The 60,948-nt window shown below is 39.8% G+C and overlaps 2 protein-coding genes across 2 annotated transcripts; one reads left to right on the forward strand and one right to left on the reverse strand.

Annotated features, from left to right (window-relative positions):
* Nucleotides 1–9,728: 9,728 nt before the first annotated feature.
* On the reverse strand, nt 9,729–34,006 carry ntmt2 (N-terminal Xaa-Pro-Lys N-methyltransferase). Its single transcript, XM_085376183.1, has 4 exons — nt 33,580–34,006; nt 23,593–23,765; nt 13,802–14,054; nt 9,729–12,700 (listed from the first exon to the last, which is right to left on the reverse strand). The coding sequence occupies exons 1-4, from the start codon at nt 33,773–33,775 to the stop codon at nt 12,444–12,446; spliced, it is 879 nt and encodes a 292-aa protein (XP_085232309.1). The 5' UTR covers nt 33,776–34,006; the 3' UTR covers nt 9,729–12,443.
* A 6,318-nt stretch (nt 34,007–40,324) lies between these two features.
* kifap3a (kinesin-associated protein 3a) lies at nt 40,325–60,721 on the forward strand. Its single transcript, XM_085376654.1, is given in 19 exon segments — nt 40,325–40,347; nt 40,554–40,685; nt 40,787–40,822; nt 40,824–40,930; nt 41,054–41,112; nt 41,266–41,302; nt 41,305–41,340; nt 43,393–43,479; nt 43,720–43,819; nt 44,646–44,770; nt 44,854–44,914; nt 46,645–46,670; nt 47,651–47,662; nt 49,271–49,279; nt 49,352–49,531; nt 50,679–50,696; nt 51,023–51,157; nt 54,676–54,776; nt 60,617–60,721. Coding segments are annotated over 19 exon segments (1,389 nt in total).
* The last annotated feature ends 227 nt before the right edge of the window (nt 60,722–60,948 follow it).

The following is a 60,948-nucleotide window of genomic DNA, read 5'->3' on the forward strand; positions in this document are numbered from 1 at the left end:
TCATTTGTTGACCCTCATACTGTCAGCTGCCAGAGTTTTCAAACATAAAATACACACCAGTCTCTCCTCATCTCCTATAATCACTGTGAAAACAACAGCAAGATGCGGTTCATCATATTTCCTTTTTGGCTTATTATCGGCACTTGCCTTGTCTGTCTCAGATGCAATGCATTGTTTTCTTTTTATAAATGGTAAATGGCCTGTATTTATATAGAGCTTTGCTAGTCCCTAAGGACCCCAAAGCGCTTTACATATCCAGTCATCCACCCATTCACACACTGGTGATGGCAGCTACATTGTAGCCACAGCCACCCTAGGGCGCACTGACAGAGGCGAGGCTGCCGGACACTGGCGCCACCGGGTGAAGTGTCTTGCCCAAGGACACAACGACCGAGACTGTCCAAGCCGGGGCTCGAACTGGCAACCTTCCGATTACAAGGCGAACTCCCAACTCTTGAGCCACGATCGCCCCATAGATATAATTTCAAATGGGTCCAGATTTGCGATGCACTCTATTTTTTTTTTCAAGTACCGCTGCTTCGCCTCTGGACGCAATCGGTCTCTATACCGTCCGTTTTCTTTTGAGCTGCTTTTAAGCATGTTTCTTGTCGTCGTCGTTCCAACACAGTGTGTTTGTTTTGATTCGTAGACCCCGAAAATGGAGCTGCGCTCCCACAATGCATTGCGGCGTGACGTCAACTCCAAAGCCCTATACAGTGTTGAATGTTGAATGTGTTTGACCTGCTCCCCTCAGGCAGGAGGCTCCGGTCCATTCGCAACAGAACCTCTCGCCATAAGAACAGTTTCTTCCCCTCTGCTGTTGGACACCGTATGACTGTTCCCACCACTAACACATGACCCTACGCTGTGTTCACTGCATCATTCCATTTTTGGCACTGATCACCACCTGCACTCATGTATATATCATGTATATATCTATCTACTTGGCACTTTTAATTCTTATTCTTATTTTTATTTTCATGTCTATTTAAGCGTAATTTATGACAGTATGTTTGCGCTGAAGCACCGCAGCAATTTCCTAATGTTGTAAACCTGCTCAACATTTGGCAATAAAACCCTTTCTGATTCTGATTCTGATTCTAATTCTGATGAGAACTCTCAACCAGAAAACTGGTTCTGGTTGAGGGAAGGAGGTTTTGAGGCATTGACATTCTGACAGTATCTCAAAACATACGACACAGGCAACAACTTTGTGAGCTAAAGAAGAAGTGCAATATGGTCGTGGAGAAGCCCTCAGCCCTATAGAAAATCTGTGGAGGGAACTCAAACGTCAAGTTCCCAAGCAGCAACCAAGAAATCTAAAGAATTTAAAGTCTTTCTGTAAATTGCAGTGGGACAAAATTCTTCCTGAGATGTGTTTAAACCTTTTTCACCAACTACAAGAAATGTCTTACGATGTTAGCCACAATATAATTATTTAACCCACGGTATTTGATTCCCTCCAAACACATATGACACATACACACACACACATACACACACATACAAACATGCTCCAAACTTCTGCCTCGCCTGGCTCTCTGCTCTGACTCACATAGGAAAAAAAGGTTTAATCATTGGAGTAAATTGGCTCGTTGGAAAAATGATTCGTCGGGCATAATGTGCATGTGTGAGCCATTTTGAGTCATTATGCTGTGATCTGAAAGGTTATAGAATTGAAACCAGCATGAGGCTGGAGCTTCCAAGGGCACCTAGAGCACTAGGCCTCGAGAGCGGCTCCACATGTTGCCAGACAGCACAATACCACAGCAATGCGGAGGAGGGGGACAGCTGCGTGTACTGTGGGAAAACCTAATTGGGTGACGCTGCTTTCAAACCTCAGTCAGAGCAATAAAATGAGGTGTTTGTTGTAACACATCACTCTGAATTAATGTATACACTTGTACTTTACAAACACACGCAGTCATGATTCCATCACTGTAGAGCACAGCACTGTAGCTAACTTTCAGTTCCTCATCTTCTCCTAACCCTTACCGCCACCTGCCCAACCCTAACCAAAATCTAACCATACCCAGTCTAGCTTTAGACTAGTTTCAGTATTATCTGGGAGTGAGAACCAGATAAATAATATTGTCAAAATTATATTGTTCTCCAAAAATTATAAATAAACACATTAATGAATCACATTATTGCATGGCGACATGTTTCTTCTTGAAAAAGTTGAGCACTATTTTATTCGGACACAGCAAATTAATCACCAATTCACAGATTAGTACAGATCGATGTCAGTCCCTTTGTTACTGTGAGTCAGAGGTCATCGAACATTCTCAGACAGATATAGTGCCGTTGACGTTACATAACTTCCTTAGTGTACTTTTAGAAATGTACATATGGGACTGAGTTCGCCACAATCAGGTATTTTCTAGCAATAACATATGCAGAAAAAAGAGACACTTAAAGTTCTCCAAAAAATCAAATCTGTTGCATGAACTGTGTGTGAACATCCACAGTGATCTCTGTCTATTGATAAAGGAAAAGTACTAATACCACAGTAAACAGTTGTTTAATGACTGAACACCTGAGGTTTCTGTTTGTTTTCAAAGAGGTGTTCGGCATTGGGAAGGCCAGTGGTTTATTGTGGGTGCTGACTGTCACTGATGAAGCTGTGCCCAACTCTCTAAATCCTCTGCACCTTACAGATTTTACTGGCAGACAATCCTCCTGACCGATGGGCTTGTGGAGCTCCGGAATAACACTTTGAAGGATGCAGGGTAGGTTATCACAGGAAAATTTGTTCCAGGCCCAGGAACGTCAGCAGTGCCTGTACAACAGTCACTAGGCACAGACAATTTACAACAGGAGATCAAATACTTGTACTGCTTCTTTTGTCCAGCTCAATTACTCACCAAGTGGTAAGGACCCTTTGTGGTCACACGACAAATGCGGACTTTGATTATGAAGTGGTGTGGTAGGACCGGGGAAAAGCCATACAGGTTTACCACCTCAAACTCTTGCACGGAAAGAGGTCGAATCAAGATGAGCTGGCGCCTGTAATGCCAATTTCTACCATTCCCGCCTCACCCCATTACTGTAACCCTCTCACACTACCCCAGAGAACAGATCTTGCTGCAGTGCAACAGTATTTTGCAGATGCGTTCTTCCCTCCGCCCGGTTACACCCAACTCATAAAGCCCGATTTTTAAAACTGCCCCAACAAAACGATGCATTCACAGACCTATAGGTTACCTGAAAATAAAAGGCAAATAGTTTGGAAGGAATTGGCTGCTATGTTGGAGATGGGAGTGTTGGAAGTACAATGCTTGGTGTGGCTCCATAGTTCTTTTGTTAAAGAAAGATGGGTGTATAGGTTTCTGTATGGACCACAAGGTAAATGAAGTGTCACAGTTTGATGTTTGTCCCATGCATGCACTGCTCATTTTTTTCACACTGGATTTGACCAGGGGCTACTGGCAGATTCCCTTGTCTTCAAGTCTAAAGAAAAGATGGCTTTCTCTACTACATACACTGCATATGATACAACCTACCGGGATAATGTCATCATCCACAGTGACATCTGGCAGAAAGTTACTGAAGTGCTAGAATCCTTGAGCCAGGCGGGGTTCATAACCAGTAGTGGTTTTTGATACGGGTGACACGGGCGGTTGCCCGGGGCGGCATCGTGGTGGGGTGTGGCATCAAAAGAAAATGCACATACTCACGCTGCCCCGACGTCATGCCAGCGCATATCGGGAATGGCATAGGCACCGATCGGTTTTCTATCACCCATTTGCTGGGAGTAAGGGCGCCCTCCATTTGCGAGGTGCGCCTGCTGCTTGCGGTACAGGGAGGAGAGGGTGGGGCGGCGGGGGATTCTCTGACCGGATGGAGCAGCATCTAATAACCAACTCGCAAAATAAAGCAAAATAAAAACAAACCAACAAACACAAAAACACCAGACATTATGATAAAGACTTATAATTTGCACCGATGTTTTTCCTCGGTGCGCCTGCTCGCTGCTGAAGTCAAAGTAAACTTTATTGACATCTCCGCTAAATACAGTCCAGTATATAGAGAGACGAGACGACGAAGCTCCAGTTACAGCAGTGCAAGTAAACAAACAATAAATATAAGAAGAGTAAGAAAATAAATATACACTTTAGGACTCGAGGTAAAGGGATCAATACAATATTTAAAATTCATAATTTACAGTTTGATGATTTAAAGTCTCACACACAACTTGTTGAAAGGGGAGGGGGGCCAGCTGCTTCCAAATAGAGCACATTTCATTCATAATCGTGGCTCAAGAGTTGGGCATTCGCCTTGTAATTGGAAGGTTGCTGGTTCGAGCCCCGGCTTGGACAGCGTCGGTCGTTGTGTCCTTGGGCAAGACACTTCATCCGTTGCCTACTGGTGGTGGTCAGAGGGCCCGGTGGCGCCAGTGCCCGGCAGCCTCGCCTCTGTCAGTGTGGCTGTGGCTACAATGTAGCTTGCCATCACCAGTGTGTGAATGTGTGCATGACTGGATGTGTAAAGCGCTTTGAGGTCCTTAGGGACTAGTAAAGCCCTATACAAATACAGACCATTTACCATAATGATGTAAATCCAAGCCCATTATGTATTCATGATTTGAACCCTGGGTTGCGCGAAATCCTAGAAATAAACCCTACACAAAGTGAATATGTGAACTAAGGTGTAGGTTGTAGGGGATGGGTGTTCATACTGGAGTGCAAAATTAAAACCAATGGAAGATGGACAAGAAAAGTTCAAAGCCATCAGTTTGAGTTTAGAGAAAAGAAGAGGAGGAGAAACGAGCAAAAGATACAGGTAAGCAGATGTGTCATTGGATAATGGCAGGTCATCCTGAAACAATCAGAATCGGAATACTTTATTAATCGCTCAGGAAATTATGTGGGTTACAGTTGCTCCAAGAAGAAATGGTAAAAATAGCAACAGTAACAGACTAAACTCCAAACAATACATTATGTTACAGATTTTAATATTAATTAGTCATTGTCAGTTGTTGATTTGTCCTGTTCTTATTGTATGACGAATTATGATGGCTGTCTGCTAGCCGTTTTATGTTAATGTACAATCCTTAATATGTTTTATGTGTGTGTTTGTTGGGGGGGGGGGGGGCAGAAGGAGTGTTCGCCCAGGGCGCCAAAGAGGCTAGGACCGCCACTGTTCATAACCAACCCGAAAAAGATTACGGTTGGATGGAGGGAGGTACAGTGTCTGGGGTACCACTTAAAGGGTGAGCAGCTGCACTCTCATATAGAAAAAGCAGGAGCTAGTGCATCCTGCCCATGTTCCAAGACAACAAAAGAGGTGAGATGGTTTTGGGGGCGGGCTGGGTACTACCACAGGTAAGCATGTTGGGCCGGACTTCAGGGTGTGATTTGTAGCTCAGCTGCAGGGGATGGGTGGCACAGTGGGTTCAGGGAGCAGTGCCAGGGGAAGCTGACTAACACTGCTGGCAGACATCAGCCAATTCTGCCTCTACCATTTTACACAGTAGTATCCTGGGACTGATTTGTGTGGCAGCAGATGACAGTGAGGAGCTGGGGACATAGACTGGAGCTAGGCAGGCAATGGCACAAGCACTGCATAAAGTGAATAATAAAGAGTTATCCTGAGCTGGGAATGCCGCATCCCGTGTGTGTATTAAGGGTCCAGATCAAGGCTAATGTCACAGAGACCTGGACTGGAAATACATGAAAATGCAGCCAATGGCCAAAGAAAAACTAGACATTTAAGGAAGAGTCCTTCAGAAGCCATTTAACCCACTTAAAAAATAGAAGAAAGGCAAGGGTTTGTACGTAACATATATGCTGTTATTTTAACTGTTATACTCATTTTGTTATACTAAAATACATTTGAAAGTAGGTTGCTGAAATCTAAATCTCAGTGTCTCGTTTAATGCCAAGAACATGACCCTGCATTGCTCCATTATAATCACAGTGAATCAAACACACATATTCCATGCCGTTCATGCCAGTTCCAGATGGGAAGAAATTCCTCCTTATTTTGTTGTTATGAGTAATGTTTTCCATCAGGCTCAGCAGGAAGGTCATTTTTTGGGAAGAGAAATTATTCTTTTTCAGTCAACACAGTTGCAGCAATCTTTGGGTGTATTAAGCAGAAGTTAGGACATTTTGTATGTGTTTTAAAACAGGCAGGATATTGTAATTTTTCATTCTTTCTTCAGTTTGGAGAATTAACTATTATGATCAGCAGCATCTGATCTAAGCTCCAAACCTACATTTGTTGATGAGATATTACACGCTTAGGACTGTGCAGAAGTAGAACAGAAGCAGTGACATTGTGTTGCTGTGTTGTTGGTTAATTTACTTTGACCCTCCCACAAAGTGAGAAATCATAGTAACCAAATAACTTTGTTCTGGTAAAATGAAAATATTAAATAAAATGGCCCAAAGAGAGGATTCTTATTGTCAGTGAAAGTGTACCAACACAGATCACTGTAATCGGCACCCGTTGGCTAGGTCTTCTCTGCTAATTTAAGTCACTAAAAAGGCACTCTTTGTGCCTTCAGCAACTTTTAGAGCATTTTAAATAAATGATATGATACATTTTAGGGCTTCTATGTGGACATGTTTGTGCTTCAGTTTTGGTGAGTGAGATTCTAGTATCATATTAATCTTTTACTTAGAACTAGATGTGTGACCATATACATTTCTTTTGCTAGCATTAGCTAATAACTAAATACAAAAAGAAAGAAAGAAAAGAAAAACAGTTGGGCAGCAGCCAAATCTTTAACATAAAGGCTTTATGAAATCCTTATTCAATGTTTCTCACAGCCATTGATGAAAAGGAAGTTATTGAAATTGTCAAACAAAGTAAACATCAGAAATCATTGGACTGTAATGATATTGATATGATAGTGGTTAAAAAAAGCTATTGAGGTCATTTAAAAACTATTTACATACATCTGTAATTTATCATTTCAGTGAAAATAAATTTCGTGGGGTGATAATAGATGAAAAACTTAACTGGAGAGCTCACATAAGATATATTCATTCCAAAGTATAAAGAAGCATTGCAATCCTAAACAAGACAAAGCAGGTTCACTTCATACTCTCTACTGTTCACTGGTTTCACCTTACTTAAGCTATTGTGCAGAGGTCTGGGACAATAACTATAAAACTACATTACGTTCACTTTTTACTCTTCAAAAAAAGTGGTTCGAATCATCCACGACGCAGGTTATTTACTTCAGGAAGACCAGGAAACACTTGACCCCTGTTTCAATCCAGGGGGTCAGTGTTGACATTGTGGAGGACTATAAATACCTTGGAGTACACATTGACAATAAACTGGACTGGGCTAAAAACACCACAGCACTTTACAGGAAGGGCCAGAGTCGTCTCTATTTTTTGAGGCGACTGAGGTCCTTCAACATCTGCCAGAAAATGCTGAGGATTTTCTATGAGTCTGTGGTGGCCAGTGCGATCCTCTATGCTGTTGCATGCTGGGGGAGCAGGCTGAGGGTCGCAGATGCCAACAGACTTAATAAACTGATCCGTAAGGCCAGCAATGTTGTGGGGATGGAGCTGGACTCCCTCAAGGTGGTGTCGGAGAGGCGGATGCTGTCCAAGATAAAGACAATGTTGGATAACACCTCCCACCCACTCCATGACATGTTGGTCAGTCACAGGAGCTCGTTCAGTGAGAGACTGAGATTACCGAAAAGCACCACTGAACGACACAGGAAATCATTCCTGCCTGTGGCCATCTCCCTGTACAACGCATCCACTTAACACACTGTTTGCTGCTACAGCTACACATGTTTCTTTTCCAACTATTTATTTATAAGTGACTTATGTATGTATGTATGTATATATATGTATATATTGTACTATTCTTAGTTAGCGTATTGTCTGTCTTGTCTTAATGTTGGTTTAAAATGGAGCACTGTAACAAAAAATAATTTCCCCCAGGGATCAATAAAGTATTCTGATTCTGATTCTGATTCTGATTATAGGGATCAGACAAACTCACTTTTCTTGCAGTCTGAAATATCTAAATTTGCTGATGTGAAATTCCAAACAGCACAAATTCTGTTCAAAGAAAAAGATAATGAACGACCAGGTAATATTCAGAGTATGGGCTTTTTTGGGGGGAGAAGGAAATTATAATTTAATGGATGGGATGTACGTACTGCCAGAAAAAGCTTTTGTGTTTCTGTGCGAAGCTGCGGAACAGAGTGTTGAGTTGAAGCAATGCCCAAACATAAAACTGTTTAAAAAGGGTTATGAAGAAAGGGAAAATGTTGATATTCAGTGAATACCTCTGTTTAGGAATTTTATGATGATGTATATATTATATCAGACATATGTTCGTTAATATTACTGCAGATTATATCAGTAAGGAGGCTGATTAAATATTGATCGATAACTTATGGTAAAGGGGTGGGATTAAATAAGTGTGCACAGCTGACGCAATGTTGAAATGTATTAGCTTTATTTTGTATAGCATTTTTTCTCTTCTTTTTTCTGCTCGATGGACTTTGCATATTGTTTACATGATCGAAATAAATTAGAACAAACAAACAAACAAATGTGTCTTAGGGTTTGTGGGTGGTTGTAGTTCGGGAGATAAAGCGGGTCATCTACTAATCAGAAGGTTAGTGGTTGCTCCAGTCTGCATGTCAAAGTATCCTTGAGCAAGACACAAGTTGCTCTATGATGGATACATTGGAGTGTAAATGTTAGGTAGCAAGAACTTAAGTGGAAAAAAGTTCATGTTGTATAAAGTGCTTTGATTGCTCAAGTGGAGTAGAAAAGCACTATATAAGAATCAGCCTATTTAAAAATCAAAGGGTCCAATAAAAGAGTCCAAAACCATTTGTCTTCTTTTATATAAAGTCTATTTTCTGGTGGGGCGGGGAAGGACTGTTTCCTCACAGAAAGACAGTTCTTGATTAAATCTTCTGAGCGTGCAAGTTTTGTTTGTGCCTGTTTTGGTTTCCTCCAGGTAAAAAAGAAAAAAAAAGATGCTAGTTAGGTTAATTAGTTATTCTAAATGTTCTAGATTAGATGTGCAATAGATGAACTCGAGTTTTTGAGCTGTCAGTAATACTAGTCTAGACTAGACTAAGAAGAACTCCACCAAGGTGGTTATTGGACTACAAGCTAGTGCTAGGTTTTAATAAATCTTTTAGTTGTTTTGTGTGTGTGTGTGTGTGTGTGTGTGTGTGTGTGTGTGTGTGTGTGTGTGTGTGTGTGTGTGTGTGTGTGTGTGTGTGTGTGTGTGTGTGTCCCATAGACAGAATTATGTATTCGTGTTGCTTTAAATAACAACAAAGGTTTAAATTAACAAAACTGGACAATCTCTTGTCTGTGCATCACTGGACAATCACGAGAGCCCAGGTTTATTGTTACTACAAACTGCGTTACAATAATTTCATATTTTCTTTGGGCAGTGCAGTATTGAATCATTCCCATCAAGTTAGCTTATGTTGCCCTGAATGCAGTTATTGCATCCAACTGTGCTCTCTGTCTTCCTAACATGCTCTCAGCCTGCATTCAAGCCCAAAGCTCTGCACTGTTGATGTGACTGGACAAATTAGTGTTACTCCAACTAATGTATTCAAACTGCTGCCGAGAGGCTACAGAGGACATTGAGCGGTATTAGAAATGATCGCTTTGACTGTGAGCGACGCTAACCACTCGTGAAAAGGTGACAGCACATTTGGCTGCTATTTGCTAGGGGAAAGAAAAAATAACTCCAAGTTTAACTTTGTGGTATTTTAGATATTTAATTCATACAGGATGTGGAAAATGTGTTTGGTCTATTCACATCTTAAAAGAGTCATTCTGACGAGAGAAACATGCTACAGAGTTCATCTCATGCCATTGCCCCTTGAACGCTTTAATGATTTTGTACTTTCTCAGTGCCAGCCTACTCACTGACAAACTATTCTTTCATAAAAATCTCTGGATGGCCCAGCTCTGTACCACTCCTGTTGAGCGCTTGCACACACAAATATTAAATATTTGTGGTGACTCCTGGATGTGTCTTAAGCAGACAACATCTGACAGGCCTGAAATGAAGCCAGGGCAGATATGAAAACAGGCACTGTCTGTCAAAATCAGGAAATAACCCCCACATTCACCTCAAGGGCCCAGCTGAAAATCATTAGTTTAAAACAATGTGCTGCTTCTACTGTTAGTCTGTTGGCTAAGCTACTGTTAGCTTTCAATTTGACGTTTTCTTTTACAAAAATGGTCCAGCTAAAACTAGTTTTCATATCAAAACAAATATACAGTATGATTCGATAAAAGCATGGAAAACATGACACATCTATTAATCTGCAATATTACATGATAATTTATTTTTTTAAAAATACACAAAGGCAAAAGTATTTACAACTGACTGCACACTGAACAGAAGAAAAATGGTTTTAGTGGTTGTGTTTGATAAATTTTGTACTTCCTAGAGAACTCTAGTGTGTTTGCCCAGATTTGGTTATAAAAATGAATTCAGTTTATTATTTTTAATAAGGATTTTAACAAAGAGAGGAGGTCTAAAATAAAAGGACTGTAAATGTCTTGCAGTTTGCAAGCAGATTACAGTCAGTCCAGCCAGACAAGATCTGTGGTGATATTCAGAAATAAATAACTATGATCGAGATTTGGAGAGCTTATCTGATTCTGCCTCCTTCCATTGAAACTGTTTGTCAAGAAACTACACAGATGAACCCTTCCTATACAGAAAAAACAACTAGCATCTATAAAATAGGATCACTTGAGGGAACTCTCGAAAGTCTGCAACAATACAATACAACAGAAAAAATGAGTATATTACACTAGATTTCCATGTTAACAATGTTGACATCAGCACAAATGATGTATGAAACCAATACAGATGTCATTATTGGGGACCAATGCTAACATCAGCATGAAATATCCAAGTTTTAGTATTACCCTTGCCCTTTGGGGGGAGTTGCAATCTTTGGGTGTGCTTGTTTTTTTGCTTTTTTAAAATTAATATCTATTATTATTTTTCCCCAAAAAACGACTAAACTGTCTCCACATCAGCTCTATAAACATGCCAACATATGCTGTAAGAGTCTATGTAATTTCAGACAGAGATCTGTCATCCCTGTTTTACACGCAGATCACAATGACTAATTAAACTGAGAAATTAAAATACTCCCAGTTGGGATGTGATTCATTTGTAATTTTCCACTTTGTGGAAACATTCTAGTTTGGTGCTGTTTTGAATGGCATACTGCTCTACATTTATAATATTACTTTATGCAAACAGTTAGCTTTGACTGGACTGAAACTATGATAAGGTTAGCTTGGCTAAAAAGTTAAAAATTGTTCTGAGGAATCGGCTTGCCCAAGCTAGGTGTCTGACCTCTACAGCATTTTCTAGTTCTGCCAGTGCTTCTTTATGGTGGCCCCTAGAGACAAAGCAAGTACAAACTCAGAAGCAAGTACAAATTCCAAAACACAACAGAAGAGTTCCAGCACAATAGGGGCAGTGTTGAGCTTCTCTCTGAGCAAAGCACACTGACTGTTAGTTAACGTCAGATTTGACTCCACATTAAGCTAAGCGTTCATAGTAATTAAAAACAAATTAAACAAACAACAGTTTGCATATTACCTTTCTTATAAAGCGTGGTTGTTCTATCCTTGCAGGTGTTTCCCGCCGGTATCCAACGCCCTGTGTTTGCAACAAACTTGCCATTTATTTTGCAAATCAAGCTAAACACTGCCCCTAGCATCATGGAGCAGTTTGTACGTGTTTTGGAGTTTGTACGTGCTTTGTCTCTAGGGGGCCACCGTACTTCTTAACTGTTAAGCATTCCCAGAATACACAGTATGATGACATACTGAGCCATCCCAGCTGTTTGCTGTCAAGTTTTCTAAACAAAGCTTTTAAAAGTTAGTTTACACCTTAGCAAAACCAATTGAAATGGCATGGTATCTGTATCCATCCACTGCATGCAACAAAAATAACATATTATTAACAAAAATAATATGCCATTTTCCAGACAATGTATCCAGATATATATTACAAGTTTGTGCAACGTTTTGTTATTAAATCTTACATGATTCATATTTGGTGTTGATGTTTGATTTAGTTCAAAACTAGTCTGAACCACAAGATCAAGATCATTGATGTCATAAAGATATAAAGAGATAAAAGTATGAATCTGCTGACATACAGGATGCTGTCTTATACTGTGTGTGTATACTGTGGCCTTAAGAAAAAAAAAAGCCCCAGTCTCCATAAAATCCCCTTGGTTGCCATCATGCTGTCCACATTGCTTTTTCAACATTTATAGATGGATTACACTGCTAAGATTTCTAGCTATGTTGTTCTGCTTTTCAGCAAAACAGCAGAAAAAAATCCTGAAATATCAAGTGAACTCAGCTATGAGCTGAATTTTCCTTTGTGTTATCAAAGCAAACCACAAGCTTAAGCTGTTTGCACTAAAATTGTCTCTTCTATTTCATAGCAATCATCCAGACAGGCATAATGCTCTCTGGGAAGCCTCCCTGTCTCTCAACAGCCAGGACCTCCAGTCCAGCCTTGGCAATGATGGTCTTCATGATGTCCAGGTGGCGGCTAATGCTGCTATCGATGGGGTCCAGCTTGCAGCCTTGCCTAGCCATATTATCCTTGATTATGATAACACCATTTGGACGCAGACTCTTTTTGCAGCGAAACAAGAAGTTCATCAGGTCCTTGTCTGTTAGGTGGCCTAAAGGGAAAGACAGGAAAAATAGTTACTTCTAACTGATTTATTAGTCACTGCAGAAATCATCAAGTCCCCCAATAGAACTATGGAAGTCCAGTGACTGTGATTTCACCCAAATGCAAAAACCTTGAGTCAGAATAATCTTAACAAAAGTCACGTCGTTTATTAAGAAGATAATTCATTAACAAAAAGCTAGACATGAAATACAAAAGGAACTGAAAACTTCAAATTACACAAAATAAACTGGGAAACATACTATGAGGTACGAGGAGCTCGGACACATTAGGCAAAATGAGCTGACGCTCAAGGACAAAGGGAGACCGACACAATATATTCATACAGGAGGGTGATTAGGGGAGCAGAGACACTGTGATACACAGCAGTAACAAATTAGACATAACGAGATGGGGGGACATAAAGCACACGAGACAGGGGACTATCAAAGTAAATCAGGACGCACAAACACTGAGAGACTAGGACAATGTGAGCTTGATGCAGACAAAAAGTAAAAAAATATGGAGACATGGCAAACTTAACATGAATGACACTAAACTACAAAATACAGATATGAGACTAAAAGGACAGAAAGGGGATGCCAAAGGGAACTAATAAACCTAAAGTTATCTAAAATAAACTAGAGATACATAATATATAAGGAAAACAATATGAGATCAGAATAATTCATAAGCACAAATATAAAAATAGAACCTCGGAACATTCTTTTAAAGAATTTTAGGATTTTCTGTTTGAAAAAGTGCAAAATGCATCAACAAGTTTGCAGAATTATAACAGCATGCAAAATATTTGGAAAAGTTTCATTTTGTATCTGTATTTTGTATCAGCCAAAGATAAGGTAGATAAAGTGCCGAGGGTATAAGTGCTTTCTGTCAAGGGTACATGGGCAGTAACTTAGAGGACAGCAGTTAAGTGACAAGCCATTGTACCTCTAAGTCTAAAAGTATAAGTATAATGAGGTACTTAAGAGTATACTGTATCTTCATAAGTATACAATTTGAAGCATCATTGTACAATAGATGAAAATTCAAATATATCAATACACCTGATCTTTCATGAGCAGAGTGTATAGATAACCTTCATACTTACATGCCACCCACTGCATCCATATGACATCATACTTGTTTTGTGGAGGTGTGAATTCTTGCAGATTGTAGCAGTAGTAGGTCTCAATACGGTCAGCATCGTCACCCAGGTACTCCTCATGTGCATGGAGCAGGAAGTGCTCCATCATGTCTGCCATCTCCAGTTTCTCAAACACGGGAAGGAGCACACCTTTGGCTACCCGCCCGATCCCACAGCCACAATCCAGAGCACACTGTGTGCCCGCACTACCGGGCCCCTGTTGTTAAAAAGAAAGAAAAAGAAAGGATAGACTCATATAACTTTAATCAAATTAATTTTAAAGGATACTTAGAGTTTAAAGTTAGGAAAATGCAGACTGTCTATAAAGCAAATGTAGTCATAAAATGAGATTTTCAATTTTACAGAAAACAAAAAGATGCTTAAATCTTTCTTGTTCTTCTAGTAGTGCATTATTATCATGTCTAAATCATAAAAAGTTCTATACTTTATGTTTTATGTTACCAGGTGTCAAGCTTTCATGCTCAAAAGTACCAAACAAATCAACCCCAGTTCCTTAGGGTAACAAAGCAATGAACTTTAACACAAGGGAATAAAAAGTCACCTCACTTGACTTGTGCTGGTTTTCTTCCTCTTCATTTGGTATTCTGACCTCACTACAACCCCTCCACATCAGGGACCCCAGTTTATGATTGTAGGAAAGTATGGGGGCCCACAGGAGCTCTGTTACAGGAAGCTTCTTGGTTTCAGTGAATTACTGCCATACTGCTGTGCACTTATGTAGCTCTCTTTAATCTGGATGCGTTCTAAATCTTTTCCTGCCACACTCTTTTTTAATGGAAACGTCAGGTGTAAACAGAAGCTGTTCACAGCCAGGGAAGAGACTTTGGAAGAGAATAATGATCCTCCTGCTTTACGCCACACACAATGGGGAGACATAATCAGATGATGCAGGTTATGTGTGTGAGAGCCCTCCCCGAACACCACACCCTGAAGCCATTCATCCCCCCCCTACCCCCCTGCAGCTAAGCCACAAGCCACCCATACCCCCATCGATGGAGAGCCATCTAGGCCTAGCCGAGCAGGAGAGGAAATCAGTGACAACCATCTCCATCCCTGGCCTATGGACCACCTGGTGGAGAGCCAGATGCCACCAGGTGATCCGGACATTGGCATCCTTCATGCGACGGAGGCACTGCAGTTCCATCACCCATCCGAACACAGGGTGAAAAGGCAGCCCAGGAGGTAATAATGAAGGAGCATTGTTGATTGCCCACTGGAATACCAGGCACTCTTTCTATACTGTGCTGTGCCTAGTCTCCCACTCCGACAGTTTGCTGCTAATAGGAGAATTGGCTGAAGCGGCACTATGGGATATTTGTGGCTGTCCCCATGCACACATCTAACCTCCACCCACTCTGCCTCCAGCAATGCCCCAGGCCAAACCAGGGTTTGGTGGGGCAGGGTCTGCATAAAACCTGAGTCCACCATAGCCTGGTGGACGCATTCAGACTCCACAGCATTCCTTCTGACATCATCTCTAACTAGTGGCTCCAGTTCAGCTCTCGTGTATGGGAGTTTTAGACTGAGGTCCCTCTTCAGTGCAATGTCTCCTCCAACCTGTCAATATGGCACTCCAAGCTGGTGTGGGTAGAATACGCCCACAACACCATGACCTCTGCTGCTATGGGCCTATTAACCTTTGAAGCATGGCTTGGCTAGGAGTCACCTCATTCCCAGCCACTGAAGGTGAGCTCACTGTACCCTCAGATGTCCCCTCCTATGAACATTGCGCTCTGTATGGAGTTGTTAGCAGAGGTCTTCTAGCAGAATCTGCATGAATATTGAAGATACTTATTATCTAGACGGAGGAATAATCACACGTGGGGCATCGGCTTTTACCGGAGCATTCACACCAAAAGGTGACTTTGTTTATTGAACTCTCGCATATACTCCGCAGCATAACAGGAAGCATCCTTTCAAAATAAAATCACAACAGATGACAATGAGGGCATACCTATTAACTAGCTCAACAGGAGTCCAAAAAATTGGCTCCCAGTTTCATTGGCCTGTTTGAAATAGAATAAATCATTAACCCTATCTCTGCCAAGTTGAAATTGATATAGAATGTGAAAATTCACAGTGTTTTCAATATCTTCAGTCCACTGTGTACATTAATGTTTAAATTGCTATCCCAATTTCCCATTTTCTTTATGCTTTTTGAGCATTATAATTTTATATGGTTATATTACTGCTAGAGAAAGGATGCCTCCTAATTGTTTGTAGTTCCTTTTAAGCAGTCTTAGGAGTTTGTAAATAAAGGGCATGTAGCCTGACTCCCCTGTCTACAGCAGCAACACACACACAGACAAACCCAGAACATTAAAGAAATCCTTTCCTTGTCCACTGTACAGAAGTTAGCGCTGTTTTTAAAAAATAAATAAATAAAAATACCATAGTACAAAGTGATTACCAGCTGTTGGCTCAGCTCACTCTGTGTGGGTGTTTATGAGGCTGCCATCACGACTCCAGTATAATTAGAATTTGCACTGAGGCGCCATCATCATGAAACAATAATTTGTTTTGTACAATAAGGATGACAAATTTCTCACCAAAAATAGATTCTGGCATGTACACTAAGAGCTACATTGCAAATTGATATACTACAGGACAATATGCAGAAACTATGACAAAGTGCATGCAAAGCATATACTTTAAAGCTTAAAAGCTATTTTTATTCATCTTTAGGCAAGGCAAGGCAAGGCAAGTTTATTTGTATAGCACAATTCAACAACAAGGTGATTCAAAGTGCTTTACAGAGACATTAGAAACAAGAACAAATAAAAAGCATGATTTAAAATTGAATAAAACAAGCAAATAAACTAACTAACTAATTAACAAACAAACAAACAAACAAACAAACAACAGTATATAAAATCAAAACAGATAAAATCAGAACAGTAGATAAAATCAGTAGTTAAATGTAAGTTTTGAAATTTAAGCTTAAAGTGTGGATTTGGTACTTTATTCAAATGCAGCTGAGAACAGGTGAGTCTTCAACCTGGATTTAAATAAACTGAGTGTTTCAGCTGATCTGAGGCTTTCTGGGAGTTTGTTCCAGATATAAGGAGCATAAAAGCTGAATGCAGCTTCTCCGTGTCTGGTTCTGACTCTGGGAACTGATAAAAGACCGGATCCAGATGACCTGAGGGATCTGGATGGTTCATACTGGGTCAGGAGGTCATTGATGTATTTTGGTCCTAAACCATTCAGAGCTTTATAGGCCAGCATCAGAACTTTAAAGTCTATCCTCTGACGGACAGGCAGCCAGTGTAAGGACCTCAGAGCTGGACTGATGTGGTCCACTTTTTTGGTCTTAGTGAGGACTCGAGCAGCAGAGTTCTGAATGAGCTGTAGTTGTCTGACTGATTTTTTAGGTAGACCTGTAAAGATGCTGTTACAGTAATCAAGCCTACTAAAGATGAATGCATGGACTAGTTTTTCCAGGTCCTGTTGAGACATCAGATCTTTTATCCTTGATATATTCTTGAGGTGATAGTAAGCTGACTTTGTTATTGTCTTAATGTGTTTTTCTAAGTTTAGGTCTGCATCCATCACTACACCCAAATTTCTCGCCTGGTTTGTGGTTTTTAGATGTATAGATTGAAGTTCTCTGGTGACCTGTAATCGTTTTTCTTTGGCGCCAAAGACTATTACCTCAGTTTTGTTTTTGTTTAGCTGGAGAAAATTGTGGCACAACCAGTCATTGATTTCCTCAATGCATTTACCAAGAGCCTGTACAGGGCCTCGGTCTCCTGGTGACATTGTGATATATATTTGTGTGTCATCTGCATAGCTGTGATAGTTTATTTTGTTGTTGTTTATAATCTGTGCCAGTGGGAGCATGTAGATGTTAAACAGAAGGGGTCCCAAGATGGAACCTTGGGGAACTCCACATGTGATACTTGTCTGCTCAGATGTGAAGTTACCTATTGATACAAAGTATTTCCTGTTTTCTACGTATGTTTTGAACCAGTTTAGTACAGTTCCTGAAAGACCTGTCCAGTTCTCCAGTCGTTTGAGTAATATGTTGTGGTCAACTGTATCAAATGCTGCACTGAGATCCAGTAAAACTAGGACTGACATTTTTCCACTGTCTGTATTCAGACATATGTCATTAAACACTTTGGTCAGAGCGGTTTCAGTGCTGTGGTTCTGTCTAAAACCTGACTGGAAGGCATCGTAGCAATTATTCTGTTTTAAGAAGTAACTGAGCTGTTGAGAAACTGCTTTTTCAATGATCTTACTTAAAAACGGGAGATTTGAGATCGGCCTGTAGTTGTTCATTTGTGTCTTGTCAAGATTGTCCTTTTTCAGTATAGGTTTGATTACAGCAGTTTTTAGTGATTCTGGAAACACACCTGATAATAAAGAAAAGTTGACGATCTGTAACAGGTCTGACTCTAAAGTCTTTGAGACCTTTTTGAAAAAACTTGTTGGCAGGACATCTAAACAGCAGGAGGAGGAGTACAGTTGACCTAAGATGTCCTCCAGGTCTTTGCTGTTAATAGGTTGAAACTGTTTCATGGTGTTTAAACAGTTTTTTGGTGGACACAGTACATATCCTGGATCTGCTGTTGATGTACCAATTGCTTGTCTAATTTTTTGGATTTTTTCAGTGAAGAATTTGGCAAAGTCATTGCAGGCCATGGTCGAATGAAGTTCAGCTGCCACTGACACAGGAGGGTTTGTTAGCCTGTCAACTGTAGAAAATAAGACCCGAGCATTATGGCTGTTTTTAGTGATGATGTCAGAGAAGTAGGACCTCCTTGCATTCCTCAGTTGTAAATTATAATTGTGAAGTTTCTCTTTATAAATGTCATAATGAACCTGGAGGTTTGTTTTTCTCCATCTGCGCTCAGCTTTCCTACACTCTCTTTTTTCATTTTTCACCAGTGTGGAGTTTCTCCATGGAGACTTTTTCCTTCCAGAGATAACCTTCACCTTAATGGGAGCAATAGTGTCCATTACATTTAACATGTTAGCATTGAAGCTATTGACGAGCTCATTGACTGACCCTCTGGGCAGGTCAGGTGTTAATGGGAAGACCTGGTTAAAAATTGCACTACTGTGTTCAGTTATACACCGTTTTGTGATCACTGTTGTTGATATATTTGTGTGGGCTGAGATTTTACTTTCAAAGAAAACACAGTAATGATCAGACAGGCCCACATCAGACACAGTAACCTTTGAAATGCTCAGGCCTTTGGAGATCAGTAGGTCAAGAGTGTGTCCTCTATTATGTGTGGCCTCTGTTACATGCTGAGTCAGCCCAAAGTTGCCCAGAGTGTTACTCAGGTCTTTAGTCCCTTTGTCCTGAGGGTTGTCCACATGAATGTTAAAATCCCCAGCAATAATTACACAGTCAAAATCAACACAGATCACAGACAGCAGTTCACTGAGGTCATTAAAAAAGTCTGTGCAGTATTTGGGAGGCCTGTAAACATTAAGAAACACAACTTTGGATGGGGCCTTCAGCTGTAAAGCCACATATTCAAAAGACTGAAAACTTCCAGGAGATAGCTGCTTACATTGAAATGATTCATTAAATAAGACAGCAACCCCTCCTCCTCTCCTGCTCGCCCTGACCTCACTGATAAAACTGTAGTTAGGAGGGGTCGTCTCGATGAGAACAGCTCCACTGTTACTTTGGTCCAACCAAGTTTCAGTTAAAAACATAAAATCAAGGCTGTGCTCAGTGATTAAATCATTAATTAAAAATGTTTTCCCAGCTAGAGATCTAATGTTTAATAAAGCCAACTTAAGTGTTTTAGAGGTATTACTTGTCCCCTCGTGTTTGGGAGCAGTCTGTGGCACACAAGGTATGTTTACTATGTTTAAAGATCTTTTAGAGTGCAGCTCTCTGTGTTTTGACCAGGCCACATGTCTCCTGTCACCTAAAAGTACAGAAATTTTAAAACCTTCTAGTAAACAGGGTCCCAGCTTCTCCTGGGAAAAGTCATCACTGCCATAATCCTCACAGCCCGGACCCTTCACACATCACACATCAGACTGCGGAGACAGGGCATGAAGAGGAACTAAGGGGGGCGAGGCTGGGCAATGTGACTTCGATTGCTCTGTTGAGGGTGGGGCTCGATGGCGAACCTTTGGCCGCTCTGGTGGGGGGTTTATGGGGGACAAAAAGGGATTGGGACAGGGGGTAGATCTGAGCCCAGCATTGACCCGCTCCATCATCTCCTCAGTGAATTTCAGGTGTGGGGAGGAGGGAGAGAGGGAGGGGGAGGAGGGTGATGGCCTGTCAGGGGTTTGGGGGACTGGGGAAGGTCGTGGTCCCTTGTCCTGGTCGTTGGTGTTGTTGAGAGAGTTGGAGGCAAATAGGGACCCCTCTTCTTGCCTTAGATGTCTCTCCTTTCTGAGGCTCTTCCTCAGATGCCATGGATGTCTCTCCTTTCTGAGGCTCTTCCCGGGTGGGGGCAAATGGAGCTCCTCCTCAAGGTTTCTGCTGGGCTTTGTCTGTTCTTGGAGTACTGTTTGTTCCTCTTTATGAGATAACTCCTCGTTTATCTCAGCCTTGGCACCAAGCACGGATGGATGACGTATGGAATAAAACAAGTTGGAGGTGAACAGTTTCACCCCTGACTTGTTAAAATTATCGTTAGGAAAGCAGAGGACTTTAGTGTTCTTACCGCACATCCTTTGTACATCCTTTACGGCAGAGTCACCCACAATCAGAGTTTCAGGCCTAGCCTTTAGCTTTCCCTGTGGCCTTTCACTTTTCAACAGATTTTCAGACCTTATTTCGCTGCTTTTAGATGGATGGTTGTCCGATATAGATCCAGGGTCCTTTGATAGTGGAGCAAATCTGTTCTGCAGTTTCACATTCAGTTGTTTTGGAGGTTTGTTGTTAACCTTCCTATTCACGGTTGTCCAGTCCTGTTTCCTCCCGTATACAGGGGTAGAAGAGCTTCTCTGTCTCGTAGGAAGTGAAGGCCAGTTGGTTTCAGAGATTTCAGCTCGCTGTGCCCTGCCTGTGATACGTCCTCCCCCTTCCAGGTAGGGTTGCCAACTCCCTGAAAAATAAATAAGGGACACCTCGTGGCCAGGGCCGGGCGACCCAGTTGTCTTCACCCTTCCCAGTGTGGTGAATTTTCTAGCTCTTTTTTTGTGTGTGAAATTATTTTTTTAACCATTTGACTTGAAGTTGATTTAAGTACATGCATATTCTATTCTTTGTGATATGAACACATGTGAAACAAATGATCATTTAGCCATTTATTTTTAGCTCAAAATGACAACATTAACACAGTAAAACAGGTCTCTTTCTTAAACAGAAGCCTGTCATGCTTAACTTTTGAGAATATAAGTAAATCTTTCTTTAAAAGAACTCTGTCCTGCTTAACTTAAAATAATAGAAAACAATAGAAAGAAAAATATTCTTGTAACAGTGCACATTTAGTGCATTTAGTACAATTGGCTTCAGTTGAGGTATTATTTCAGCTTTTCTAATGCTAATCAGCTGCTCCTGTTTGTAAACCCGCTTGTTCCCATGATTACGCATCTTAACTCATCATCATTATTCATCTATGTATTACTTTTATGTATTAGTCATCTATTTGTTGTAATCATCTATCCTTGCAGTTGTTTATTACACAAAATAAATTATATTATCACACTTCTGGCCACATAGCGCTGATATTCACTGCACATGCCCATATTAACTTTTTCCAGCCAGGTGTTTTCCTTTTCCCATTCTTCCCTTTCTCTGAGGGGAACAAACATTGCTGCTCTAATGCTGGGCTTACACTGTGCGGTTTTTGGCCCATTTTTAGCCGATTTTTGAGTGATCGGACTGATTTTGGCCTTCATCGTGCGTCGTGTAGTATACGTGGGGTAACGAGAAGTGATTAACACCTCACGACCAGCTCCCGATCATCAATCGCTCGTGAAGGTGTCACCACAGGCGCTCACACTGCTCACGCGCAAACACGTAAACGTCGGTGAAAAAGACGGAGCAGCACAGCAGTGCAGCGTGTGATCTGGACACAAGCGATGGAGGCACTACTTGTAGAACTTCGAAAAGGCTCGGATGAGCTTTCCAATGTGGCCTCACAAAATGATCACGACCACAACAACCGTGAAAATAGTTGGATCTACATTGCTGCTCAATCACAGCTGCCTGATCAATGTTTTTCATTAGCAATTTAGCAAAGTTGATGGTGGTGGTGTGTCTGTGTGAGTGAAAGACAGAGACAGAGAGGGAGAGCGACAGATTTTCTGTTATAACCTTCATTTTATGGAGGCACAGTGTGAGCACTCAGGTCGCATCAGAGCATCGGGCGGTATAGTGTGAGACCTGCATCGTGACCTACCAACGTCTAACCCCTGCGAGTCAATCGTGCAGTTTGAGCAGGAGCTGAATAACGTGACTGAAAAAATCGCACAGTGTATGTCCAGCTTTAGGTGTACTGTCGTCCGAGACTTGCACCGCAGTGTCAGCGTTTGTTTCCCTGTTGGCCATGCTTCTTGTTGTGGTCATCTGTTGTCTTCCGGTATTTTCTCCGTAAGCGACCTTTCCTCGACCAATGAGATGAGCGGTAATCTGAATTGTCATACTCGAATTGTCATAAGTGTGGTGTCAGCTCATTGGTCACAAAGCAGGAGAGGGGCTGGGAATTATGCTTTCCAACAAAGCGTTAATTCCATTAACATTTATAGACTACTTTTGATTCTCACTGTATTACGGGACAAAGTGCGTCCCTTATTAGCTCAATACGGGACGTGTACTTTTGTTTCGAAATACGGGACGATTCCGTATTTTAAGGGACGGTTGGCAACCCTACTTCCAGGAGACATGATTTATGTCTTGGTTTTGCACCAAGACAGTCTAAGGGGGGATTATCACTTGAGGATTTATAATAATGCACAGAGTCTACTTTCTTGGTCATGTTATCTGTGCTCCTTAGCTGTGTACTAGCTTGCTCATCGCCATTGTTTTGAATCAAAGGCAAGGTTGTTTAATTTCCACACAGTCCATTTACCTCCACGTTTACTTCTAAGCGATGAATTTTTGTCTCCAGTACTGCAATCTTCTGCAGGAGGCTGTGGTAGTCATCTGTGGAGAGGGAAGGCATCTTGTTGCTAGTTAGCCTAGCAGTTAGCACCTTTCCAGGTTATTGAGGCTGCTCGGTGCCCAGACGCTGTAATCAGGCTTCAGCTGTGTCTAGGCCACAGACACACGGAGCGCTGAGGATAAGGTAACCATAAAATGTTGCTGTTTCTGTTAAGAACACTCTAGTCCTAATGATCTACAAGTGTCCAGAAGTTATCGCAGGTAAGCTCACACGGAAAAAAGGGAAAAAATCAGCATAAAAATCAATAAAAATCAATATAAGAAGCAAAGCATTCAAGAGCAAAGAGATGAAGCGTCCACACTCACAAAGGGGAGGAGCAAGGTATGAAAAGATGAATAAAAATACTTTAAAAAAAATCCTGACAGAGGTTGTCATAATTCATGCATGACAGGGTTAAATAACAATAATTACAATGAAACACATCATAGTAACATTAAACGATCAGTGGGTGGCAGGGTATGGAGTGACACATCAGAGTCCAATGGGGTGGTTTATGTTCAAGTATACCAACAACACTCACACAAATACAAGAATACAGCCTTTGACTAGCTGCCCACTGTAGTGACCAGCATGCGTGAAAATTTCCCAGATTTGTTTTTGCCTGGATTCTATTAATTGAATGTGAGGTACTAACTTTTGACTTACCACGAACCTCTTCAAAAACTGAAGGGAACCTTCCAGATCAACATTGGATATTTCTACGAAATCTCCCATCATGCCCTCCTCTGAGGCAGGAACATCCTCGTAGAACTTCTGAGCTCTGTAGTAGAACTGTTTCTCTCCTTTGATGTACTCACAGGTGACTGGGAACAGCTTCACTGTTAGAACACAAGGACAAACATACCGGGTGACCTATCATAAAACCCAGAACGTCATTTGAACACAATTGACCAACTACACAGACTGTTTATTACTATTCAATGACAGTCACAAGACTCCTCCTTTAATGTGTCTTGTATTCTGTATGAGATACGAATATTATTGAGAACCAGAATTATGTGAGATTAAACATTTAAACATTTGGGATAAGGGTGCAGGGCAGAGCTGCAGGACAGAGAAAAAGTTCTGGAACTACACTCATACAGCTTTCCCCATTTTTAGCAGCAACTGTCACAACCGCATCAGGCACAAAATAGGCATGGTATTTCACTCTAAATATAGTTCAGTGGCGCTATAGTTAACATCAACACCTCACAACAAGAGCTGATGCTAGTAAATTATAAACATTGCCAGTGCTTATTCCTAGTTTCTGTATTGTAACGCTTATCCACTAATATTAAATTGTGTTCTGCAAAAATCTATTATATCCACTCAGTTCTTTCAGAGTACCTAATCTTTTCATGTAACGTGTGGTTACTGTGGAAGCACCCTCTGAGGTGTTTGTGCCCTTGGTTGAGGGTGAGTGAGAATGTCATTGCCACCACTTCAGACTTCAAACTTGTGTTAGTTTTTAGACTTCACCATTTCGCAAAATTATGCTATAGCGATAACCCATGTATTACAATGTGACAACACGTTACATCAACGCATGTAATGAGCTATAGTGGGAAAGTGTTAAGAAGTTTACCAGATATGAATTTATAAGAATGATGTCTGTTTTAAATAATGATCAATTAGTTTGATATGATTATTTTTGACTGGTTTGAGTTTTTCCGAAGCATTACAAAGATGACACCAGACTGCTCTGTATGAAGATGGTTTCAGTCCCATAGGAAATGTAGAATGATAATTTGATCACTACTATAAATAGGGATGCGGTGTAGTATTCCTACACTCAGCTCAGCTGTTATATGGTACATGATAACCCTGTGGTTGATTCAAGTTACTGTTGTGAATTTACAAATGTTTAAAACGAATAAGTTTTATTACTGGGAGGCTGATAATAGAAATGTATACAGTGTTGAAATTTCGATATTGCCTTTCAAGAAACTTTATAATTCGCTTTTTAAACTATCCCAAACTTCCACTACTTCAGCTCTACTGAGCTGCAAATAATTTCTGTAATAAATGAACATATTTCTTGTCACTGACTTCATAACAAGTTGTTTCGGGGAGGAGGCTGAGGGCAATGTGTCAGTTTGATAACTAATAGCATGATTCATGACACGGTGGCTTAATCATGCTGCACCTGGCCAGGCTCACTAAAATAAGATGTAAAAGGAGACAAATGTGGTTATGACCTAACATTTTTCTCACAGTACCAGCTTTGATCAAAGCACCTACAACTGGTGTTTACTTGTCATGTTATCCCTCAGGACAGCTTTCAGGGGAAGTGTAAGTATAGAAATGCCGAGAAGAACGGAGAAGACCTGAAGACAGCTTGATAGCACACTTGTCTGCCAATCAAACTGTACATCTACCTCACAACTTGAAAGTGCACCAGCTCATTAGAAGCTGATCTTGGACTTTCTGTGTAACAGAATACTTGCTTAAATGATACAAGGTATGATTAATCTGTCACGCTGTTAGTAAATGACCTGACTGCAGCCGCCTGATGGTAGATCACTGTCTGACATGAGTAAGTGCTCTTGTGTTTGATATGTCATTCCATTAATGGTCCTTGTATCAAATGGACGGTAAGTAAGACACGTTTGAGCTAGAATGACCTACAGCTCAAGATCTCCTGTTGCTGCTGTTCAGCCCATGATCTCATGATAGACATGAGTGCACTCTGGAGATGATTAGCTATTATTTAAACTGTTAATGCACTGCAGTGCTTCCAATGACACTTTTTATATGAATGTACTAACCATTAATGATTCATATATGTCAATTCACTCACTAGCATTAACACTAACAAATCGCTATCCTGTAACTGTTTAATGGTATAAAAACAAAGCTACAAAAGAAATTTTACTTTGTTTCTGTTAATAAATATTTCATTACACATATGGTTCAGCACTTGGGAGAAAGGCTAAGTTGTTGAAAACATTAGGAATTACCAGGACTTACAACCAATTGCTCATCAAATCCAATCAAGTCTTCATCTAAGCCACAATTACGGACAAAATTCCTGTCTGGTTACACTGATATCAGCTGTATTTGCTGCTTAAAGTCAAGTGACCTCTGGAATTTGAATTTGGAGAACCCCCTTAAGCAATAGATATGGCAACAACCTATATTGCCATATCTATTCACTCATCAATCCAAATCATTAAAGTCAAGTTTTTCAGTCACATCCATGGCCGCAGGTGTATAAAAGAGCAGAGCAGTCTGATGGCTGAGTCTGGGTTTGGTGGTTGCTAGGAGAACGGTACTTGCTTGGGTGGACTGTGCCAACCCTAAAGTTTGGTAGAGGGGGGATTACGATGTGGGGTTCTTTTTCAGGAGACAAGCTCCTTAGATGCAGTGAAAGGAACTCTTAATACTTCAGCATAGATAATTCAGACAATAATATGATCCCATTTGTGGATCCGTCCCTTCCTGTTCCAACACTTCCAACACACTCCTCTAAACATTGTGGAAAGCCTTCCTAGGAGAGTTGAATCTGTTGTAGCTGGACCAACATCATATTCAATCCCGTGGATTAAAAATGGGATCTCAGGTTCATATGCATACTAAGACAGATGGGGAGTACATTTGGCCATATATAGGCAATGTCGCCTATATATTTTCTGTAGCTGCTTGGGAAACTAACACAATGATAAGAAGGCATTTTATATAAATTCTCCATCAAAATTCTTTATGTTCTCACTGTTGTTTGCCACATCCCTATTGAGTTCCCGATGAAGACTTTTAGGGCCCTGTTGATCTCGGATCCTTTCTTGTAGTCAATGAGTAATTTTATTTTTTTATTTCAAGTAACATTACCAGGAATTTCTGTTTGCTAACAGTATAAGTCTTTCAGATAGGCTGGAAGCAGAAATGTGCAGGTAACACCACAGTTTATTGAACAGTGGTGTTGTTTGTTGTTGTTTAAAAGGGATTCACATGCTTTTTATCTTTTAGTGAAAGGCGAAGTGCAATATACTGGAGGTGTATGCAGCAACTCTAGTGTGACCATTACATGAAAATATCCACATCACCTTTCTATCTAAGGAAAGAGTTGTACTCTGTCCACTTTATTAGGCACACCTTGCTTTTACTAGGTTGCCCCCGTATGCCTTTACCTTAATTAGAAGATTTTACAAGATGTTGAAAATATCAGAGCTTTTGATCCATTTTGGCATGATAGCATCACGGAGTTGCTGCACATTTGTCAGCTGCCACGAGGGAGCAATGAGGCATTTCCCATTCTGCCACATGCCAAAGGTGCCCTTTTGGATTGAAATCTGTTAATTGTAGAGGTCATTTAAATACAATTAACTCAATTTTATGTTCAAGAAACCAGGCTGAGATTGTCAGAGATTTTTGACATGGTGCATTAATCTGCTGAAAGCAGCTGTTAGAAGATGGGTCCGGTTTGGATATTAAGGTATAGAATTTAATCAATGCTCACTTGATACTAGGGGCCCAAAGTGTGCCAAGAAAATATCCCAAAATATCATATCACATCATTACCACACCAGACTGAACTTTCTGATACAAGGTAGGATGGATTCAATGTATGTACACATGTTGTGATAACTTCGTCTATTTCATTACAAATGGCATCTGATATAAAATAAATAAGTTAATACATTTAAATAGTGCCAAATTACATATGTATTCCATCTGCTGTGTCAACCTTTTAGGAAATAAGGTAGCAAAAGTAGGAAAAGGGCTACTTAATCTATATAGAATAAAGGGAACTTAAAATCTTTTATATAATATATATATATAATTTTACATGTTTAAGTTGCATTCACACAATGGGACACAATGTCATGAACATGCACATGTGAGAATGTTTAAGTATTTGGTAGCTCAGACAGGACCACTCGAGCTACAATCCGAGGAGACTTGTTTATACCCCACAGACGGACAGCATTTGGGCAGAACGTCCTCTCTGTAGAGGGAGGCCATCTGTGGAACAGTCTTCCTCAACCCATTAGAGAATGCTCGAAATTCAATTTGTTTAAGGCAAAGGTTAAAAACTGGTTATGGACAAATCAAGTGTGTGATCATGTATGAGTTGTATAGTTTTAATGTTTTATTTGGGAACAGAATGGTGTGTATGTGTAAGTTTGGTGATGGAGTTTTTATTATGAATGAATGATGAATTTTTATGAATTATTATGTCTATTTTTATGCTTAAGGACAACAGATGGAAATTAGCCCTTGGCTATAATCTGGTATGTTTACATTCATGTAATTTTTTTTTACATTTATGTTCATTAACATGCACTGACCTAAATAAATAAATAAATAAGTAAATATAACATTTTGTATTGTAATGCAATTAATGCAATTAAATTTAGTGCAAATAAATGACTATTCTGGTTATACAGTCACTAAACATCTATTTAGACTATATAAAAAACATAACAAAGGAAAAAGAGCTATTGTTATAGTGCACACTGCATGTCCTGCAAACTATACAACTGCACTAATCAGTCATAGGGGAAATTTATCTTTAAGGGGTTTCTCCCATAAAGCCTGAAGCCTATAAAGCAAACTTAACCCTCCTGCCATCCTTTAAAAAACTCACACCCATCACCCTAGGGACCATTCTCAGCCACGCCCAAAAACGCTATAAAAAGACCATATATCCATATTTTATTCCACTTTAAATTAGCCAACCTTGTAAAACTACTTCTCCCTGAAATATTCATGTAAAGTTTTAATTATATTTTCGTTGTTTTAACCCTTCAAATCCCAGTGTTATTACATGAGCGCCCTGTGTTATAAGCCCCAAAAAACACAAAACGAAACTAAATATTTCCACAAAAAACCAGTTGAAGTAATATGTGATTGTCATTATAAGTAGGCCTTTAGATGGACCAAAGATTGGCACCAACATACATTTTGACCTGCCATTATTTTTTTGCATTTTTTTTGCAATTTAAAAATTAAAACTTCAAGGCCCTGAGTCTTCATTGACATCCAAGAAAAGAAGAAAAAATAAAATCATATAATGATAATTTGGGGATGAAAAATAGCGTTTATAATGGAAGTCAATGGGCCGAAAATGGTCCCCAGGGTGATGGGTGTGGGGATTTTTGCTGCTCAGCCATTTTAGGCTGATTTAAGGAATTCACACTGGAATATTAACATTGACAGGTAAAAACTATCCTGTGGCAAGTTTGGTTATATTCCACTGAACACAGTGGAAATGGCAGCCATTTAACACATAGCAGTGGCACAAAAAGGTCCCAAGAAGGCAGGAAGGTTAAATGAGCTGTGGGCCACTGCTGGCAGTGTCATCTCATTGGAGGGCTACGTTAGTGCTCAAGTAATACAAAAAACAAACAAACACACGAAAATATTTCTGAAAATGTAGTGTTTTGCCTTTTTTTTTTTTTTAATGTTGTATAACAAGGCAAAACTGCAAACATGAGCGCAAATATATATATTTTTTTCTCACTCTTTAACTGAAGCCCTTTATTGAACTACCAAATAAACAAACTGGTACTCTCTTTCTGGTAAGACACATGGCAGCATTTCTGCTATAACCTTTTTTGTATTTAGCAAAATAAAAAATCAGACACATTAGTTTTTGACTGCTAGTGAAAATTGTTTTCTTTACAAATATCTCCATTAATGAACTGACACAGCCAATCCCTCAACATGTTTGTACTCTCTGCTCATACTGCTTTCATATTAAATCATTTTTTGCTTTTTAAAGAATTTATTTTAACATTGAACTCAACAACAAACAAATCCTCCCTATCAAAAAAAAGGAACTTCAAGGGCCAAATTGCATTATATTTCTTCACGTCACTACAAGTAGGGGTGACGTGGGCAGCAAGTGGTCCCCATGCCGTGAGTTTGAGACCCCTGCTATAAAGCATCTCTGACCATAAAGGTGATTGTCAGAGTTGCAAAAAGATGTACTGCAATGGTTAAGTAGGGAGAAGACCCATATGTAGACAGTCAGTTAGTCAGTCCAAAATAAGAGATTTATGAAGTCAGACACGTGCTTTCAGTTACTAAGTCAACAAAACAGTTATCAGAAACAAAAACAAAAAGGTGAACTAGTCCAAAACACATAAGGAAGAAGCCTATGAAGGTGAATGCCAAAGCAATAATCTCAGATAATCTGAGAAAGCAAGAAAAACATCTTGAGAATGGCTAGAACACTTGACTGCAGTAATAAAGAAATTAAAACATAGATGTCCATAAATCAAGTTGTGTGTAACAATGAAAAATCGCACAGGGAAAAAAATATTGAACACCCTTATTTTAATTTATTTAATACCTTGTACAGAAGCCTTTTGTGGTGATGACAATTTCAAAACACCTCCCGTATGGAGGAACTACTCGCACGTATTGCTCAGGTGTGATTGTGGCCCATTTTTCCTCGGTCTTCAAAGCCTTTAGGTTCAGTGGGCACCTTCTGTGAACTCTGTTCAAGTTCTTTCCAAGACTTTCAACTGTACTCCGGGCAGGCTGCGCTATTCTAGCAGCTTTATTTTCTTTCTCTGAAGCTAATAGAGAGCTTACATGCCTCTGTGTTTGAGATCATTATCTTGCTGAAACATCTACCCATATTTCATCTTCATCATCTTGTTAGATGGCAGCAGATTTTTATCAATAATGTCTCGGTACATTTTTCCTTTAATCTTTCATTCAGTAAAATGAGGCATGCCAGTGCCATATGCTGAAAAACAGCCCCACACCATGTTCCCAACTCCAAACTTTCATCTCAGTAGAGCAGGGCGATATGGCCAAAAATATTTATCATGATATATATTTGAAAATTTGCGATAACGATATAACTGACGATATAATTGATGCGAGACAAAATACAACTCCACAACATTACTAGCGCAAAAAGACAACCTTCCATTTATTTTCACTTAAACAAGAAGCTGGTTTTTATGTACATTAAAGCTTTATAAAAATGTAACAGTGCAAATGCAAATTCCTTGCTGAAAGTTTAACCAAAAGGCATTTTCAGTAGAAATGGGGCTGACATATCCTGAGCATAACCATGTATAATATCCACTGAAGTTAAAAAGAGGTGCTTTGCAACATTAAACTGCAGTGTGCAGTACGTATTTTTCAGACCATAAGGTGCACAGGATTATAAGGCACATTAAGTGAAACAAAGCAGTCAGATAAATCAAACTTTATTAAACTCATTCTTCTTGCTTCCTCCACTTCTGTACCATTGATTCATTAATGTTGAATTCTCTGGCAGCTGCTCTATTCCCATGTTGTTGCAGTATATTAATGACTAACCTCGTATTATGGATGGATTATCTCAGTTGTTCTCCTGACTGAACTTTGGTCCGTTTACAGCATCCTGCCATGCGATTGCATTTGTCTCTAACCATGAGGAACCTTCACGTTAACTTTTATAAGTGGAAAAGTGTTAGTGTTCGTCCTCCAGATTCACTGTTTATGTTATGCTAACATAGCTGTGTCGCTAGCGAGCACGTAGCATATAATTATATACTAGCTAGCCCAACTTCAGTAACCCTACAAACGTCACTGCTGTTTCGTTTCCTGTCTTCATTTATGTTGGAAGTGATAGCAGAGTTGTACGTTTGATTTTTTTCAGAAATCTCTCAGTCAGAACATGCTATATCATGCTTAGGTAATTAACGAAACTAGCGAGCTAACTTCCGCTAGCTTCCTGCTAACTTCTAACTCCGTTAAATGTAATACATTTTGTTTTCATGGATGCCTGGAAGTTAAACTTCATAGTTACACCTGGTAAAGCAGCAATGCTGATCGTTTTATTAAAGATGAAAGAATTTAGACAGTTTTTAACTCTCGGTGATGCTGCAGTGTTGTTTGACCTGAAGGATACGGCGTTTAGGACCCAGATTACTCCCAGATTTAAGAGCATCTTAGTCCGACAAATACGACAATAACGACGGCCGCTTGCATGTTCTGCAAAAAAATGTGCTTTGTCGTGTATCTGACGGACAAACACCAAACCAGTTCCACATCACTGAAGTTGCACCATTTTTACAAACCAATTCTGGTTCATCTGTTTCACTCAACAATCGGCCATGTGCGTATGAAAACAAAGGCACTGCGCGCTTTACTCATATTCTATATATTTCATTTTCCTATCGTTGCCTAACATTATACCGGTATTACCGTGAACGGTATAATATGGCCCAGCCCTACATCTCAGTATGGTGTTTTGGGCTAATATGCAGTGCTGTTTGACTTCCAACCATTATGGTATCCAAAGAATTCAATTTTGGTCCCATCTGACTAGAATATATTCTCCCAGTATTTCACAGCCTTGTTTAAATGTTGGTCAAAAAACCTTAAATGCGCTTCAACATGCTTTTTCTTCAGCAATGGAGTCTGGTGCATACAGGCCATGGTGGTAGAGTTCATTACTTATTGTTTTTCTTTTTAAACAATTGTGCCTGCTGGTTCCAGGTCTTTTTGTAAGGTCCTTGGGTCTGTGACAACTATTCTAATAATTATTTTCATTCATCTCTCTGAAATCTCGTGGGGAGCACCTAGTCATGCCCAGTTTATGGTGAAATTATGTTTTTTCTACTTCTGGGTTATGGCCACAGCAGTGCTGACTGGAACCTTTGGTAGTTCAGAAATTCTTTTTTAATTAATGCCAGTATGTTTTTTAAGTTGCAAAGGTCTTGAGAGAGCTTATTAGTTTTACCCATCATGAGATGTTTCTTGTGCGAAACCTTGGTAATGAGACATTATTTGATAGGCCAGCTATTGGGACAAAACCAGCTGATATTAATTTGCACTAAGTGACAGGATTGCTTTCCAATTCCTGATAGATTTCAGTTGGTGTCATGACGTTCCATGTCCTTTGTGTTCAGTGTTCACTATTATTCACATTCACATTATTAAACATAACTTGATTTGTGGACATTCTTTGGAGTTCTTTGCATGCATGGACTGATTGTGTTGTTATCAACATCAAGTGAGAATTTCATATCAATTATATATATATATATATATATATATATATATATATATATATATATATATATATATATATATATATGGACACAGATAAGGCAGGAAATTGCAGCAACTCAATAAAAACTTGATGTCAACTTAAGCTGAGTGATATCAAAATAAAACAGGAAGTGGGTACACAGTCCAAATCATTAAATGTTTTTCCGAAAATTAAGAAGTAGTTTTGCTGGCTACGTTTAGCAACTACAACATCCTTTTTTGGTGTGTGTGTGTGTGTGTGTGTGTGTGTTTTTTTGTGTATGGACATACTGCAAATCAATTTCCCATTGGGGGCAATAAAGTTACCATTGAACCATTGGAAAGACATAAGTTAACTAAATCTGAGAACAAGCCATAGTTAGAGGTAAATCCTGGCATTCTAGGTAAGTGCAGTGGTGGTGATACAGGATTTAAAATCATACAAATCAATATTTACGAGTAACCGTCTAAGAATAAGGATCAGCATTATCCGAAGGAGTCTATAATGTGCCCTGAGGTGCAGTAAGAACAACCTTTTGTTATTTTAGCTATTTCAGCAACCTGACTTTGGCAAAACATGGGTATGAAAAGAAGAGAAGAACACATCACACCTGTCATGAAATCAACATTCAAGAAAAAATTTTAGTACATTTCTATGACCCATCTTACCCAGTGGAACCTTCTCTAGCAGGTACAGGTAGCTGGCAAAGAACTCACTCCTCAGTGTGTGGTGTAGGTGAAAGGACATGCTGTGGCGACACATGGTGTCATCTGTCCCTTTCCAGCGGTCCCTGAATGCCTGGTGAGCACCCTCGTACTCAAAGTTTGAGGAGCTGTTTTTGTCATTTTCAAGTGTAATCTCCATTTTGTCCTGTTGGTCTTTTTATCCAGAAAGATCTTGAAGAGCAATGGTACAGCAGAGAAGTCTAAAAGACTGAATACTGTGGTGCCCGTTTAGGATACTGTTTCTCCAGCTGCTGCTATATCTGTCTAGCTGAGTGTTCAACAAGTCTCTGCCAGTGTTCAAATAACCAGCAGAGATCTTTTTCACAGGAAGCACACAGGAGGTGCCACCAGATTTACAGATCACCTGCTAGAGACACTGACTGTAAAGAAGTGAGAAGGGGGCAGGGCATAAATGAAAGGACTTATTTCTACAGGAACTCGTGACCAATAAGCCCACAGAAGGTGACTGAACTGCAGGGTTTAAATTCCAACAAGTCCTTACACCCATATTTATGACTTGATCCTAAAAACAGCGTTGTCTTATCAAGTTTGTATACTCTAGAATTAAAATACCACAGTTTAGACAACAGGCAGCAGTTATTAAAAGCTCCAAGATTCTATGAGTAAATATGACCAGACAGGAATATTATTCATTATTATGAAATATGAATTGAATGCCATTTTTATTCAAGGTCATTTATTCAAAACTTGGAATAAATATTAATTGAATTTATAAAGTTTTCCACTTTTTTAATACTGTTGAAAAAAATTGGGAATAATCTAAGTTCAGACAAGTTAACAAAATATGTGTTAGTATATCTGTGCACCCAAGTTGCAAAATAACCCTGGGACTGTCCAATACAGAGTAACAGGATGTAAAACGCAAGCTGGGACATCATACTCTAAGAGGCACAAATGAGTGGCTGGGGCAGTGTGCAGGAAAATTTGTCCAGCATATAGATTAGAAGTCCCCAAGTCCCCAACACATCCAAAGGTGGTTGAAAACAACAGGGCTTAGGTCCTGTGGGATTTCCAGTTCCAAACCCCAAAACTGAAAGTGTGGCTCCATTCTTCTGATATTGTAAAGATGGGGATTTTAACATGAGATTCTATGGCAGGCGTGCCCATAGTCCAGCCAGGGGGCCAATCATGGCCCTAGGTCAGATTTTATATGGTCCCTGGCTCCTACCATAAAATGTATTATTTATAGTCAACAATCATAAACAGAATTAATAAAATGTAATTTCTCTTTTCACCATGAGTTGGAAAGTGAAATTACCAAGGAGTGCATAGGAGTTTTCTACACTCACACAATAAACACAATAGTAAGTGTCGTTTAAAATAAACCTGAAATGCTGATATTCAGCAGCTTCACTGAGGTTTCAGGTATGCCAGAGAGCTCAATCTTTTTTCTTTTTTTTACACAATGATTCATTGATTTTTTTTGGAACAATACAAACAGCAACAAATCAGCACAGCCAAATACAAACAAGAAGAAGAGGAAGAAAAAAAAAACAAATACAGGTACATGAGTTACAAGTGTACATGTCTGGGTCAAAATATGTACAGTGTTCCACATTTAAAGTCAAGAGAAAGAAGAAAAAAAGAGGGAATACAGATATTAATTATTATGTTTAAAAACAAAATGTGGTCCCCCTTTATGCAATAGCACAGCAAGGTCACGAGGTAGGTGATCAAGCTAAGGCTGCCATATCCTACAGAATGCATCACAATTGCCCTTTATGATGGCACTAAGGCGCTCCATTGGCAGCACCTTGAACGTTTCTCTGTACCATTGTGTAACAGTGGGGTGCTGTCTCTGAATCCATTGAAACAGTACACATCGCCTCACTAAATGTAAAAGTTTACATAACAAAAGAATTTGTACAGAAGACAGAGAAAGCTCTTCTATAGATAGACCCAAAACGAACAGGACAGGGTTCAGTGGGATTGTCTGGTGAAAGATTGAGCGAAGCTCTATACAGGGAGTGCAGAATTATTAGGCAAGTTGTTTTTTTGAGGAATAATTTTATTATTGAACAACAACCATGTTCTCAATGAACCCAAAAAACTCATTAATATCAAAGCTGAATGTTTTTGGAAGTAGTTTTTAGTTTGTTTTTAGTTTTAGCTATTTTAGGGGGATATCTGTGTGTGCAGGTGACTATTACTGTGCATAATTATTAGGCAACTTAACAAAAAACAAATATATACCCATTTCAATTATTTATTCTTACCAGTGAAACCAATATAACATCTCCACATTCACAAATATACATTTCTGACATTCAAAAACAAAACAAAAACAAATCAGCGACCAATATAGCCACCTTTCTTTGCAAGGACACTCAAAAGCCTGCCATCCATGGATTCTGTCAGTGTTTTGATCTGTTCACCATCAACACTGCGTGCAGCAGCAACCACAGCCTCCCAGACACTGTTCAGAGAGGTGTACTGTTTTCCCTCCTTGTAAATCTCACATTTGATGATGGACCACAGGTTCTCAATGGGGTTCAGATCAGGTGAACAAGGTGGCCATGTCATTAGTTTTTCTTCTTTTATACCCTTTCTTGCCAGCCACGCTGTGGAGTACTTGGACGCGTGTGATGGAGCATTGTCCTGCATGAAAATCATGTTTTTCTTGAAGGATGCAGACTTCTTCCTGTACCACTGCTTGAAGAAGGTGTCTTCCAGAAACTGGCAGTAGGACTGGGAGTTGAGCTTGACTCCATCGTCAACCGGAAAAGGCCCCACAAGCTCATCTTTGATGATACCAGCCCAAACCAGTACTCCACCTCCATCCTTGCTGGCGTCTGAGTCGGACTGGAGCTCTCTGCCTTTACCAATCCAGCCATGGGCCCATCCATCTGGCCCATCAAGACTCACTCTCATTGCATCAGTCCATAAAACCTTAGAAAAATCAGTCTTGAGATATTTCTTGGCCCAGTCTTGACGTTTCAGCTTGTGTGTCTTGTTCAGTGGTGGTGGTCTTTCAGCCTTTCTTACCTTGGCCATGTCTCTGAGTATTGCACACCTTGTGCTTTTGGGCACTCCAGTGATGTTGCAGCTCTGAAATATGGCCAAACTGGTGGCAAGTGGCATCTTGGCAGCTGCACGTTTGACTTTTCTCAGTTCATGGGCAGTTATTTGGCGCCTTGGTTTTTCCACACGCTTCTTGCGACCCTGTTGACTATTTTGAATGAAACGCTTGATTGTTCGATGATCACGCTTCAGAAGCTTTGCAATTTTGAGACTGCTGCATCTCTCTGCAAGATATCTCACTATTTTTGACTTTTCTGGGCCTGTCAAGTCCTTCTTTTGACCCATTTTGCCAAAGGAAAGGACGTTGCCTAATAATTATGCACACCTGATATAGGGTGTTGATATCATTAGACCACACCCCTTCTCATTACAGAGATGCGCATCACCTAATATGCTTAATTGGTAGTAGGCTTTCGAGCAAATACAGCTTGGAGTAAGACAACATGCATGAAGAGGATGATGTGGACAAAATACTCATTGGCCTAATAATTCTGCACTCCCTGTAGCAATATTCTTCCAAAATCTAGTAATTAAAGGACATTGCCGTATGCAATGGTAGTAAGTCCCCACATCCATATCGCACATTACACAATGAGGAGAAATCTGAGGATGAACTTTATTTTAAAACTCTGGGGTACGCTGCAGTCTATATAAGATTCTGTAATGGCTTTCCTGGAGTCTGTTACAGGAAAACAATTTCTTGGCAGATCTAAAAGTTCTGGACCATGCTTCTGCACTAAGCTCAACTTTGAGGTCGGTTTCCCACCGAACCCTGGCCCTTATCGGTGGTTACAAAATTCAGAGACAATGATTTCCTGAAACATACAAAGACAAAACTAATTTAAAGACAAAATCTTTAATGAGCCAAAGCCGACACAAATGTGTTTTATCTACTTTCTAATCCATTTATCATAAATGTAACAATGAACGTGTTTAGAAAGTTGGCACATACATGTAATTTTTCATCTTTTTATGCATCCATCTATAGAACGCTGCATGTTATATTCTAAATCTGCCTGTTCTTTTTTAGAAACCTGCCTGTAAAAAATAAACCTAAAGTATGTAATACATCAATGTAATCACTTTCAAGATGGAGAAAGCATAAATTTTGTCTGTAAGTGACAGTTATGGACACCTAATATGATAAGGAGATTCTGCAGGTCAATTATCAATGTATAAAACTAAATGTATTGTAGTGACACAGGACACAAACACGGAAGCAAGATATATAATTAGGATTATATATAGTAAATATGAATAAATTATTGCAATGTCTTTAACCATCGAGAATGACTAAATCCTTCAGGACAATATCACATCAATGCACTGAACTCACTATGTTGTCCATCTAACAGAGTCTCCATATGTTCTCACTGTAATTTCGCCCTCATGACTGAATTTATGCTTGCGCTAATCAATCTGAATGTTCACGGGGGATCAAACGCATTTTACTCGCAGTACTCAAGTTGACTTACCTTTTTTTGAATGATGACTTACTCACAACGTGGAGGCTTAAAAATAGGCAAATCTTGTACTTAACCATTGGTGAATTGGCTGTGTGGCTCCAGAGATTTATAATTGCGAAATTGGCTCGCCATGTATGCACTGACTCCAGAGACGAGGTATGAAAATATATCAGGGTAAGTTAATAGCGGTTTGGTCTTTGAGGTTTCTACTCCACTGCCGTATTTCATACAGGTCCACATTTCCAATGCACGCTATTTTTTGCAAGTACCATCTCTTTGCATCCGGACACGATTTGTCTCAATAACATCCTTTTTCTTTTGAGCTGCTTTTAAGCATGGTTCGTAGCAATCTTCCTTCCAACACAGTTTGTTTTGATTCGTGGCCTTCAAATATGGCACCAAATTCCCACAATACGTTGCACCGTCAATTCCAAAGCCCTATATACATATTTTCCGCACTATAAGGCGCACTTAAAATCCTTTAATTTTCTCAAAAATCTACAGTGTGCCTTATGTATGCATTCTGGTTGTGCTTACTGACCTCGAACCGATTTTATGTGGTACATGGCACTCAAAAATCTGTCAAAAATTCTTTAGTAAGCATTTACTAAATGTAAAAGTAACACACCACTTGATGGATTGTCAGAGCATTACGGCTACTGTTCCAAGCCTGGCGGCGGAGTAATCAGGGTCCAAACTCCGCTTCAGGTCCTAAAGTCAAACGAACACGGCAGCATCACTGACAGTTAAGACTGTCTAAATTCTTTCATCTTTAATAAAATGATCAGTGTTGCTGCTTTACTAGGTGTAACAATTAAGTTTAACATCCAGGCATCCATGAAAACAGAATTTATTAAATTTAACGGAATTAGAAGTTAGCAGGAAGTTAGCTCGCTATTTTCCACCTAAACATGATATACCATGTTCTGACAGGGATTTCTGAAAAAATTAAATCGTACAGCTCTGCTATCACTTCCAACATAAATGAAGACAGAAAACTAAACAGCAGCGACGTTTGTGGGATTACTGATGTTGGGCTAGCTGGTATATAATGATGTGCTACGTGATTGCTAGCAACACAGCTATGTTAGCATAATATAAACGGTGAATCTGGAGGATAAACGCTAACCACTCGATAAAAGTTAATGTTCACCCGTTCATCGACAGTGCATCTTCTAATCTGGTGTGCCTTATGGTCCGAAAAATACGTACAATGATTTAAACGAAATCTTACTGGGAATGTTCCAAGTAATGCAGAGACATTTGTTTTTGGGAGCGCCTGGAAACTGTGAAAATATTTCAATGGAGTGGAAAAATACCCCGCTGAGTCATTGAACATCTCCTAAGTTTAAGGCTTTAATGTTTCAATTTTATTTTATATTTTGGTTTGCTTTGTCAGTTTACATGATAACAGCAGTTAGACGTTTTTGAAAGTATCTCAGAGGAAGTAAGTTTGAATTTGATTTAACCACAGAGGCGTCTCATAATATAGATCAGTCATTATTTCGTCGCTCAGTTGATTTCTCCCAAAAAGGCATATGATTGCATAGCCGTGAGACAAAAAACACTAACCAGCTAAACAAATCACACAAAAAATGAGATGAGGTGTTAAATACTTTATGCGTCCTTTATTTGGTAAATCTTTTTGTTACAGTACTTACATATGTGAGATGCCTCTCTGCCACACAGATGTATAGTATTTTCACTGTTGGTGTCACCAGCTGTTAAACAGCAGACCACAGCAAAATACACTGTACTTACCACAGCTGACTGTTAGAAAATGATATTGCTGCACACTTTAAACGGTCTCAGCTTCCTTGGGAAATTGCACCTGTTTACTGAACTGTGTTGGACTTCCCGTTCAGCCTGATGTTGATGCGGATGCCCATCTCATCAACATCCTGTCTCAGGGTAGACAAGGGTTGTGTAGCTGTCCTGTTCCTTTCTGAAATTGATCACCATCTCTCTGGTCTTCTTCACATTCAAAAGCAGATGATTCCTTTCAGACCACTCCAAAAGATTGTCCACAATGCTCTGTAAATTAAACTACCGGAGACTAATGACAGTATTTCTGTATGTGGCATGACCCAGAGTTGTATTGAAAGTCTGAGGTTGTACAAGGTGACTAGAAATGGAGACACCACAGCCCCGCAATACCAGACAGATCACTTCCCAGTATCATGTACTACAGCCAGTCTGTCAGGTAGTCATGAGATGGTGGATGTGTTTACTGAGATTTCCAGTAGCATCTTTTTTTTTAGTAACAACAGCTGAATTGTTTTAAATGTACCCAAGAAATCAAAACAGGTGATTCTCACTGGAGAGCTGTTAGTATCTGGCAGTTAGCTCTCTGCAGATGATTACAACACCATGGTTTTGGTGTAAATTTTACAATTGCTTGACCCACAGGAATTTAAAGGGATGTACTCTGGATATCCACCCGACTGACACAGCTCTTGTTGTTCAGTATAAGGTGGAGGCAACTGTTCTTGGGGAGCTGGAGGAACCCAAGGTTGTCGTCCAAAAAGATTGTCAGAAAATGTGAGACTAATTATTGACATGAGCTGATTTTTTGTTATGTACCTTACATTAAAAAAAACATTGTAATTTAATGTTTACCTTTGCATTTTTGCCACTTTTAGCATTTGCCTAAAAGGCCTGAATGCCAGCACAGACACACACTCTTGCTCAGAAGGTGGTTGAGGAATCTCCACTGATTCACCCATCTAAACTCCATGAAGTGGAGCAGTTGCTCTTCTACCTGCAAAACGGCAAGCAATCAAATGGTACAGATGAGTTTTCTAGGACTATTTTAATATGACTGCGAGCATTTGTTGTAAGACTCATTCTTTATGAATAATGGAACTAGTTTATCGTAATAGTTTTGTTGTGGATGTTGCTTTTCACAGACACCCAGGAGAAGAAACAGATATCACTTCAAGACTTTCCTCCTTGTGCTGGATTAGAAGTAGGGACTGATTTTAAGGCTCCATCAAAATCTTGTTTTAGTTAATAATGGAGTGCAGTGTTGGATCATATGTAAAACAGTATATATGTTTATATACTATTCTTCAATATGGTACTGTATTCTCTTTGACGACTGGTGTTTATTTTCTTACAGGTGGATAACAAAGCGGGCATCATCAGAATTGATGAATATGTGAGCTGCTTTATGAGGACATTGAGGAAAAGACTTGTTTAACTTGTTTTGTGCTCTTCTGATTACTTTTAATTATATCAAGTGACCTTAGGAAAACACTAATTATATCAGCAGGGAGAGAAAAAGAGCACTGAGGGACGTCTGTCAACCAGGCAGCGACATGGAAACCGGTCCAGTCCTGGCTAGCAGGTGAGCTCAAGAGAGAATTCAAGAATTTCAGCATAGGGATCCCATATGGAAAAGAAATAGTGAAAACTTATAAAAGACTTGCATAAGATGTGACCTACTTCATATAGTTAATCATATAAGGCTTATATGATTTACTCATGAAAGTGGCCACTGTCTCATTACTTTCATATATTGTTTTAGTAAGTATCCAAAACATACGTTTCATTTATATAATTTTTCAAGGGATCTTATATCTGTTTTCACTCTTGTATGCTTTTCATACAAGTTTCACACAAGACAGATAGAAACTTTATAAGATTTACATATATCTTTTCCATATGGGATAACAATGAATGAGAGGCAAATATGGAGACATATGACAACAAGATGGATCTAAGGTGTGTCTGGTAGGACTATATGGAACACAAAGTTGGCTAGGGATGGACTGTACATAATAACAAGCACTAGTATGAGTGTGACAATCTTTCGTGAGTCATATCTCATTACTGGAGGGGGGGCTTTTCAATACGAGAGACATACCCCCCAAAAACAAAAAGAGGAACAACAGGTGGGGAAGGTGGCTGGTACATCTTTATTGAAGTCCTCTTATTTGTACATAGTTAAACTAAGTTGCAGTTTGTTAATGAAAATGTTTTATTTAAACAAGGGTTCAATGGGGTGCCTGTGGGGGTCTCAAAAGACAGCCAGTAAATCACAAAAGGATAATGCATACTACACATGAAGAAATAAAGTGTATGTCCTTAATGTTGATGGCACTGGTAACCCAGTTAAAAGAGCCGAGATTATGACTAAACTCAAAAAGGAGAAGACACAGATAATTTTCTTACAAGAAACTCATTTATCAAAAATAGAACACAAAAAATTAAGGAAATTTAGGTTCAAAAAAACCTTCTACAGCTCTCATACAAATTCTAGGAAAAGAGGGGTTGCAATTCTGATAACTAATTCCCTTAAGTTTGAATCTCGCAAAGAAATAAAGGGTAAGGAAGGTAGATACGTTATAGGCTACGTCCACACGTACACAGGTATTTTTGAAAACAGAGATTTTCCATTTTTGTTTTTTTTTTTAAATCTTGTCCACACGTGCAGTTTTGAAAAATCTCTCCGTCCACATGTAAACGGCCAAAACACAGTCAAACGTTGTGAAGAACCAAATCCAAGCCGTGTAGAAATGTTGGCCAATTAGAAGTCTAGAAGCCTGGGAGGGAAAGAGTAAACAGGATTTTATGCAGTACTACTGAAAAGTTTTTGTGTTTTTTTGGAAAAACAGATAGTTTTGTGCAGTGTTGGGTGTAACGCACTACTATTTATTTTTCTAATTATTATTATATTTTTTTACATATTGTTTTTTCTTTTTTCCCTCTATAGATCCTATATTTGTGCCTTAAGTCTGTGACTCTGTATTCTATTTCTCTGAAGAAACTGTATTTGTACATAGATAGGAGAGTTGTTCAAATAAATAAAATTTAAAAATAATAATAATAATTTAAAAAGCCGCAGTCTGAATGAGGTGGTCATATACTGAGATCAGATTATTAAGTGTTTGTTCAAAGATATTCTTCCTGGATCATTCTCTGACTTGACCTTACTCAGATCTATAAAAAGTCTTTATGCTCAAAATTGGAATTAAGCTCACATGACTTTTAGAAGACGAACCATGAATTACTGCAAACCTTTACTTAATGACTGTATTTAGATCAAAATTGCTAGAACTCACTAAGATCTCAGTGTTATAGCTCCTTCACTCTGCTACTCTTTGACTTGGGAAGAAAACAGAGCTCAGCTCCTGCTCGTCTCCCTTTCGTGACCAAAAGCCCTTTTTTCCCTGTAACAGCATGTATCCATCATTGCCTCCATCCTTTGTGAGATGGCACAACTTCATTTGTTTCTGTCATAAAGCATTGTCTGCTCACTCCATCTGCCACGCCACATCAGGCAGTCCAGTACTGATAAGAGCCAAGTATTTATGTGAACCGAGACTCTGGGGTCAGGGTGGAAAGAAGAGATGAACACGGAGACATATGTTGGATGTGAAGCACCCACAGGTCACAATCCCCAGTAGCAGTCAGCATGATCACATTACCCAACACTCTTTTAAATTAACCTCCAGTTGCACTTTCAAAAACTCTGCTTTTCCTTTCTTTTCCTTCCTCATTCCTTTATTTTGTCTCCTGCATATCCATTACACATATCTATAATGACTCTTGTTTACCCGTGTGTTCCCAGAAACTGTCCTTAGAGCCTTGGCCAGAGTCCTAAGAGAAGACTGGAAGTGGAGTATAGACTTGGCAACAACCATCATCTCTGTCTTCTTCTGTTTCTCCAGGTAAAAAATCTAGTATATTGTTTCAAGAGTAGTAACATAGCAGGGCTTAGAATCGGAGATGGCATTCAAGTCACTCTAGAATAAGCTTGGTGTATCTACAATAGAGGCAGGGAGAACAGTGATGTGGTTTGCTCCTTAACTGCATACTGCTCCAGCATGCTGCTGAAATGGGAAGCAACAGAGGGATTAGCTCATGTACAAGAGATGTGCCAGTCACCTCACCTGTTGATGGCCCTGAGCCATCCAGCTCCACCTCCCCCATTTGGAGCTGACCCAAGACCCCACCTCAACACCATAGTTAGGCCAAAGGTATCTGGACATCCGAACATACCAGCCATATGCATCTTGTTAATATATTGTTAGATTATTTATATTATTATATTTCAGTTGTCCTGTTCCAGGGTCATGTTCATGTTTATCTGCTCTCTCTCTGTCTCTCTCACATTAATCACCCATCTTTGGCAGCAAAGTTTTACTCTTTAGCTGTGTGTTTTGAAACGATAAAATAAGCCCTCACTAAAACAACACATAAACGTCTGTCAGGGCGAATTTAGGCTTCAAGATGTATGTCTGAAAACTGATCGTCATTCTTGGCTTGTCTCCCTGTCCATGTTACACTAATTGGCTTGTGAAATGGCTCAGGTTGGGCTGATTATGCGTCAGACAAGGACATACTGTTTGACTGGATGTGTTTTGACTTTGTCAGTTTGCTTTGTAAAATATTTCAGGGGTGACCGATTGGGTAATTTCAATGACAGCTGGAATCCCAAATTTGATTAAAAGAAAAAAAAATAGTTTTGAAAATTCACTTTTGGATAAATAGCAGTCTTTTACTTCAGTTCCATGGAATGATCACACATTTCAAGATTGGGTCCCTGTGTGTGAATATCATTGAATATGAGCTGAAGAAGTATGACCTTTGGCAAGATGAGCTGCAGAAGAAGGAGGCTTATATCCCTTTATAAAGAGTCAAAAACACTTGATTATGTGTTTTTTGTGGTTTGTATTTATTTGAGTTCCTTGACTATTGCTACATGAAGCACTCTCTGAGGACAAAAATCTAAAGAAAGTAGAGGAAGAACACAAGAAGTCTATGTAGACTTAATTTTAGTGGGTGATTAGTTCAGCTGTCCTGTGGCTTGTTCTCCGTATGCAGCTATAATTGTTGATAAATTAGGTGTGATTCCTGCTGTTTTGGTTCTTTGACCCGTTGTTGCTCCAGAAAATTAAATCAGCTAAGTTTATTTAATTTCACAGACATTAAATGATAACTTAAACTGCATCATTTGGCCATAACTGCAGCACTTTTGTGAGTTAAAAAGTGGCCAGAATAATTATTTTATCTGAGTTGAGCACTGAAGTCAGATAAAAAGTCAGATCGATAGAAATAGGGTAGAAACTCTGAGTAAGGCTCAGGTAGATGATGGATAACAAATAAAAAATAAAACAGTTTTCTGAGGTTTTCAGGCTAAGCGTCAGGCTTTCAAATTAAATAATACTCTGTTTCGGTCTTTGGTTGATTAATAAGCTGGAGTGGAAGATTCCCTCCTCGGCCTGTGCTTTGAGGACTCTGGCAATTAGTATGAGTCTGGGTGTAGATTTAAACTAACATAATCATCCTGCTGTAACCAGGTTTCTCCAAGGTAGAGTGTTCTTCACTTTAATTTTCCTCTATGCAATAGATCTTTGGTTTTATTTGTTGTTCCTAATTATGCTTACCGTGCTGTAAAACTAGTTTCAGTAACAGGATTTTATGTCCTTTGTGGGTCTATTTTGCCTTCTTTCTTAATTTTTTGTCTGTGATTTTACTTTTAATATGAATCATCTGTATGAATGAATCCATAGTTCCATATGATGTTTTTGAAACTAAATGAAAAGTTCAGCTTTTCACAAGGAAAGATGTGCTCTTTTTCTTGGTCATGGATAGTGAGGTGGATACTTTGGGTGCTATACTGCTGATCAGACAAAAAAATACCTGGGGTTGCTTGTCTTCACTGTTTTTAAATGAAATTAAATGCAAGATTAACCAATAATGAACCTAATCACTGGTTACACTTAAGAAGCATATGCAGTTAATCTGCTTGAGGACTGCTACAAAACAAAAGAAAGATATCAGCAGTATTCTTAGAGCCAGTAACCAGTGTTGGGAAGGTTACTTTTAAAATGTATTCCACTACAGATTACAGAATAAATGCCCTAAAATGTATTTTGTAACGTATTCCGTTACATTACTCAATGAGAGTAACGTATTCTGAATACTTTGGATTACTTAATATACTATCAAGCTTTTTCCAACTACATGAATGTACTATTGCTGTGTGATTTATTACTATTACTGAAGGATAGTCGCCATACCAATACCAACTAGATTTTTAAATCTTAATATAAAATGAGTAACAGTAGGGCGGACATTAGGTAAGGCTGCACTTTTTGCAGCGATCTCGTACAGGTCCGCGGCTCCGAACCGTAGCAAAGGGACCTCTGGCTAATACGTCGGGTTGCGTGTCGGGCTCGTAGCTGAAAACTAGCTTTACTTTATTGTCTGGGTCAACTTTGCTCGTCAAAGACAGAGAGAGGCGTTGAAAGACTGCTCCAACGGAACTTATTGTTTCAGAGGAAAACACAAACACAGTGTACAGTCAAGTCTCAATAGCTTACTTACAACTGGGCTATACTCCCCATGAGTCACCATTCTTTAGGGCTAAACCTGTAACACTGCCTATTGCCTTCATATTAACTAATTTTTGGAAAAATAATTTTTAAAAATATTTAGTCATGTCATTATGTAGGCCGCAAGTAGAGGTGACATGGACAGCGAGATTAAGACGCAGGTATTAGAGCCTCTAAATGCGTGTTTTGTTTGGGTTTCCACTGGCGGAAGTAGTATTATTTGAATATTTCATGAGCTCAATTTAAAAAAAGATTTTATAAGATATAAATGTCCAAATTCTGAAAAATATCATCTTTTATGCTCATTTATGCTCCTTTGCCAAGAATTACTCTGTCAGCGTGGCATAACTTGGAAGTGATCCACGTGTGCCAGTGCTGAGTTGTTATTGAAGCCCAGATTGCTTTGAAAGCAGCCTTCAGCTCATGTATATTTTGGGGTTTTACACTTTCTGTCAACTAGGTAACAGATAAATACTTTCTGCTGTTCTTTTATAAATGAAAATGGACTGGCATTTATATAGCACATTGTGAGTCTTACTGACTGCTTAAACAACTTAAGTCTACAATCAACAGTTTAACCACCCATTCATACAGTGTTTTATTCTATGCACTTAATCCTGTTTTCGTATTGTGGAAAGAAGCTGATGTACTTGGAGAGACACATGGAGAACATACAGACTCCACACACAAGCCTCCAGCCAGGTTTTGAACTAGGAACCTTCTTGCTGTGAGGGGACAGTGCTACCCACTCTATCATCATGCCACCAAGCTCATACTACCTGGTATTGCCATCAAGAACTTGAGAAAGCACAGTGGATCAACTACCACCACCTGTGTTCCAGCTATGATTGTGTGAGAGTTGTAGCAGCTGTCACAAGTTCTTATTTAATAATTCTTTAAGGCTGGTTTCATCTCCATTGCTTATAAATCTTTTGCTATCACACGTTTCCCTTCTTGTCAACTTTCCATTAGTGATGTGCTGGTCGCGAATGAAACGGCTCTTAGAGCGGGCTCTTTGAAGTGAACGACAGAAGACGTGTTTGTTTGTTTTTTTTCTTTCTCTCACCCTCTCTCTCGCACTTTTTTTCACTTCACTCCGCACGTGAGCCTTGTGCTTGCACTGAGCAGAGGGAGGAGGAGCAGTAGTTACACTTGCAGTAGCACAGGAACAGAGTTGGAGGGAGAGAGAGAGAGAAAGAGAGCCAGGGGCAACAACAAGACACAACATCATCACATTAGAAAGGTATAGTAATCATCCACAACTATTTTCAGTTACAGATGGTAAAGGATTTAGAAAGATTATTCATGCAGTGAATCCTATGTATGCAATTCCAAGTAGGAAAACACTCTCCCAAAAAATCCTCCCAGGCCTATATGACAGAGAATGTACATCTTCTTTGTTTTGCATATTTTAATTTATATTTTATTGTGTTGTGGTTTGCAGTGTTTTGTGGTTTCACTTTAAATTTGTTTAAAAGGAAAAAACTGAAAATTTAAATAGTTAAAAGTTGAAATGTGAATAGTTGGTTTTTGTATTATATGAATTATTTATTACATTTTATGTGGAGTGAATAAATAAAAGTATATTTACGGAGGCCCCTAGAGACAAAGCACGTACAAACTCCAAAACATGTAAAAACTCCAAACACATACAAAAGACAACAGAAGTGCTCCAGGATGCTAGGCACAGTGTTGAGCTTTTGTTACCTAGTGGCTACACAAGCCAGCAAGTACCAATGACCGGATTTGGTGTATGGTAGTAACAGGTAAATGAACATTTGTTTAAATTATTTGAATATATATGAGTGCTTGTGTATAAATACACAAACAATACACACATGCTTTCAATTGTGTAATTTAAGTGATCTAAGTAGCTCTGCTTTGGAAGTTCAGTTAACGCTAGCAACGTGTTTTGGAGTTTATACGTGCTTTGTCTCTAGGGGCCACCGTATATATTTATATATAAACATATATAAATAATAAAACACAGGGTTTTTTTACATTAGTAATTTCTTTTCTGCATAATTTTATATTGTTGTTGATAATAAATTAATTAAAGCAACAAAACCGCCCTAAGAGCTGGTTGGGAGCCGAATGAGTCGGCTCTTTTTAGTGAGCCGAGCCAAAAGAGCCGGTTCTCTAAAAAGAATTACCATCACTTTTTTCCATTCATATCCTTTGATATTCAGTTTTTTCAGATGTGACCTTCATTACCCTTCTTGTGGAGGCTGTCCATCATCATCATCATCATCTGGACAAATATTAAGTCATCAGTTTTGCCCATGTTTGTGATTGAGTGTACTGAACCAGACCAAGACACATATTATACTTTTAAAATATTAATTTACGTACTTGAGATGTAATATTCTATTATTTTTTCATATTAGATTTCTGAATTATATGAGCTATAAGCTTTAATCATCAAATTTAACCAAAAAGGTCTTGAAAACAATTCACATGTAATGAAAATAGTTTATTAAAGTTTACCGTTTTTAAATTCAGCTGCAAATAAAGAACAACAACAACTAACCTTTATTTGTCACATACACAATCATACAGAGTACGGACAGGCTGCAGACGTAGCTGTGCCATTCCAGGGCTTGGTTTTAGCATGGGGGTCTAGCAGGACCCTTACTGGATCCGGGTGGGAATTTAACTTTTTTACAGTATTCTGTTTTTAAGGTACACTTGTATAAGTCATATTTTTTTGCTAGTTTAGTGTGTTTTTGTATTTGTGTCTTTTTATAATTAAGTAAAGGTTTATTTATCTCTAAACAGCAGTTCTAAAAAGTCTTTAAAAGCAAGGTACAAGAACCACAGCTAAAATAACTGTTACCTGCACTGTTATCTTTGACCCTGCAGTTGCTCTGTTTCTGCTGCTCAACCTGGGTGAAGACACACACACAGAGCTGAAGATGAGGAACAAAAACACTGTTCACATGCTTTTGAAGATTGTGGACCGTGAAGATAATGAGCTACTGCTGGTTGTTATCACCATCCTCAAGAAGCACTCTATCTTCCTGGGGAGCAAGATTGACAATGGTAAACAAAAGATCTTAGATTATAAGAGAAGGTATTATTAAACATTGTAAAACTGCATTCAGAATATTTGTATAGTATTTCAAAATTCAGAAGGAAAATATCAGGGCATCTATACTGAATCTCATGCAGCACAACAGCTACCTTCAGCACAACGCAAGTATTTATAGGATGATTAAAGAAGAATAAAGATGTTTTCTAGTAGCCAAGTCAAAGTCATGACCTTAATCCAACAAAAATATTATGGAAGGACCTGAAGTTAGCCTTGCAGAATCTGGTTTGCTCTGGGTTTAATAATTTGAGGGAAGATTGTGGGACAGTGTCCCAAGTCAGCAAAAATGTTGAATGTTAAACCAGCCTAATTAATACAGACTTCTTGCTCACATTCTTCTAATTAAGTAAAACAATATTAATATTATAATATTGTCTTTTTCATACAGTCTGTATAACCTACAGACACCGTGGAGCACAGAGTCTTACCAAAATAGGTAAAATCTTAACAAAATGACCATTGTTAGAAAAGCTTGGACTAACTGTTTGAAACTAGATTTTTAAATTCTATTTTCTACCTTTATCTTCACCTCGTCTAATCAATGGTTTGTTTAAATGCATTGTTTTGTTACATTACATAAATTACTCATAAAGGACTGAGGATTTATTTTACTGTATACAAAAATGTAAAGGATAATATTTTCACAAATGTCTGTAACCTTCTGCAGTGCCAGTTAAAACCATGCTTAGATTAGATTTTCATTTTAAAAACATTATTCAGAGTCCACTTTGGTGGGCCATAGTGCTCAAACAGAACCCTGGCTTTTCAACTGTCCCTAATCCAGTCCCATGTGGTTCCAGTCTAGTTCAAGTTTGTGGGTCTTTATCAAGCCCAGACCCTGTCAGAAACTTGCTTTATCTCCTTGTTTACCATTGATTACACCTTTAATTCACATTAGAAAAACTTTCATACCCACACAAGCTTGTGTCCAGCATGGAAATGTTGGTTTCAACACTTTGACTCATTGAAGTATTTAAGGGCATGGGTGTTTAATGAATCAAAAAGTGATGATCCCATCAGGTTATATTTACTCAGCAAACTGAATCTGATAAGAGTTCAGTACTGCCTAATACATTTTTATTCTGCCTATGTCACCAGTGGAAATGTCAGTGGTAGGTGACACAGGCTGCAGTTGATAATGCAGCTCAGTGTCTGGTTTGGGATGGAGTGACTGGAGCTAGTTTTGCACACAGAAGCAATGAGTGTGTTTTAACTGGTAGCAGATTGTATCACCCTGGTTTCTGGCTTTCAGCAAATCACAGGAGATGGAAACAGACACTTTAGAACGCAGAACTAGACTGAGTGGCACTGCTGTGCTGATAGTCACAATCATAGAGTGTAGATGAAGTTGAACCCTGTGCTATATCTGTGTCAATCTGACTTCAGTTCACAACAACTCATTTCAAGGTGCTTTATACTGTGCTATACAAAGTGACCAGTAGAGAAGCTGGCCCGTTTAGTTCCCAGTGACTACAAGGAGCTCCTGGACGCCACCCTGCGCCTCCTGTTCAGCCTGTCTTTTGACACTTCTCTCCACAACCAGGCTGGATTCATTCCCAAACTTTCCTCTTTGCTTGGTAATCAGTCCCAGTAAAGATTAAGTGTTTATGTTTCCCTTTGTTTGTTCCTGTAGATTTGTTTAATTGTGGGTTCATGTGTCGGAACCAGCATTTAAGGTGTTTTCTAAAACAGAAAGACACGGGACATCAGAAAGACGCATTGATCTCTGCTATTAATTTGCAATCATTAAGGCATATGTATATAGCTTTTATGCCCATCCCTTGAAGTTCCCCTTGGGACCATTTTGCAAAGCTGCACAGGATGTGTCTTTGCAGAGTTGTGTGACATCGTCATCTCTGTTGGGGCTTTTGAAACCTCTCAGGAGAGGCTCAGGTAACAGTACATAATTAATAGAGTGTATTTGTTCGATTAACATGCCAGATTCTGGTCAGATGATTTTGTTTTATACAATCAGGGTTGAGAGACGGATATTTATGTCTTTGGAGATTTAGGTAGAGCTTTGTGGAGGGGTGGGGGCATGCATGCACAAGTAATAACATGTAACAGTGAACAATCACGCCTGCTTATAGTCTTGACACTAGGTGTGTGTGTTCTGTGCCCTGTGTGTGAACCAGGAGACCATTAATCATCTGCTCCCTCTGCCAACTGTCCAGTTTTCAGCTGACACACTAAATGCAATTATCTCTAAGGACAGACAACACAGCAATGGTCTCCTCTCCCTTCATGCCTTTTGGATCTCTGTTCAGGCCAGACCTGAGGTCCTGACCCTGACTGATAAGATGAAAGTGAAGAGGGAGACTCTACTTGACATCATCACCTCTTTCCTGTTTCATCAGACAATCAAGCTTGAACACATCATTTCTCTTCATCTCTGCTTTGCAGCTCACGCATAAACATTGGTAAAAAAAAATAATTCACAGTTTAATGTGCAGTAAATTACATTTTTCATCTATTAAAGTGGATCAGTGGGGTCGGGAGTGCAGAAAAGACTTGGGACCTCAGGACCTTGTGGCAAAAACAAATTTATAAACCAAAAATAAGTTTTCTCTGAATTTAAGACAAAACCAAAACAAATAAATAAATAGTAAGTAAATAAAACTGAATTTAAGTTATTGCCTTAATTTCCAAGAAGTCACAAAGCATGTTATTGTTATATTTTCAACTACTTTATTTAAAATGCTTATTTAAAATGACTCTATCACATGAAACTGAAAGTAAGTAAATTAGTTACATGACTCATCATAAAGCCATACAGACTCCACTGTAAATTAGTTACATTAGTGCATTAGTACTATGAGCAGGCGTGATTGTTCACTGCTACATGTTATTACGTACTATTAACTGTGCACGCATGCCCCCACCCCTAAATTAGTTACATAACTCATCATAAATGCATACAGACTCCACTGGAAAAAGAGCTAGATATTGTCAGAATTTGGGCTCTTCACAAACACACAACCCAAAATGTGAAGATCTACAGTGCAAGTGGTTAGAATGTTTGTAAAGCTTTACTCACATGTTGTAAACAGCACAGTTAGAGTAATTGCATTCACCAAAAATTTATTGAAAATATGTTGAAGACAGCTTTTCCACAAATCTAAATTATACTGAGATTTGGAATAAAAGTCAAATCTATAAATATATCTTATGAGGTCATTTGGAAAATGATAGGAGGTAAAATAAGTATTGAACACGTGACTAATTTTTAAAGTAAATATTTTCCTAAAGGCCCTTTTGACATGAAATTCTCACCAAATGTCGGTAAGAACCAATCCAATCCGCACATGCGAAGCAATCAAACCACTGTGCATAAATTAAGGTATGTGTAATAATGAGAAATGGCAGAGGGAAAAAGTACACGAACACACTTACTGAAATGTATTTAATACTGATAAATAAATTTCTACCACTGCTAGCGCTTCAAATCATAAGCTACAGTGCAGCATGTTGATTGTCATTACAAGACAAATTAGAGGATTTAAGTGGGGGCAGGGATCTTTGTGAAGCATTTTTATAACATCTCGTTATGTGGTATGTGATGTCTTCAAATACCCAACCCTTCATGCTTATTTATCCAGAAAATTCAATAACAATGGAGAGGTGCAGCCCACAGACATTTCTTAATGTTTGTGGGTGTAATTTTACAAAGGCTAGGCAGTTTTAAATTAGCCTGGGGTGTAATTGAAGTTTAGCTCTCCCACTAACTGCCCTTGAACATAGTCTAGTTAATTCTTAACAGCTCCCCTTTACCTTTTTTTCCTTCTCTGCTGCCCTAACCCTACTTGTGTTTTGAACATTTAATGGGGTCTTTCTTTTCGCTCATAAAGAATCCTCGACTCTATGTTCATTCTAGAAAAGTAGGGAATTTTCTTGGCCTGGACAAGCTTATTGCCTCTCTGTGTGTGCAGTTGGTAGTTGTGCACTTCAAGGTGCTGGTTAAGGTAAAGGCTCACTAATGAGCAGCACATGTTCCGGTCAATTGGTGGGCACACGGGAAGGGCCAAAGCAGCGAGCAGCGTGGCTTTAACTTATTAAAGGCAGTAAAATTGATGCTTCCTCCTGTTTTCCCAATTAAAGCTAGAAGCTCCCTCTCCTTAGCATTCACTCCCTTCTGTGATTCCAGAGGTTCACTGAGTACATCTGGATCTAATTTTTCTGAGATAAGGCTTCCTAAACAGCCAGTGACTGAACACAGCTGAGATCAGTTTTAATTGGAACAGGGTGGGGCTTTGGAGGCTGGTGGACATTACAGGGTGTCTCTCAGTGGCTGTCCTCCAGTGAGAAGCCTCTCTCTTAACACTTCCCTTAATGAAAACTCCCAAGGTGAAACTCTGGTTTCAGCTTCATTAATTCTCTGTAGCTGGTTCCTCCTTCAGGCCCCCAGCTGTGGTCACAGGTCAAACTCATAAAGTTCCTGGGCTCACCGACAGCCTAAGCCTAGATTATACCCCACTGTGGATGTGGACAGGGACAGCAGGGGACCAGTGGCTGAGCAGTCATTCCTGTTATACTTCTTTGAACTGTGCTCATGGTGGCGCATGCAAAGTTGATGCTTTAAAATGTAAATTCTCTGCGAATGAGTCTGCGCAGGTAAGGGGCCATTTTTTTTCCCACCTTCCGATAGATGCATCTGAGAACAACTTTGGGTTAATATCTTGCCCAAGGATATTTGGCATGCAGACTGCAGCAGCCAGGCCTCTGAGCACCAAACTTCCAGTAAGTAGATGACCTGCTCTACCTCCTGAGCGACAGCTACAGCCTTGGTGATGTTTGGTGAGCTGTGCCTTTAGAGCATGACAATCTTGCCTTCATGATGTTTTTGTCTACTAACTGCTTAAGAGACGCAACAAACTGAGAAATTGCAGTTGACTGTTGCTGATTCTGCACTGAATGTCAATTGACCTTCAATTAAAGAGGCCTTTCATCCCATTAATATTTTTAGAAAAACACACAGCCCTCCTAGATGTGGTCATTGGCATCCTGTGGAACATTACAGCACAACCAGTCATTCATCCATTAACTTCCCTCCCCCTCCTCCATTGACTTACCTCCTTCTCTTGTGTTTATGTTGTAGCTGATGAGGGCCAGAGACAGCTCAGCATGTCCATTCTGCATAACATCAGCATGGACCACAAATTTAGGTCCATGTTTGCCGACACAGACTGCATACCGCAGGTAAGACTGGCTAATGTACACTGCCAGTAGAGCAAGAAACACACATTAGCATCAGCAACTAATGACATACAGGAATTAATGCATGAGAAACAGAGCGAAAGTGAGAGACACACCACATCTGGAACCAAAACCCACCAGAGGATTGCTGCTCATTCTTCTGTCAGAGTGTGTGCACATTGCTTTGTTTCCTCCTTCATTTCTTTTTCCAGTGAGTCCTGAAAGCAACCTGGCACGATTTCACATTTTTCTGTATCTTTTTCCATATTAGCGTTTTTAAGTTCCATTACTAAAAGGGGACATAAACACCGAAATACAGCTGCTGATGAAAATTAAGGTGAAACCTCAAACAAATTTCTTTCAACTTTTATTTTAACATCATTTGGGTTTGCTAAGATTGAGCTGACCGGGTCAGTCATTCCTTTCATCACTGCCATCATGTCCGTGTTAGCAGCTAATGTTAACATCAGGGTTCTCCCATGGTAGAAGGAGTACCAGTTTGCAGTGTGACCAGGATGTGAACTTCAACCTTGCCCTTAAATTTCAACAAAAGTTCTCCAAAGGCACAGGCACAGTGGAGAGTTGAGTTCAGGGAATTAAATTAGGCTCAGGAGATGGCTAAAAAACACATCCAATGTATGAGTTATAAAAATCCACAAATGTCATGAAGAGTATCCATAGAGACCAAAAGCGTTTGTTTTTGTTTAACCAGTCTGTAAAAATATTTTCATGGCTAAAAGCTTGAACATTTTAAGATTTAATGCTGTTTGATGCATTCTTTCAGAAAACTTCAAGGAGCTACTTTGGTTTACATGAAAGGTGGTTTTAGATCAAACTACCATAACTGGCTGGTTCAAGACATCTATGAACAATAAAATGTCTGTTTTTTTGCATCACACTCACTCGCTATCCTTCTGTCAGCCAACCTTCGTCTTTGTGGACATGCTGTGACACCGTACCTGGATTACCGTAATGACCCTGATATCATTGAAAAGCACCTGTCTGATCCCAGCGACAGGTTAGGCTTTAGAGGCTTAGGGAACTACAGTTTTGGGCACTTTGGCATTTTAATATTTTTAGCCCTATGTTTCCAAACTGGAAACTGGCATATGTGGCAAAATGATGATATCTCTAAATTGGTGAAGTTCTTTCTGGATACTGCTCGTGAAACTATTATGAAGCTTTTTTGATCAGCACAATGAAAACAAAAGTGACTTGAGAACATTAGAGTCCTTGTATTATTCCCAAAGATTCACTTCCAGTTTTGTCTTTCTACTTAATCCTCCTTGTTTATCTTCCCACACAAAACACAATTTCAATTCAATACAGGGAATACGTGTTCTTCCATTTGTAAAAAATGGATCCCTGACCAACTGTTTTGCCCTATTTTCCACCTTTTTATCCTCTCACCTTTCTTGGATTTATAAGACCCCTCTATTTGATCACTTTCTTAGCATGCTCACTGACCTGCCCTTTTCCCCGTCTTCTATTTTAATGGGGTCACCATTTGGTACGATGCGAGCTTTACAGAGCAGGGAAGCCAGAAGTAAAGGAGAGGTGCTTACAGAGATGGAGGAGGGAATGGAGGTAGTTGTGTTGGTCAGATTGTGGCATGGTGCTGTGGCCCTGACAAAGCCTCCGGTGGCTCTCTGTGGTAAATAAGCAGATGCAGGTGCCAGAGAGTCTAGACAGGGCTGATTTGGAGTCTGGGGCCCCTGGTATGTGATACCTAACCCTGGCCCGCCCTAGTCTTTCTCTCCCTCTCTCTCTGATTCCTAACGCCTCACTTCCCCGTGAGGCGTTAGGAATCTGCTCCCTGCCCACTGCCACCCCTCAGCTCAGAGCCTTTCCTGTTTAATGTTAAATCAGTGCAGGAGAGACTTACAGACAGACTAGTTAGCAGAAGGAGGGTAGCTTAGGAAATGACGCTTCTTCTCTCTTTCTTTTTAAAATTATTTTGGGACATTTATTGCCTTTATTTTTATAGTCATCAGCTGGAAGAGACATTAAATGTTGATAATGAAAGCTGGGAATTGACACAGCAAGTAGTCCAACGAGTCGGAGAGTAAGAGCTAGAATTTGCATTTGCAAATTTCTTTCTTTTTAAATTATTTTCTTGTCACTCTATTTTGTCCTCACCCCTTTTCACTCTCACACTCAATGTCTACAAATCTGAATATGAAAAGAATTTAAATATATAAAAGTGTATGGAGTTTTCATCTAGCAAGGGTTAGAATTATGCAAGAAGCCTGGCTCCTATATAGCATTTTCTTTTACTGTCCTTGAGCACCTAAAGTGCATTATACAACATGTTTTATTCATCCATCCAGAACATGCAAACAGAAAGACCCTAGACTGATGGTGGAATTGAACTCAGGACCTTCTTGCTGTAAGGCAACAGTGCTAACCACCGTGCCACCGTGCTGCATTCACTAATCCTTTTATACAGACATCCATACAAGCACTTTTTTCTACATCTAGTTGCTTTATATCACACAAGCACACAGAGCGGAGCATATCACCAGGGCAGGACAGAGCATCTCCAAATCTGCAGTTCTTGTGGGATGTTCCCAGTCTGCACTGGTCAGTATCTATCAAAAGTGGTCCAAAGAAGGAACAGTGTTGAACTGGCAGCCAAGACACACTGATGCATGTGGAAACGAAGGCTGAATGAATTGTTACGTATTGAAACTGCGTAGTCGCAGACTAGTCAGGGTGTTCGTGCTGACCCCTGTCCACCCTCAAAAGCATCAACAATGGGCACCACAGATATCACCGTCTAAACATTTGCTGACTATGTGCACACCATTTCATGGAAGCGGTGTTCCCTGATGACTGTGGACTCTATCAGCAGGATAATGTGCCCTGCCATAAAGCAAAAATGGTTCAGGAATACTTTGATGAGCACAACAATGAATTTGACTTGGCCTCCAAATTTCACAGATCTCAATACGATCGATCATCTGTGGGATGTGCTAGACAAACAAGTCTGATCCATGGAAGCCTGACTTCACAAGGTTTAAAGGATCTGTTGCTAAAATCTTGGTGCCAGATACCAAAGCACATATTCAGGGCTCTCTCTAGTGGAGTCCATGTCTCAATGGGTGAGGGCTCTTTAGGCTAACACAATATTTGGCAGGTGGTCATAATGTTATGTCTGATCAGTGTACAGTACAATTTAGACATGATGCATTCTGGATTCATTTTGTTTGATTTATACTTCTAATCGAACTGCTTGACTGATTTGGTTGGATCATGTGTTTGACAGCTGATGAAGAATGGTGTATGACTGTGGGGTAGAGATGATGGACATTGTGTCATGGTCCCCGTGCCTCGCTGGCTGACTCTGTGGTAGGCAACACGTTTTGTTTGTTCTTTGACCTCTCTCTTTCGTAATGAGCGGTGCTCATTACAGGCTCCCGCCCCTGGCCCAAGCACCTGTGCTCACCGTCACACCTGCAGCTGATCCCAGCGAAATGAAGTAGGGGTGGGTTTTGATGATCGATTTATCGATTAGAATTGATTCTAGCTTGAATAACGTGATATAGATTCATTAAAATCCTGAATCGTTTTTAAAATATAAATTTATTTTATTTAAACCTCACAAAATTTCTACAACCGCCAAACAGCTAAAACAGTAAATGAGAGCAGGTACACGGATTCTGCACAAAGAGCTAAACACAAACCTGCCGACGCATCAGAATCGGTGAGACGACACACCGTCGGGGCTGAAAGCCGACAGCTTCACTGATTTTGAAGCGTCGGCGGGCGCTTTGTGTTTACCTTTTTGCGCTAGATTCTGAAGCTGCAGGTTTTATCTCTCTCCAAACAATATTGACTGAACCAGCAGCCAAAGACGATCCAAACTACGCTTCACATTTCGCTTCACATAAACATTGTCACGAATTTCCTCTTACTTTTGCTGTTTTGCTTCTACCACGATAAAATCACACTTCATGTAGAGCTCTCTCTCTCTCAGGAATAGTTTCCCATCTAAAAATCTCTGTTTTTTGCATTATTCACTTACTTATTAATAACCAGTCTACGGTGTCGGCTGCTGTTTTTTGTTTTTTTACTTACTTCCGACAAGAAAGCCTCATTTCTGCTGTTCAATACTGAACAAATGTAAACTTTTTAAAATTATGCAAAATTGCAAAATCCTTAGCTGTGTCTCTAATCGAACCTCTGTAACTTTGCTTCACTTCGCTTTTGACTGCACAGTATTTTTAAGGTCATCTTCTATAAAAACCCAGACCAGGAAAACCACCTTCATGTTTTTCTGTGTTTTATCCTCAGTTACTTTGACACAAAGGAATCTGCTGTGATGCTCACACCTTTGATAAAGTCTCACAAGTGTCAGCTTTCTTTTTATAGATATAAAAATACCGATATGTACTGATAAGTGATCAGAACTATAATATTTCTGACTGTCTGTGGCAAAATCTCCCCAATTCGAATCGAATCGAATCGAATCGAGGATCAAATCGATTTGGGACCTTGTGAATCGGAATTGAATCGATTCTAGAAATCAGTGACGATACCCAGCCCTAGATTGAAGCACTATTTATGATGGCGGACCTGTGTTATTCTTCGTGTGTGTGTGTGTGTGTGTGTGTGTGTGTGTGTGTGTGTGTGTGTGTGTGTGTGTGAGAGAGACAGCCCTGGACCTGTTCCCCGTAAAGCTGAGGGAGCGTGTGTGTGTAAAGAAACTGCTGAGGAGAGGAGCTCTGTGTATATATCGTCACCTGGTGTTTCACTGTAAATAAACGCACTGTCTTCTTTGCCAAGGATTTCTGGTCTGCGCCTGAGTCCATTTCAAACTCTGTGACAAAACGATCCAGCCATCATGGAGGTCAGGTCAGGATCCCGTGGCTCAGGCGCTGGCTGCCTAGCTCGCCACAAACAAATGCTTATGCAACAGAGGAATGAGATTGCTCCGTTAACACAGGCTGTCGCCCACATAACACCTCTGGAAAGCAACGCACAGCCAGGGAACGCAGCCCCTCAGGCGTCCCCGGCGGCTAGCCCACCTCGGTAGCCACACCATCTCCGGAGGGACCCCTGCCCACTCCAGAGCCATTCTCGGGTGAGTCAGACAAATGTGTCAGTTTTCTAGCTCAGTGGTCGTTGATCTTTCGAGAGCAGCGACGTTGTCATAATAATGACGGAGTGAAAATGACATTTTTGTACAACTGCGGAGGGATCGTGCACTGAAATGGGCCCAGGTTGTGTTGAACTCTGACCCTGGGATTTCCTATACAGACTTTCTGTCTAAATTTAAGAATGTGTTTACCAAAGGTTCCGGTGCAAAAACGGCTGCACTCCGCCTATTAAACTTCAAACAAGGTAAGCGGAGCATGTCTGATTATGCAATTGACTTTTGAATTTTGGCTGAAGGAACGGGCTGGGGTCAGGAAGCGCTGAGAAGCATGCTTCTGAATAACATTCGTGAGGATTTAAAGGATGAACTAATTATGCATGACCTGCCAACTTCATTCAATGAACTAATGTCTTTATGCATCAAGGTGGATGAGCGGCTGCTGGCCCGCCGGTCGCAACGAAACTAATAGAAACTCCCATGAGGTACTGGGGCAATTAGGAGCGGGAGTCGCGCCTGAATCCAGCTTCTCCCGGGCACGGGGCATGCAGCTAGGCGGCTCTCATCTCTCTGCTGCGGAACGGCAACGGCAAATCTCCGCTGGTGAGTGCCCACACTGCAGTTGCAAAGGACATGTTGTTGCCACCCGCCCATCGCAAGCAAAAGGGCGGGCCCGCCAGTAACGGTAGGAGTACTGATGGCGGGTTCGGTCAAGAAAAATCTCCTCAACGATTAATTTTCTCAGCTAAAGTCTCCATCTGAAGTATGGCCTGAAGATCCCGATGAAGCGGGCGTTAAAGCTGAAGGATGTATGGGTGATGAAGATGATCAGGAATCTGTCTCAGCATGATGGACCCGCCAATATCTCTGCAATATCTTTTTGCTGGTCTGAGAGACACAGTACTGTGACACTGTTGAAGCACACATTCATAGAAGCACTTTATTTCTACGGAAGTGCTTTCTATCTAACATTAATACTCAAATCTGAATGTTTGTAATTTATCATGACAGAGGCATGCACAAAAATATGATTCCTGCTATGGATCTCTGAGAAATGACATGGGTTTCTTTGAAACT

The sequence above is a fragment of the Diplotaxodon limnothrissa genome, linkage group LG17, assembly GCF_057381915.1.
Source record: "Diplotaxodon limnothrissa isolate DT_005_m linkage group LG17, D_limnothrissa_male_GT1.1, whole genome shotgun sequence".
Taxonomy (NCBI): Eukaryota; Metazoa; Chordata; class Actinopteri; order Cichliformes; family Cichlidae; genus Diplotaxodon; species Diplotaxodon limnothrissa.

Coding starts and splice junctions, on each gene's coding strand:
- ntmt2 (XM_085376183.1), bottom strand. CDS start 33,775: ATGGAGATTACACTTGAAAATGACAAAAACAGCTCCTCAAACTTTGAG. Junction 23,766..33,579: donor GCTAGAGAAGGTTCCACTGG/GTAAGATGGGTC, acceptor GTGTTCTAACAG/TGAAGCTGTTCCCAGTCACC. Junction 14,055..23,592: donor AGTTTTTGAAGAGGTTCGTG/GTAAGTCAAAAG, acceptor TTTTAACAACAG/GGGCCCGGTAGTGCGGGCAC.